This window comes from Eurosta solidaginis, chromosome 2, assembly GCF_040869045.1.
Source record: "Eurosta solidaginis isolate ZX-2024a chromosome 2, ASM4086904v1, whole genome shotgun sequence".
Classification (NCBI taxonomy): domain Eukaryota; kingdom Metazoa; phylum Arthropoda; class Insecta; order Diptera; family Tephritidae; genus Eurosta; species Eurosta solidaginis.
The window spans coordinates 132,481,217-132,553,305 of record NC_090320.1 but is presented as its reverse complement, the minus strand read 5'-3'; the positions used below and the strand labels follow the sequence as shown (position 1 = coordinate 132,553,305).

The window sequence follows — 72,089 nt, the reverse complement described above, 5'->3', positions numbered from 1 at the left end:
TAGCGGCACCGACTATAACTCGAGCATTGATAGCCATCGCGCCGACAGCCATAGTCCGAATTGAGGCAGGGGTCGTTTACATCTGGTCCGCGCCCTGTTAGATGCCTGCGCTCCCACCAGCATTGTCGATGCCAATCTGTGCAAGGATCTACACCTAGAGTGTAACAATACCGCACGCCTTTCGAGGTGCACCGTCGTTCTTCGAGGGAAGTATGGGGTAGCGGGAAAGATCACGACCCAAGCCACCGTAATAGCAAACTATGCCAGATTAAACCCCACGGCAAATCTGGACCCGTCAGTAGCGGCCCCATTCCAGTTCATGAAGCTGGCCGATCCGACATTTTACCGATCGTCGCCAGTGTTGCTCACTTTGGGCGCCGACGTCTACGCCAGTATAATGGTCGGAGGCACACCCACGTCGACTGTCGGCGGGCTCCTCACCCAAGCCACAATTTTCGGCCTCGTCGTGTCCGGAGCCCACCCACTATAAAAACTTTAACTATACTACAAGGTGCATTTTAAAACCAAGCAACCCCGCGTACTTGATTACTAACGCTTTTCTTTTTCATCCACAGTTCAGCGAGGCTGCATTACTGCGAGCACGGATGTCCGCTGGAGATCGTACTTACTATCCAACTATACATACATATCAAAGTTTTAATTTATTTAGTTATCCTGCCTTGGGAAGGTTGCCGGCGTACTCACCAGTTTTTTGTTTTGCTCTTTCGAGTTGCTCGCTGCAAAGAGGCCGGCATGTTTAGGCCACCAGCCTAAATATTCGCTACCACCCTAATACACATTTTTTGGCAATATTATTATTTACCGGTAACGGCCCACCCCTGCCGAGCGCTAACTTCAAAGGGAAAAACTCGACGAAAGTTGGCTATCGAGAGGTGGTGCGGACCTTTTTCGTTTTTAAATCTTTTTTTCTAATTTGGAACGTTCAAGAGCCAGCAGCTAGCCCCAGGTGAGTTTCCTAATTCTCCGAGTGTATACCTTAAACTTTAAATTGTGGTCTAAATTGTGAACTGCCAAGGGAATTTATTTTGTATAATTTAACTCCTTGCCATTGTGACGTAATTTTTAATTTTCAATTTGCGATTTGCAAGTAATCCCTTGCGTAAATTTGAACGCGTTAAGTGCATTTTGTAGTTCGATTAATTTCTTTGCAATTGCGCGACTGCATATTAGAGCTATTTATCTTGTGAAGTAATTAATTTTCCTGATGACCAGGAAGTTTGTGAGTGGTTCACTTTGATAAGCAAATATTGTAAAATATTTATAAATAAATAATTGTAATTACTCGGTATTAATTCTTCTCTTTTTTATTTCTTATATTTGCGTGCGATCGCGCCCTACGACACGGGTGCCACATTCCCCCCGCAACAAAATGTTTGTTTCCACCATGAGTTTTGTTGAAGTTGCTTAGTTGTAGTTAGGAGAAGTTTTTAGTGTTGTGTAGAGGTTTTGTAACTCCAATTCTAGCGTCACTGCTGAAGATTAGGGTATGTTGTGTTTTCGGTTTCCGCGGTATATGGTGGTAGTAATATTAGTTTGACAAGTGGTCTTGTCACTTGCTCCCTTTCAGTCCTTATATCCACAACGCGAACCCGGTTGTCTGAGCCAGAGTGTAACTTAATCACACGCCCCAATCTCCATTCGTTGGGAGGAAGATTGTCTTCCCGTATAACCACCATATCTCCGACTTGCATATTTGATTTAGGATGCTTCCATTTTATCCGTTTCTGTAGTTCCGAAAGATATTCTGATTTCCATCTTCTGCAGAAGTTTTGATGCAACGCCTTGAGTTTCTGCCAGCGATTGACAATTGAGGCAGTATTTTCATCAATGCTGATTTCCGCTGGTGCAAATAGATGTCCTCCAATCAGAAAGTGTCCTGGTGTTAGAGGCTAAAGGTCAGATGGTTCATTTGAAGCGGGGCTAAGAGGGCGAGAATTGAGACACGACTCAACGTGTTAAATTCCTCAAAAGTGAATTCGTTGTTTAAGGCCACTTTTTTAAAGTGGCTGTTAAAGCTTTTCACTCCCGCTTCTCATAGTCCCCTCATGTGTGGAGCTCCTGCTGGTATGAAATGCCAATTTAATGCCTGATGGGAATATTTTGACAGGGTTTGATTTCTTGCATCGGCAAGAAATTCCTTAAATTCCGCTTTTAATGCGCGTGATGCACCGACAAAGTTTGTTCCATTGTCCGAATAAATATTTCTTGGACATCCTCGTCTAGCTACGAATCTTGAAAGCGCGGCTAGAAATGAGGAGGTGCTTAAATCACTAGTGGCTTCTAAATGTATAGCCTTAGTAGAAAAGCAAACGAATAGAAAAACGTAACCCTTTGAGGTACGACACCCGCGCCCACTGTAACTCTTAATGTCGAAAGGCCCTGCGAAATCCACCCCTGTATTGGTAAATGCACGCGAAAATGTGATGCGTTCTTGAGGTAGAATTCCCATGAGCTGACTTTGAGATCGTTTTTTAAAGATCGTGCAGATCTTACAATTATGAATTACGGATCGTATCATGGTTTTAACTTTTAGTATCCAGTATTGTGTTCTAATGATGCGCAGCATTAATTGGTTTTCACCATGGAGGGAAATTTCATGGACAAATTGAACATAAAGACGAGTAAACCTACAATTGTACGGAAGTATTATAGGATGGCGTTCAGATTCGGTAGTATCTTTGGATGCACCAAGTCGTCCACCCGTTTTCACTACTTCGTCTTCGTCAAGATATGGGGTGAGAGACAGTATTTCGCTTTTAGATCCAATTGGTGTTTTGGATTGCAAGCTCGAAATTTCTGATTCGTAATATTGCTTCTGAGCAAGTTTTATTAAACGGGTTGTTGTAGCTTTAATTTCATCTGAGGAAATTAAATAAGATTCAGGTTGACTATAATCTTTCGTTTTAGAATGCGTTCTATGAAAAAACCTGAGTATATATCAGATAACTCTTAAAGCCCTAGGAAGATTTGAAAATCTATTGAGAATATCATTAATATTGTTTTAAATTGCGGTAGCATGTACTTGCACGCGTTTTTCTTCAATATTCGTGTTAAAATCCAAATCTTGTGTTGGCCACTTTTCCTTCTCTTCTTGGGGCCAAGAAGGACCCTGCCACCACAGAGAATTGTTGACTAAATCCTCGGCTAGTATTCCTCTACTGGCTAAATTTGCTGGATTTTTACCTGAATCCACGTGATACCACGATGAATTTCCAACTTTGTCCACGATTTTTGTAATTCGATGCGCAACGAAATTTGACCATGAGTATGGAGGTTTTCGTATCCAGGCCAGCACGATTGTCGAATCTGTCCACAGGTGAATGTTTTGTTGACCTAAATCAAGGTTAGTGCAGATAGATTCGGTTATTTCCGCTAATAATACAGCTCCGCAAAGTTCCAGTCGAGGAAGTGAGATGGTTTTGACTGGATCTACTCTTGTTTTTGCCAAAAGCAGATTCACAAATATGCCGCCGTTGCTTTCCACTCTCAAATACACGGCTGCACCATACGCTTTTTGGGAGGCGTCGCAGAATCCGTAGATTTCGACCTTTTCTGTTGGAGAAAAGGATACCCATCGCGGTATTCGTATTTTGTCGATCTCCTTGTACGTATTGGTAAAATTTGTCCACCTGTCTAATGTTGAAGACGAAACGGTTTCATCCCAGCCAGTACCCTCTAACCAGATATTTTGCATAATCATTTTCGCCACGATAATTGTTGGAGCTAACCACCCTAATGGATCAAAGAGTTTTGCGATAGTATCGCTCTTTTTGTAGGCTCGGTATTCTCTTCTATAGATTTTGCTATGAAGTAAAACTGACCGGAATGAGCATTCCACCTAATACTTGAATTAATACTTGATTAATACTTGAATCTTCAAATTCTAAGAAATCTTCGCTCATTAGATGAGCTTTGGGAATACCCTGTAATATTTCACTGGAATTTGAAGTCCATTTTCGTAATGGAAAACCAGCTGAACTTAAAACCCCGGAAATTTCATCTCTTGCTCTGATCGCAGATGCTATAGTATGCCCTCCCGAAAGAACGTCGTCGACATACATATTTTTTCGTAGGATATTTGAGCCGATTGGATGAGATTTTTCGGAATCATCAGCCAGTTTAAGTGATGTCCTTATTGCTAGATAAGGAGCACAATTAATACCAAATGTCACCGTTTTGAGCTCATACAGACTGATTTGATTATCTGGACTTGAGCGGAAAACTATTCTTTGGTATCTTGTATGATTGTTATCTACTAGGATTGCCTATACGTCTTCTCAATATCGCTATTGAAGACGTATCTGAAAAGTCGCCAGCGAAGAATTAATGTTGGTAGGTCAGCCTGAAGCACAGGACCAGGGAGAAGAACATCGTTCAGGCTGACACCATTCGAAGAGCGTGAAGAGGCATTGAAAACAACTCTTACTTTGGTAGAGATGCTTTCTTCTTTTATTACTGCATGATGTATAGTAATTGTCGACTGCATTGGCCGATTGAATTGAATCTAATTTTGACATATGTCCCATAGTCTCGTATTCTAGTATGACTCTATTGTACTCTTTCTGTAAATCTAGATTTTTTCTAAGTCGGGTTTCATTTTTATAGAATTTAGAGCACGCTATTCTTAATGATGGACCTAGATTTATCTCTCCTGGGAATTCTGACCTGAACGGAAGCGACACAATGTATCTTCCGTCAGAATTCCGCTGCGTTGTACGTTGATAAAATTCCTCACAAAGTGTATCTTCTAATGTGGAGGCTTTAGCTTTCGGCGTGTCTTCGAGCTCCCAAAATGACCTTAGCTGCTTGTCTAAAGCCACTTCATTGTAAAAGGATACCCGATTATGATTGGTTGGACTGGCTGCATCAACACGACCAATCAGTATCCAACCAAAGACAGTTTCTTGAGCTAAAAGAGTGCTAAGAATATTTTTTTGATACCGTCTAATATGATTTGCGGATAAATATCCCCGCCCAGAACAAGATCAACTGGCTCATTCACGAAGAAACGTTTATCCGCAAGCACGAGATCAGGGAATGCTTGTTGTGTTAATGCACTAACATCGCATGTTGGCAAATTACCTGTCAAATGTGGTAGAACTAGAACTAAAGCGTCAATAGAAATTAGTGGGTCAACTGGGGACCGCAACTGAATGGCGCATGCCTCTTTTACCTGCGCAGAAACTGAATTATTGATGCCCGAAATTTGACCATGCATCTTTCGAGTTGGCAGGTTGATTCTTCGTCTGAGTCTTTCAGTGATAAAAGAGCATTCAGATCCCGAATCTATGAGAGCTCTGGGCGAAAAATCTGTACCATTATAATGAATGGTGACGCGAGCTGTGCCTAGTAAAACACCTTTACTGGTATTAATAAAATTAGATTTTACTGTAGTTTTATTTTGCCTTTTTTGTTTTGCAGATTCACTTTGAGATTGAGCTTGCTTTGAAGTGCACGGTTGCTCATCCGATAAATCTGCAGAATTATTTACCTGTGTAGGTTTTGCCTTACTTGTCTGCAAATGCAGCAGGGTATTATGTCTTAAATGGCAGTTGATGCAATTGTGCATTTTGACACTGAATGCCCCGATGACAGACAGTTTATGCAGAAGTGATTGCTTTTTATGAAAGCAAGTCTTTCATTGGTGTTGAAATTTTTGAACTTTGAACACGCATACATTTTGTGATCATTTGATCCATTTTACGAGTGCCTTTAGCTACACTTGCTTGGAAAGCGCCAAGTTTCTTTGGGGGATGTTCAGAGGCCTGCTTCGAGTTTTATACCTCTTGAGGTTTTGTACTCTTTGAAAACGATTTGTCAGAAATCGGTCCATATCCGCCCATTTGAAAGCTTCTGTCTTGTTTTCTACGGTCTGTTCCCATAGCGAAAGGGTCACATCAGGAAGCTTAGTTGAAAATAAATATGTAATAATTGGATCCCAATTAGATATGTCAATATGATAACTTACTAACGAGGATATGCAATTATTTATGTCCCTTTGTAATCTTTTGATTGAATTACCGCATTCTGTTTCGACTGATTGAAGGTTGAAAATAATCTTTAATTGGGTGTTGAGTTCTCTTATTTTCATACCTGTCGCACAAATGTTTCCAAGCTATATCAAAACCATCATTCGTCAATTCGCATTTCTTAACGATTTCTCTGGATTCACCTTGTGTTTTTTGTATGAGATAATATAATTTTTGTACTGGCGACAGGCTTTTATTTAGAATATAAATGACCGTGAACATGTCACGAAAAGTTGGCCATGACAGATAATCAACTTTGAATATATCAGTATCACAAGGTGCTAAATGCAAATTGCGTGGCGTGAAGGCATCATCGTTTTCCTGCTCTGCCTTCTCAAGTTTTTCTGCCAAGTCATTTATTTTTGTCATACACCGCACAAAAACAGTATAGCACGACTTATTTTTTTTTTCTAATTGCCGTAAAATTCTTCTCAGATATATTTTCTGATTGTAGTAACGCATCAAAAGCTTCTTTAGCTTTTTCCCACATCGATTTCAACTCCTGCTGCTGAATTTTCAGCGAATTTTTGGAGTGTTCGTTAGTGGCTATGCTTAAAAATTCGATGTCGAACTCAATAATTGTGTCAACTAAGCGGTTATATGCTTCCATATTGAAAATTAAAAAAATCGAAAAATTGATTTTTCAAAAAAAATTACGTACACAGTGACAGAATGTGTGGAATTACCCAATTTGCTAATATAAAAATTAGAAAACGCTTTCCACCAACAAAAAGAACCCAACAAATCGAATAAAATTCTAATAAATTTACAATAAAATTTCGTATGCAAAATTTTTATTTTGAAACAAATAAATTCAAATTTAATAATTTTCAGAGTAAAAAACCAGTGGACTGTATGAAATATATATATATATATATATACGTATAAATATATGTGTTAAAACCGAAAGTAATTGCTCGCCAATCCGGCTCGAAGGACCAATGTCTTGGCCGGGCCACAGCTCAGGGATGGTGCGGGTCAAGATATAGTGCCGAAAAGAGGAAAAGTTTGGTATTAGAATTTTAATTTAAATATAAGTATCTTTATTCGAAATAAAGATTAAGTACAGTAATTAACTAATACATATATTTGTAGGTTACCTTTTTGATGATTCTGGAATCGCCGGTGGGATACGTCCGTACACGTTGATGTTAAAAATCCAAGAAGCCCAATAACGGAATTTGTTAAGCCCGCTTGCCAGTCGAACTGTTCATTTATTCCTGCGTTGTTTATTTGCATGATTAACATAAACGGTTCGACTGGCTCTGTTAAAAAATATAAAGCGAATGCGAGGGCGACCCAATATGTTTTAGAGTTTGGGCTGTTGGCCTAAACACTATATATACTACCGATCTTTATGGTTTTTTCAGACAACAATATATGCTATATACGTAAGCATTTGGTGAAATTTGAAGCTTCTAGCTGTTAAAATAGGGTAGAAATTGCGCAAAGTTTCTTATCTGAACAATCGGTTGTATGAGATATATACTATATATGTTAGCACGACACACATTCAAAAGATATGTATTCAAAGCTTACAAATACAAGAAGACACCACATTCCACAGAAAAGTAAATAAAGTCACGTACGGAAATATGACTCCTTGAAAATAAGCAATTGGGAATGCAACAATTGATGAGAAGCGCACCGTCAGCAAAAGGCCATCTGCAACAAGCGATGGAAATCGTCAAGCGAGTACTCGGAAATAAGCAAATGTGAATGCAACAATTGATGATAAGCGCACCGTCAGCAAAAGGCCATCTGCAACAAGTGATGGAAATCGTCAAGTGAGTAAAGCAACAGCAGAGGCAGTGCTGAGTAGCAGAGCAAGTTAGATTTAAGTAATAACAAATTTTGTAAAGTTAGTCTTAAGTTGAAGTTGAATGAATAAAGGAGCTAAGCTCCCGAAAATATATTTTTTTGGAAACTTAATTATGAAATAAGTTAACTGGCGCCCGAGCAGGGACGAGCGCGAGTGTCGGAAAGTAGTAGTGCCTGAAAATCAAAAAGAAAGGCCACGCGAGTGACATATATAACAAAACGTTAAAAGTGCCTGAAAAATAACAAGTAAGGCCACGCGTCTACAGCGGCACTGGGAACTGGAATAAGCAGGTACCCAAGTACCAGGAGGGAAAAGGACGAACACCGAAGCGGCGAAAACCCCACATGCAGCGCTGGACTCTTATGTAAGACTAGTTTTTAAGATATCCGTAACAAAGTGAAACATTCTAATCTTGTGAATATTAAAAATTTATAAAATAATAAAGAGTAAAAGAAAAGTAAACTTACTGTGAAATTTGTAAAAGGAAAAAAGAAAGTGAAAATTATTAGAGAAAAAGTCGTTGAAACTTGGAAAGCATTTAAACGAAAATTTTAATTATAAATTCCGAGAAGGAAAAATAAGTGAATAAACTTTGAGAATTTATTGAGTATTTGAATATGTTGGTTAAAAAGAAAACTTAAAAATTGTATTGTCGAAAGAATTGATTGAAAGATTTTGAGAAGGTTCTTATAATATCATTGAAACAAGTGTATTACTAGAAAGGCAAAAAGAGAAATTAAAAATTCATATGGTTCAAAGGGAATTTATTACTAAATAAGAAGAAAAAAATAGGTAAATACCTTACGAAATTGATAACATATACTAAATGTGCAAAAACGTATTAAATCAGTGAATCTTGCAGGGGATTAATTAATTAAAAGAGTCAATAATTTATGCGAGGGAACTTTCCTTCTTTTTGAATAATATCGACGAACAAAGGTAATAAAACACATAGTTAAAATGCCAGGTACAGCAGAGCAGTTAGTGGAACAACTAAACCAGTTCCGGCTAGATTACGGAGGGGCTAATCCTGAAAATCCTACACTTCCTGTCGCCCCTAACCCTGCTACTAGTAACCCCACCTTCGTTGAAACAATTGTGCTCGACCGAATTAGCCAACCTAACGTTACTGATTTTAGTGGTCACGATTGTAACGCAGCCCTGGGCACAGTGAATATCAATGACTTGGATAGGATTCCCGACATGGTTAAATTTCTACGGGAATTTTCAGGTAAACCGGGAGAATTCAGCTCCTGGCGAAAGAGCATAGATAGAATTTTAAAAGCATATGAAGCATTGAAGGACACGCCTAAATACTTTTCAATCCCTCATACCATACGACATAAAATTGTTGGCGATGCCGACACTGCTCTGGAGTCCTACAGTACTCCACTCGACTGGGTCCAAATTCGTAAATGCCTCATGATGCATTATTCGGATAAGAGGGATATTGGTACCCTCGAATACCAAATGACTACGTTGGCCCAGTGTAACGATGATATTCCGACCTTTTATCAAAAGGTGTATCAACACCTTTCACTTATTCTAGATAAGATATCATGCCTGGATCTTGGCGACGAGTCCATAAGAACGATGACAAACTCGTATCGGGAGAAAGCTCTCGATACATTTATTAGGGGACTAAACGGCGATTTACCTCGCCTTCTTAGTATTCGAGAGCCCGCAACCTTGCCTCTAGCCCTTCATCTATGCCAACAGCTAGACAACATGGCTTTCCGGATGAACCAAGCACATAACGTGCATAAATCGTTAAATCAACCACCACCGCGACCTCCACGACAGACTGCAACAAATCACCGACCCTTCTATTCCGAACTTACCTATGCGGCATCCCCGCAGCGGTATAATTATCCTCCAAGACATATGAACAATTACAACAATCGACCATTCAACACTACACCCCGAATCCAACCCAATCAGAACGATCCAATGAATTATTATAATCGACCAAATTTTAATTTCCAGCCTAACACTGGCTTCGGCACACACCCTCAACAACAATATAATCCGGGATGCAATAACCGTTCCAATCTATCCCAAAAGGCACCAGTCCCAATGGACGTGGACCCCTCTCTACATTTTAGACAAGTTAATTATCAAAATAGACCCAGTCCTAATCAAAATACTCAACCGCCGAAGCGCCCACTCTCATCGCAACATACGCGAACTCCTAACAAAATGCAACGCAACTTCCACGCGAACGCTGGGGCATCTGACGGAAATACTTACCTCACGACTCCGGATCCAAACCAGCTTTATTGCAACAATCCTTATGACGACTATTACGGAGCAACGCAACAACCGGACGGAGCTCCCGAAGGACAAATTAACTTGACTACCAGCGAACAAAATCACGCCAACCCCGACTTGATTCATTTTTTAGACTGACTCCGTCCTCGCTCCCTTACTACAAATTTACATCAAGGCGCGAGGAGTCATTGGATTTCCTGATTGATACGGGATCCAATAAAAACTATATTCAATCCACTAGAATAAGAAACCCAATACCCAATAAACCATTTAAGGTGGAATCAGTCGCGGGTACTATAGAGATTACCCACCATGCATTTATAGATATCTTCGGACCAAACGTAGAAAAAATCAAATTCTTTATTCTGCCACCCCTGAATTCCTTTCATGGTATTATAGACAACGACACCTTGAAGAAACTAAAAGCTGCCATAGACACTGAGGGAAGCACAATGACTATCTTTCCGAGGATCGTTATCCCACTACAACAGCGAATATCCCAGCAGGTTAATAATGTCAAATTGGAAATACCACATCTCTCTGTAGAACAACAACGAAACATAAACAATATTATCATAAGATGCCCAAATTTGTTTTCCGACCCCGATGAAAAATTAACATTCACCACTCTAGTTAAGGGCGAAATTAGGACTACTACCGACAAACCGGTGTATTCCAGACCTTACCCTTATCCCATGGCCCTAAAGGAAGAAATCGTAGAAGAACTTCTTGATAATGGTATCATTAGAAAATCAAAATCACCTTACAACTCGCCCGTCTGGATTGTTGACAAGAAGACGGATACCTCCTGTGAGAAGAAGTACCGAATGGTGATCGATTATCGAAAACTTAATTCGGTCACTATTCCCGATAAGTACCCCATACCGGAGATAAACGAGGTCTTAGCGAACCTGGGAAACAACAAACTATTTACTCTCATTGGCCTTAAAAGTAGATTCCACCAGATACCACTTCGAGAGTGCGACATAGAGAAAACAGCATTTTCCGTGATTAACGGGAAATACGAATTTCTACGACTACCATTTGGACTTAAGAACGCTCCGTCGCAATTTCAAAGCGCTCTGGACGATATCCTTCGAGAACACATTGGCAAAAGATGTTACGTTTACATTGACGATGTGATAATATTCGGAAAGGACGAAGAAGAGCATTTGAATAATGTCGAAGTAGTATTTAAAACTCTAGAGAAGGCTAATATGAAAATACAATTGGATAAATGCGAATTCGCAAAAGGAGAAGTCGAATTCCTAGGATAAGTTGTTGGGTCTGAAGGAATAAAAACCAACCCTAAAAAAGTAGATGCCGTATCACGATTCCCAATTCACCGCAAATTGAAGAAATTAAGGTCTTTCCTGGGAATTTCAGGATACTACAGAAGGTTCATAAAAGACTATTGAAGGATAGCCAAGCCTTTGACCGCACTCCTTCGAGGAGAAGCCGGCAATGTCTCAAAAAGACAATATAAGAAAATGGATATAGAACTCAAGGAAGGTGCCATCGAAGCATTCAACAGGATAAAAACCGCTTTGGCATCAAGAGATATTACACTGGCTCACCCAAATTTTAAGAGGGATTTTGAGCTCACAAACAGACGCATCCGATTTTGCCATCGGGGCAGTCCTCTCACAAGACAATCGGCCGATAACATATATCTCTAGGACACTTAACAAGACCGAAGAAAATTATGCAACCAACGAAAAAGATATGTTGGCCATAATTTGGGCATTAAGTACTCTGAGGAGTTACCTTTATGGTTCAAATAAAGTTAAAATAATCACTGATCACCAACCTCTAACGTATGCCCTTAGTCATAAAAACGCAAATACCAAAATGAAACGATGGAAGGCAATATTAGAAGAGTATAACCATGAAATAGCTTACAGACCAGGAAAATCGAACGTAGTGGCCGACGCACTCTCTAGGATACCAAACCAAATCAATACACTTACACCGACCATTCATAGCGATGAAAGCTCGAATCATAACTTGATACCCTGTGCAGAGGTGCCTATAAATGCCTTTAAAAACCAAATCTTTTTCAAACAGGCGGACACAGCCTCCTACCAATTCAAAATTGTTTTTCCTACTATTCACCGCCATATAATCGAGGAACCACAATTTAACGAGCAAAATATTATAGGATACTTCAAAAGATACTTGAACCCATCAGTAGGTAACGGAATTCATACGGACGAAAAACAATGGGAATGATCAAGAGTATTTACCCACATCATTTCAGCAGCATTAAGGTATACGCAAAATTTGGTTCGAGATATCGTGAACGAACACGAACAAGAAGAAGTTATCCTAAAGGAACACTTACGAGCCCATAGAAACGCGACGGAAAACAAAACACAAATTCTCGGGGAAAGCTATTTCTCTGGAATGACGAACAAAATTAAGCGTGCGATAGCCAATTGCACAGTCTGTAAGGAGAATAAATACGAAAGGCACCCTAACCAACCCCAATTAGCAGTAACCCCATTACCAACCTTTCCAGGACACACCATTCACATAGATATATTCCTTACCGAAGGAAAAAGGGTCATGACTGCTCTAGATAAGTTCACTAAATTTGCAGTAACAAAAATGTTGAACGGCAGGGCTATAGAGGACGTTAGGAGACCTCTTAGGGAAATATTATTTTTTTTTCGGAGTCCCTAAAATAATAGTAATTGACAATGAAGCGTCACTGAATTCCACGTCAATGCAATTCATGTTGAAAGACGAGCTCGGAATAGAAGTTTATACTACTCCACCGTATAAGAGCCAGCCCAACGGCCAGGTCGAAAGATTCCACTCCACTTTAAGCGAAATAATGCGTTGCAGTAAGGAAAATGGTGGTCATAGAAATTTCGAGGAATTGTTGGAAAGGGCAGTGTCAGAATATAACCACTCAATCCATTCGGTGACACGAAAAAGGCCAGTCGACTTGTTTTTCGGGAGAAACGTTACATTTACACCCGATGACATAGAAAAGACAAGACGTGAAAACCTACATAAGCTGGCGCAAAAGCAAAGTAAAGACATCGAATATCACAACAGGAAAAACAGATTGCGAAATCTTACCTGCCAGGACAGGTAATTTATGTAAAAAAAATAGAAGATTAGGAACTAAGTTAAGTAAGTTATATAGTAAGGAAGTAGTTAGGGAAAATAGGAATAGTACAGTCATAACAGAGAAAGGACAAATAATACATAAAAGCAGGATACGAAACTAACGACCAAAAACATTTCATTACAGACTACTTCTGATAAAATTATGCCTCGCCGAGGTCCAAATACTATATTACTCAAACTCACAACTAATCAGTATAGAAAAAGGACTGGCAAAGCTACAGACCGGAACGTTCAGGATAATACATGAAATTGACATAAAAAAATATGCCGAAATCCTCGATCATATTGAGTCAAAAGCGGAAATCCTAGCCAAAAACCCAAAATTACCCCTATCTATCCCACCTAATATCTCAAATAAAAATACACATAAGTAACTTAAAAACACAGAAAAAATTTAAAAACACAGAAAAAATCGGTAGCGCCTGGAAATGGATTGCCGGCAGTACGGACCATGAAGATCACGAAATAGTTTTAAAAAAAGTGACCAATGCCCTTGAGAATAACAACAACCAGGTCCTTATCAATCAGCTTACAATCGAAAAAATTAATGAAATTACAAATATTACAAACCACATATTAAAAGAGGTTCGAAAAGGAAAAAAAGAAGAGATGGAATTATTTTTAAAATTAAAATACAAATTGGAAATTCTGAAAGAAGAAATTGTAAATATTGTGTACGCAATACATTGGGCAAAAGCCAACATAATTAATTCATACATATTGTCAAATGAAGAAATAAATAATGCAAAAACAATTTTCAACAGAGATAATAATCCTTTCGTTAATTTGGACGAAGCTATAGAATTCGCAGAAATAAAAATAGCAAATAATGGAAAATTGATAATCTATATTATGAGTCTACCCACGGTAGAAGACCAAATTTGTAAAGTAATAGAAATAAAAGCAGTAAAAAAGAATGGAAAAATTAACAGAATAAAGTTTAACTCAATTCTCAGTTGCCAAAATAATACATTTGGAATTAAAAATGATTGCAGAGCATATAACTCCTTACGAATATGTCCAACAAATAGGTTAGTAGATTTAAGCAAAGAATACTGCATAAGCAATCTTTTAAAAGCCGCCTGCCAAACTGCACGGTGACCAACAGCCAGCATATCCCGGAAGTCGAACAAATATCACCGGACATCCTATTCCTGAATGACTTTAAAGGAAACATACAGTTAAACGAAGATCTTATACCACTTGACGGTACTTTCCTAATTCATTTTAATAACGCTTCAATAAAAATTAAAGGAAAAAGTTTTTCTACTGCGGAGATACTTTCAAGTAAAATCCCTTCCTGCTATACTCCAGCCAGTTTCGGCATCAACCAAAAGCGAAGAAATACTCTCCCTGCAAATGCTAAAGCCGCTAAACCTAAACAATACAAAAGAGATAGATTACGCAGAATCAGCTAGTCGATTAAAGCATACCATTAGCATCAGCCTATTTTCAATAATTCTGATAATCATTATCGTATTCCTCACAAAATCAATGCTGTCAAAAAAAGGGCCGGCGAAAAACGGTCTATTGAACTAACAGAAGCCGCAACGGACGGACTTAACCAAATATTCCCAAAAAAGCAGCACTTCAAACGCGGACGTTTGAATCTCAGGGGGGGGGAGGGGGGGTGAGCTGTTAGTACGACACACATTCAAAAGATATTTATGCAAAGCTTACAAATGCAAGAAGACAACACATTCCACAGAAAAGTAAATAAAGTAAAGTCACTTACGGAAATATGACTCCTTGAAAATAAGCAATTGGGAATGCAACAATTGATGAGAAGCGCACCGTCAGCAAAAGGCCATCTACAACAAGCGATGGAAATCGTCAAGCGAGTACTCGGAAATAAACAAATGTGAATGCAACAATTGATGAGAAGCGCAACGTCAACAAAAGGCCATCTGCAACAAGTGATGGAAATCGTCAAGTGAGTAAAAGCCTTCCGCGATTTACAACCAGATTGACTGAATTTTTGTATGTGTGCGTGTCGGGTATTTGACGCCTGCCCCGCGACTATCAAATAAAAAGCCATCAATCAACATTTGCATTGAGAAACCGTAGCGTTCGGTCGTGAATATGTCGTCATCGGATGATGACTTTTTTTTACTTGCAACTACAGCAGATTTTTTAAATAATAAAAAAATTAATAAAAATTTTATTAAATAATAATAAAAGCTCTACATTCCATAAAGCTGGTAAACATTGATAATTTTCAATAAATTTTAATATGAGTTGCTGTGCTTCCGCGCACTTGTTCATTTGGAATGTCGACACAAATTAAATACAACACTGCGTTTTGTCAATCACACCCCGCGACTATCAAATAAGCTAGCGTCAAATGAAAAAATCAAAAATTTTTGATTTTCATCAACGTGTAGCCGACAACAAATACGTGTGTCACGAAGCCACCCGACTGCACTAACACACACAAAATTCAGTCAATCTGGTTGTAAATCGCGGAAGGCTTTAAAGCAACAGCAGAGGCAGTGGCAGAGCTGAGTAGCAGAGCAAGTTAGATTTAAGTAATAACAAATTTTGTAAAGTTAGTCTTAAGTTGAAGTTGAATGAATAAAGAAGCTAAGCTCCCGAAAATATATTTTTTTGGAAACTTAATTGTGAAATAAGTTAATTTATATACCACCGGTCTCTATGATTTTTTCAGACAACAATATATGCTATACGCGTACGCATTTGGTGAAATTTTAACATATCTAAACGATTTTTAAGATATATATAAATAAAAAAATAGGTAGGTACTTTGTGTGAGCATGCAAAGCTTCACGTTTCTTATGGTCTGCATATAAAAACTTTGACTACGAATCTCATATTTCAAAAATATACGACGTAAACGTAACTCTTTGATGAATTTTGAAGCTTCTCGCCGTAAAAAAGGGGCAAAAATGAAAGTTTATATGGGGTATATAATATATATACCTCCGATACCTATGAATTTTTCAGACAACAATATATGTTATATATGTAAGCATTTGGTAGAATTTTAAGTTTCTAGCTGTTAAAATTGGGCAGAAATTCCGCAAAGTTTCTTATCTGAACAATCGGTTGTATGAGATATATACTATATATACCACCGGTCTCTATGATTTTTTCAGACAACATATATGCCATACACGTAAGCACTTGGTGAAATTTGAACATATCTAAACGATTTTTAAGATAGATATAAAATAAAAAATAGGTAGGTACTTTGTGTGAGGATGCATAGCTTCAGGTTTTTTTTGGTCTGCATGTAAAAACTATAACTACGAATCACGTACTTCAAAAATATATGACGTAAGCGTAACTAATTGATGAATTTTGAAGCTTCTAGCCGTAAAAAAGGAGCACAAATGACAGTTTATATGGGGTATATAATATATATACCACCGATCTCTATGATTTTTTCAGACAACAATATATGCTATATACGTAAACATTTGGTGAAATTTGAAGCTTCTAGCTGTTAAAACGGGGCAGAAATTGCGCAAAGTTTCTTATCTGAACAATCGGTTTTATGAGATATATATTATTTATACCACCGATCTCAATGATTTTTTCAGACATCAATATATGCTATACACGTAAGCATTTGGTGAAATTTGAAGCCTCTAGCTTTTAAATTAGGGCAGTAATTACGAAAAGTATCTTATATGAACAATCGGCTGTGGGGGATATATACCATATATCGAGAAAACTAAGTCCTACAAATTCTTAGCAACTTCCGGTGTACCACAAGGTAGATTCCTTGGCCCTATTTTATTCTTAATTTTTATTAATGATGCTGGCTCTTGCCTAAAATATTCTAATTATTTACTTTATGCAGACGATTTAAAACTTTTCCGTAAGATCACCAGTATTTCTGATGCTTTGCGTCTGCAGGAAGATCTGAATGCTATCAACGATTGGGCTTCACAAAATAACCTGCGACTCAACGTTAGTAAATGCTGTCACGTAACGTTTACTAAGTCTATGGATATCCTTTCGTCCGTGTATTCGATCTCAAACGTAACGCTTGCCTCAGTTGATTAGTTTCGTGATCTTGGCGTAATTTTTGATTCGTCTTTTACCTTTGCTAATCATGTTAACTTTCGTATACCAAAAGCTTATGCCAACTTTGCTATCCTACAACGTAATGCGAAGGATTTCAAAGACCCGTATACCGGAGAGATTTTGTATAATTCCTTAGTACGTTCAAAGTTAGAATATGCCTCAGTCATTTGGAATCCGATATACTCTTCACAATTTTTAAGAATTGAACGAGTTCAGCGGAAATTCATGCGGTTTGCTCTTCAACCTCTACACTTTGATAATCTCATGCCACCCTACAATGCGAGATACATGCTTATCAATGTCTTGCCACTTGAAGTCAGGCGTTCTGTTCAAGGCTTAATGTTTATTTTTGATATAATATCTGATGCTGTTGATTGTTCTGAACTTCTGGGTTAGGTAACTTTCAATATCCCTAACAGAGCACTCCGCTTTCACAATACATTCCGTATTGAAGTGTTGCGTTCTGATTACTTCAGCTTTGCTCCTCTTCTAAGAGGACTTGTTGAATTCAATCACCTATCTAGGAGTCTAGATCTTGACTTTGCCATGTCTAGGTCTCTCTTCGAGGCATGCATTGAGTCTTACTATCTATCACATTAAGTCATACTTAAATTAATAATTTAGTTCTAAGTACACCTGTAATCAAGTCAGTAAGGTATGTTACCATTGACTCAATAAAGAAATGAAATGAAATGAAATGAAAAATATTCGACAGATCTCATATATTTTTTCAGACAACAATATGTGCAATATACGAAAGTATAGGGTGAAGCTTGAAGCTTCAATCTGTTAAATTGAGGAAGATATGACAAAAATCCTCTTTTTCTGAAAAATCGGTCGTATGGAGGATATATGCTATAGTGGTCCGATCCGGCCGGTTGCGACAAATGTCTAATCGGACACCAAAATATACCCGCTCACCAAATTTTATCAAGATATCTCAAAAATTGAGGGACTAGTTTGCATAAAAACAGACAGACGGACAGACGAACAGACGGACATGGCTAAATCAACTCAGCTCTTCATCCTGATTATTTCGGTATACTTATCGGTGGGTCTATCTATTTTCCTTTAAGGACTTACAATTTTGGGTTTTGTGACGAAATTAATATACCATTTAATTTTCATGAAAGTTATAAATAGGTAGGTACTTTGTGTGAGGATGCAAAGTTTTAGGTTTTTTGTGGTCTGCGTGTAAAAACTATGACTTCGAATAACGTATTTCAACAATATATGACGTAAACGTAACTATGTGATGAAATTTGATGAATTTTGAACGCTTCTAGCCGTAAAAAAGGGGCAAAAATGACAGTTTATATGGGGTATATAATATATATACCACCGATCTCTATGATTTTTTCAGACAACAATATATGCTATATACGTAAGCATTTGGTGAAACTTGAAGCTTCTAGCTGTTAAAACGGGGCAGAAATTGCGCAAAGTTTCTTATCTGAACAATCATTTGTGTGAGATATATACTATGTATACCCCCGATCTCAATGATTTTTTCAGACATCAATATATGCTATACACGTAAGCATTTGGTGGAATTTGAAGCTTCTAGCTATTAAACTGGGGCTGAAATTGCAAATATATATTTATATACTATATATACCATCATATATATATTATATATATCACCGATCTCTATGATTTGTTTACACAACAATATATACTATATACGTAAGCATTTGGTGAAATTTGAAGCTTCTAGCTGTTAAAATGGGGCAGAAATTTCGCAAAGTTTCTTATCTGAACAATCGGTTGTATGAGATATATACTATGTATACCACCGATCTCAATGATTTTTTCAAACATCAATATATGCTATACATGTAAGCATTTGGTGGAATTTGAAGCTTCTAGCTATTAAACTGGGCTGAAATTGCAAAAACATATATAAATACTATATATACCATCAAATATATATTATGTATATGACCGATCTCTACGATTTTTTTACACAACAATATATACTATATACGTAAGCAATCGGTGAAATTTGAAGCTTATAGCTATTAAAATGGGGTAGAAATTGCGAAAAGTTTCTTATCTGAACAATCGGTTCTATGAGATATATACAACCGATCTCTATGATTTTTTCAGGCAACAATATATGCTATATACGTAAGCATTTGGTGAAAGTTGAAGCTTCTAGTTTTTAAAATGGGGCTGAAATTGCAAAAAAAAATATATATATATATTAGGGCGGGTAGATTTAAAAATCGCTCATTGCTCTGTGAAAATCGTATTCTAGGGATCAAAATACGAAACTTTGCCGAAGGAACCATACCTCTATAACGAATTCTGATGTCCCCACCTTTGGGTCGAACTTTTGGGTAGGGGCAATTTCAATTCTACCTGCTGTATCTTGTGGTGGCTTAAAAAGAACAACACAAGCAATTTTACGATCTGCAATTGTGTCACAGTGATACCTTCATTTTTTAAAACGGTTGAATAAAAAACCCACATAACAATGTTTACTACATGCAAATGCACCAAAGTGATGCCTTGGTTTTAAAAGAGGGTTGTAAAAACGCTAATTTCTAATAATTTTTTTAAATTTCTTTTCTATTACTAAGTTAAATTCATTTTTTCATTTACATATGTTCTGGCTAAATAAATTTCTAAAGAGGAAAATAAACTCCAAAAAGAAAAAACATAGGCATTTCAAAGTGGGATTGTTCAAAATTTGCCCCTACGACCCAAGGGGGGGGGGGGGGGGCATCAGGATTCGTTTTAGAGGTATGGTTCCTTCGGCAAAGTTTCTTATTTTGATCCCTAGAATATGATTTTCATAGAGCAATGGGCGATTTTTTTGCCTCCCCACAAATCGACACGGCCTAATATATATATACTTTATATATATACTATATATATACCACCATATATATACTATATATACCACCGATCTTTATGGTTTTTTCAGACAACCATATATGTTCTATACGTAAGCATTCGTTGAAATTTGAAGCCTCTAGCTCTTAAAATAGGGCACTAATTACGAAAAGTTTCTTATCTGAACAATCGGTTGTGGGGGATATATACTATATATACGACCGATCTCATACTTTTTTTCAGACAACAATATGTGCAATATACGAAAGTATAGGGTGAAGTTTGAAGCTTCAATCTGTTAAATTGAGGAATATATGACAAAAATCCTCTTTTTCTGAAAAATCGGTTGTATGGAGGATATATGCTATAGTGGTCCGATCCGGCCGGTTCCGACAAATGTCTAATCGGACACCCAAACTCGCCCGCTCACAAAATTTTATCAAGATATCTCAAAAATTGAGGGACCAGTTTGCATACAAACAGACAGACGGACATGGCTAAATTAACTCAGCTCTTCATCCTGATTATTTCGGTATACTTAACGGTGGGTCTATCTATTTTCCTTTAAGGACTTACAATTTTGGGTTTCATGACGAAATTAATGTACCATTTCATTTTCATGAAAGGTATAAATAGGTAGGTACTTTGTGTGAGGATGCAAAGTTTTGGTTTTTTGTGGTCTGCGTGTAAAAGCTATGACTACGAATCACGTATTTCAACAATATATGATGTAAACGTAACTATGTGATGAAATTTGATGAATTTTGAACGCTTCTAGCCGTAAAAAAGGGGCAAAAATGACAGTTTATATGGGGTATATAATATATATACCACCGATCTCTATGATTTTTATATACGTAAGAATTTGGTGAAATTTGAAGCTTCTAGCTGTTAAAATGGGGCAGAAATTTCGCAAAGTTTCTTATCTGAACAATCGGTTGTATGAAATATATACTATATATACCACCGATCTCAATGATTTTTTCAGACAACAATATATGCTGTATACGTAAGCATTTGGTGAAATTTGAAGCTTCTAGTTGTTAAAATAGGGCAGAAATCGCGAAAAGTTTCTTATCTGTACAATCGGTTGTATGAGATATATACTATATATACCACCGGTCTCTATGATTTTTTCAGACAACAATATAAGCTATACACGTACGCATTTGGTGAAATTTTAACATATCTAAACGATTTTTAAGATAAATATAAAATAAAAAATAGGTAGGTACTTTTTGTGAGGATGCAAAACTTCACGTTTTTTGTGGTCTGCATATAAAAACTATGACTACGAATCACGTGGGTATTTCAAAAATATATGACGTAAACGTAACTATTTGATGAAATTTGATGAATTTTGAAGCTCCTAGCCGTAAAAAGGGGCAAAAATGAAAGTTTATATGGGGTACATAATATATATACCACCGATCCCTATGATTTTTTCAGACAACAATGTATGATATATACGTAAGCATTTGGTAAAATTTTAAACTTCTAGCTGTTAAAAGTGGGCTGAAATTGCAAAAAGAAATATATATATATATATATATATATATATATACTTTACTTTATATATATATATACTTTATATATATACTATATATACCACCATATATATACTATATATTCCACCGGTCTTTATGGTTTTTTCAGACAACAATATATGCTATATACGTAAGCATTCGTTGAAATTTGAAGCCTCTAGCTCTTAAAATAGGGCAGTAATTACGAAAAGTTTCTTATCTGAACAATCGATTGTGGGGGATATATACTATATATACGACCGATCTCATAATTTTTTTCAGACAACAATGTGTGCAATATGCGAAAGTATAGGGTGAAGTTTGAAGCTTCCATCTGTTAAATTGAGGAATATATGACAAAAATCCTCTTTTTCTGAAAAATCGGTTGTATGGAGGATATATGCTATAGTGGTCTGATCCGGCGGGTTCGACAAATGTCTAATCGGACACCCAAATACACCCGCTCACCAAATTTTATCAAGATATCTCAAAAATTGAGGGACCATTTTGCATACATACCGACAGACGGACAGACGGACATGGCTAAATCAACTCAGCTCTTCATCCTGATTATTTCGGTATACTTAACGATGGGTCTATCTATTTTCCTTTAACGACTTACAATTTTGGGTTTCGTGACGAAATTAATATACCATTTCATTTTCATGAAAGGTATAAATAGGTAGGTACTTTGTGTGAGGATGCAAAGTTTTAGGTTTTTTGTGGTCTGCGTGTAAAAACTATGACTACGAATCACGTATTTCAACAATATGTGTCGTAAACGTAACTATGTGATGAATTTTGAACGCTTCTAGCCGTAAAAAAGGGGCAAAAATTACAGTTTATATGGGGTATATATTATATATATACCACCGATCTCTATAATTTTTTCAGACAACAATATATGCTATATACGTAAGCATTTGGTGAAATTTGAAGCTTCTAGCTGTTAAAATGGGGCAGAAATTGCGCAAAATTTTTATCTGAACAATCGGTTGTATGAAATATATACTATATATACCACCGATCTCAATGATTTTTTCAGACAACAATATATGCTACATACGTAAGCATTTGGTGAAATTTGAAGCTTCTAGCTGTTAAAATGGGGCAGAATTTGCGCAAAATTTTTATCTGAACAATCGGTTGTATGAAATATATACTAAATATACCACCGATCTCAATGATTTCTTCAGATAACAATATATGCTATACACGTACGCATTTGGTGAAATTTTAACATATCTAAACGCTTATTAAGATAAATTTAAAATAAAAAATAGGTAGGTACTTTGTGTGAGGATGCAAAGCTTCACGTTTTTTGTGGTCTGCATATAAAAACTATGACTACGAATCACGTGGGTATTTCAAAAATATATGACGTAAACGTAACTATTTGATGAAATTTGATGAATTTTGAAGCTCCTAGCCGTAAAAAGGGGCAAAAATGAATGTTTATATGGGGTACATAATATATATACCACCGATCCCTATGATTTTTTCAGACAACAATGTATGATATATACGTAAGCATTTGGTAAAATTCTAAGCTTCTATCTGTTAAAATGGGGCAGAAATTGCGCAAAGTTTCTTATCTGAACAATCGGTTGTATGAGATATATACTATATATCCCACCGATCTCAATGATTTTTTCAGACAACAATATATGCTATGTACGTAAGCATTTGATGAAAATTTGAAGCTTCTAGCTGTTAAAATGGGTCAGAAATTGCGCAAAGTTTCTTATCTAAACAATCGGTTGTATGAAATATATACTATATATACCACCGGTCTCTATGATTTTTTCAGACAACAATATATGCTATACACGTAAGCATTTGGTGAAATTTGAACATATCTAAACGATTTTTAAGATAGATATAAAATAAAAAATAGGCAGGTACTTTGTGTGAGAATGCAAAGCTTCACGTTTTTTGTGGTCTGCATGTAAAAACTATGACTACGAATCACGTATTTCAAAAATATATGACGCAAGCGTAACTATTTGATGAATTTTTGAGCTTATAGCCGTAAAAAAGGGGCAAAAATGGCACTTTATATGGGGTATATAATATATATACCACCGATCTCTATGATTTTTTCAGACAATAATATATGCTATATACGTCAGCATTTGGTGAAATTTGAAGCTTCTAGCTGTTAAATCGTGGCAGAAATTGCGCAAAGTTTCTTATCTGAACAATCGGTTTTATGAGATATATACTATGTATACCACTGATATCAATGATTTTTTCAGACATCAATATATGCTATACACGTAAGAAATTGGTGAAATTTGAAGCCTCTAGCTCTTAAAATACGGCAGTAATTACGAAAAGTGTCTTATCTGAACAATCGGTTGTGGGGGATATATACTATATATCGAGAAAACTAAGTCCTACAAATTCTTAGCAACTTCCGGTGTACCACAAGGTAGCATCCTTAGTCCTATTTTATTCATAATTTTTATTAATGATGTGTGCTCTTGCCTACAATATTATAATTATTTACTTTATGCAGACGATTTAAAACTCTTCCGTAAGATCACCAGTATTTCTGATGCTCTGCGTCTGCAGGAAGATCTGAATGCTATCAACGATTGGGCTTCACAAAATATCCTGCGACTCAACATTAGTAAATGCTGTCACGTAACGTTTACTAAGTCAATGAATATCCTTTCGTTCGTGTATAACGCTTGCCTTAGTTGATCAATTTCGTGATCTTGGCGTAATTTTTGATTCATCTTTTACCTTTGCTAATCATGTTAACTTTCTTATACCAAAAGCCTATGCCAACTTAGCTTTCTTACGACGATATGCGAAGGATTTCAAAGACCCGTATACCAGAAAGATTTTGTATAATTCCTTAGTACGTTCAAAGTTTGAATATGCCTCAGTCATTTGGAATCCGATGTACTCTTCACACTCTTTAAGAATTGAACGAGTTCAGTGGAAATTCATGCGGTTTGCTCTTCAACCTCTACACTTTGATAATCCCATGCCACCCTACAATGCGAGATGCATGCTTATCAATGTCCTGCCACTTGAAGTCAGGCGTTCTGTTCAAGGCTTAATTATTTATTTTTGATATAATATCTGGTGCTATTGATTGTTCTGAACTTCTGTGTTAGGTAACTTTCAATGTCCCTAACAGAGCCATCCGCTTTCACAATACATTCCGTATTGAAGTGTTTCGTTCTGATTACTTCAGCTTTGCTCCTCTTCTAAGAGGACTTGTAGAATTCAATCACCTATCTAGGAGTCTAGATCTTGACTTTGCCATGTCTAGGTCTCTCTTCGAGGCATGCATTGAGTCTTACTATCTATCACATTAAGTCATACTTAAATTAATAATTTAGTTCTAATTACACCTGTAATCTAGTCAGTAAGGTATGTTACCATTGACTCAATAAAGAAATGAAATGAAATGAAAAGTATTCGACCGATCTCATAAATTTTTTCAGGCAACAATATGTGCAATATACGAGAGTATATGGTGAAGTTTTAAGCTTCAATCTGTTAAATTGAGGAAGATATGACAAAAATCCTCTTTTTCTGAAAAATCGGTTGTATGGAGGATATATGTTATAGTGGTCCGATCCGGCCGGGTCCCACAAATGTCTAATCGGACACCCAAATACACCCGCTCACCAAATTTTATCAAGATATGTCAAAAATTGAGGGACTAGTTTGCATACAAACAGACAGACGGACAGACGGAAAGACGGACATGGCTAAATCAACTCAGCTCTTCATCCTGATTATTTCGGTATAATTAACGGTGGGTCCATCTATTTTCCTCGACTTATCGACTTACAATGTTGAGTTTCGTGACGAAATTAATATACCATTTCATTTTCATGAAAGTTATAATATTAAGTGACGAACGTTGATGAGTAGCGTTGGATAGCAATTTCTTTTTATTAACGAAATTCTTTACTATTTATACAAAAGTTCTTAACCTATACATATATACATACTTACATTAATATTTACATACTAAAGGTGCATGACTCAATAATGAGGAATGGTTTGTCAGTAAATTATTATATTGACCTACATATTGTCAATATGATTCCTGCTTGAGCAATATGGTATGACGCATTAATATAGTGGGCGACTTGGCAAATGCTAATGAACTCATGTTGGCTACCTTTGTTTGCAAGTATATTTGTAACATTAAGCGTGTTTGAAGTGAGGCGAATTCCACGCAGTACTACACACTCGGCCTTTTAAGTGAGCGTATATAATTTTATGCTTAATTATAGACGGTCACTCTAATGTCACTGTGATAAGTGTACCGTGTTGTTTCATTTTACGTTGAATGACCCAGTCAAATTGCTAGGTGTTACCAAATAAAATTTTTTATTTTTTTTTGAATTCGGTTGTAATTATTAATTATGTCATAGTGGTAACTTAATATTATGCATTTGCTTTACATACACTGCACGTATACTTACTCTAGCTTCATAATATGCTGACTTTTGCTATTTTTTTTTTTTTTTTCGTATATTTACTGTGATTACTAATTTTTTGCACAGCCGACCTTTAAGAGCGTCGACTCACTGAAAAATCGGCATGTATTTACAAATTAACGTTTGTGGATTAATGGTCACTGGATACCAATATGAAACAATTTTTTTTGTTTGTTTTCACTTTTATTGACGAGTAAATTGGAATGCTATTGTTGAAACAGTTTTTTTTTGTTGTTAAATTATTGTGAGTCATTGGCATATTCTTATATTGGGAAAGCCTATTCTTATGGACTATTATTTCCTTATTTTGTAGTTAGGTTAAAGTAAAAATATTTCCTATTACTATTTTCTAATCTATTGGGGTTAAAGGAAACATATTTTTTTTTGTGGTTCCTATTCTATTGAGGTTTAAGTTAAAGATAGTTGCTTTAAAATTATGATAGCTCTAAAAGAAATAGGTTTTCCTAACTGAAACACGTAATACTTATATCTATTGGTGGTTAAAGTAAAGTATTTTTCCTAATATGTAAAATTATGACCTCTTGGATTGTGAGGTTTTCTTAAATGAGACCCGGCTAGTAAATTTATAGTTATTTATTTAATGTGGTATTTCTACTAACTAAAGATGAATGATTTTTGTATTAACCATTTTTATTAAAGAACGATTTTCATTGTTTATCGAGTTCTACTAAACTAAGGGCATATAAATTAAGAAATCTGTCATTGATTATGCGAAAATTTTAGGGGTTGTGGTTGATGAAAGAGCGAAGAAGTTATGTATTGATAGGAGTCCAATTAATGGGTAAGTGGAAGGTATAGTGGATGCAAAAATTTTTCGTATCTTTAAATGTTCTTGTTATTGTTTATTGTATATATTGATTTACAAGGTATAATAGAAACATATGTCGCCTTGTCCGTCCTGATGTCACGTTGTTTAAATTTTTCCCAAATTACTAAATAAATTACAAAATTAAAAATTGCTTGAAATAAATGTTTTTATACATTTAAAGCGATACGGGCAATCCCCGGTTAACTCATATAAGTAGACAACATTTGGTTAATTCGTTGTAGTTCCATAAATAGAACAAAAACAACAACAAATACCAAGTTTCTCTGAAAACCGCCTTACAAACAGGCATAACTTCAACACATAACTACATACGAATTATGTAATGTGTGGAAGATAATATATGCGAAGAAGGCAATTGGGAAAAACTTTACAACAACTAAGGCATGACGTAGCTAAATGCGTTTATAACCATTCCAACTATCGTAGGAGTGCGGGTTCGACTTCCACTCCCGGGAGAAAAGGCTTTGAAGAGATTTACAAGGTATAATCGAAACAGCTGTCGCCTTGTCCGTCCTTCAGGGATGCACCTTAGCGTTAAGCTAATCGTTTATCAAAAAATGTCCAGCGTTTCCGTTGAAACACTTCGAAATATTATCGATAAAGAAATTATCAAGATAAATTGTATCTCGTTTTTAACAGAAACGAAAAGCTTTCGTTAACGTTAAAAACGTTAATTAAAACGTGATACTTTATGTTTGAATTGTGCTGGCAATGATATAGCCATGGTGAAGCCGCAAGATGGTAACAGCGAGCGGACATACACACACAAACTCCATGTAATTTGTTTGGGTAGTTCGTTGGTGGTAATGTCAAAAATACTCTGAGAAATGTTCGTACTGTCAAAATTCATGAGAAAAGTTGCAATCAGCTTGGCTAATGCTTTTACCTTTAATGAGTCCGCCATCAATCAGCTTTGCCAGCATAGTTTGAAATTAATAATCAACATAAACGATTTGATTTCGTTTTGATATGGCAGAAAACGAAACAAAATCATTTCGTTAATTTGACGTTCTTAACGGTAATAAACGAAACGAAATGGCCTTGTTTCGTTTATTAACGTTAATTATCGTAAAGAAATGATATCGGTTCGTTGGTTAAGCATGCCTGCCGTCCTGACGTCACGTTGTTTAAATTTTTCCCAAAATATCAAATAAAATGTTCTTGTTATATTTACGTTATTTTCCAGCATTATTATTATAATTTTTTTTTATCTTATGTGTGGCATGCGATTTCTGCGGCGGCCACCAAGACAGAATCGTCATGAATTTTATGAAGAATTATTTTTATTTTTATACCGCGATTTGTGATTTTCACAACCTTTTGGGTTTGTGCAATTGTTTGACCTTGGAGAACTTGGGTACCTACTTTTATTATTTTAAATTTGCCTGCTCGAGTAAATATTCATTTCTTAATCACCAATTTTTCCCTCAGGACAACTGTGTTATTTATTCTTTACAAGTCCTAGATTGGCGGCATTGGTACAGCATTTGTGCAGCCTGATAAGTAATTGTCCTAAGTCAATTATATCATCTACAAACAGGTTGCTTGTGTTTCTTTCTAACGCGACATGTCTTATTATTGCAAATTTATATAGCGCTTCACATATATTTTTATTTGTTCTCTTTGTGACTTTTTCTTCATGCTTGTTGTTATGGGCTGGGTTTTTTTTTTTATTTTTTGTTTTTAACAATTTTTGTTGTTATATCGGCCTACTGATTTTAAGATCGCGGGTTCGAATCGAGCTCAAGGCCTAACAATAATTTTTTATCATTATTATTGTTATGATAAATTTTTTCTTAATTGAAAAAATTTTTAAATTAGAATAGAAGAAAGAAAAATTTAGACAACTGCCAAAGCTCGTTGTATAGATCCATTTCGGGAACTGCTAAATTCCTTCATCGGCAACGTTTAGGCGCCGCTGCTATAACCATTCAGCCACCACAGCGGTTTTTTGTTTGTCTTCATTAATCCTACTTCTATTCTGGTTCGTGCCAATTGATATTCACAACACTGCGACATCTGTTGCAGAATGGCTGTGAAAATTGGACTTGTTTGTTGGCAATGCTGCCATAGTGTCATATTTTTATTGACACTTTTTTCCCCGTGCTCTGGGATGTATTAACAATTTTTGTTGTTATATCGGCCTACTGATTTTAAGATCGCGGGTTCGAATCGAGCTCAAGGCCTAACAATAATTTTTTATCATTATTATTGTTATGATAAATTTTTTCTTAATTGAAAAAATTTTTAAATTAGAATAGAAGAAAGAAAAATTTAGACAACTGCCAAAGCTCGTTGTATAGATCCATTTCGGGAACTGCTAAATTCCTTCATCGGCAACGTTTAGGCGCCGCTGCTATAACCATTCCGATGAAGGAATTTAGCAGTTCCCGAAATGGATCTATACAACGAGCTTTGGCAGTTGTCTAAATTTTTCTTTCTTCTATTCTAATTTAAAAATTTTTTCAATTAAGAAAAAATTTATCTTAACAATAATAATGATAAAAAATTATTGTTAGGCCTTGAGCTCGATTCGAACCCGCGATCTTAAAATCAGTAGGCCGATATAACAACAAAAATTGTTAATACATCCCAGAGCACGGGGAAAAAAGTGTCAATAAAAATATGACACTATGGCAGCATTGCCAACAAACAAGTCCAATTTTCACAGCCATTCTGCAACAGATGTCGCAGTGTTGTGAATATCAATTGGCACGAACCAGAATAGAAGTAGGATTAATGAAGACAAACAAAAAACCGCTGTGGTGGCTGAATGGTTATAGCAGCGGCGCCTAAACGTTGCCGATGAAGGAATTTAGCAGTTCCCGAAATGGATCTATACAACGAGCTTTGGCAGTTGTCTAAATTTTTCTTTCTTCTATTCTAATTAAAAAATTTTTTCAATTAAGAAAAAATTTATCATAACAATAATAATGATAAAAAATTATTGTTAGGCCTTGAGCTCGATTCGAACCCGCGATTTTTTGTTTTTTGCATATCTCCACTGGCACGGGGTTTTGTTGTTTCAAGTATAATTTGAAAGAATTATTCTTTTTGGTATAAATTTTCTACCATGCTAGCCTTCGTGGTTGGTATTTCCATGTGAACTACTGTGGGTTTTTGCAATTGCTTCCTGATTATCTTTGTTTTTAAAGTGTTACGGTCTGCTGTTATGGTCTACGGTTACGATCCACTTGGGAGCGTTTTCGTGCGAACACACCTAGTGACTGGTGATGGGACCAAAAAGTTGCGATGGAAAAGTATCGAAAGAAACAAAAAAAAAATCGGCGATCGCTAGGAGGAAACACGCTGTTTCCGGGAAAAAAGAAGGGGATCAAAAAAATTGCCAGCGCCAGCAGGCAGGAAAAAAAATCGCGGAAAGAAAAAATAAATTTTTCCTCAAAATTTAACAAAATTCCGCGATAAAAAGCATTCCCACATAAAAGGAAAACCAATTGGCAAACGTGTTAGCTGTTAGTTGTGAGGAAAAAATAGCATAAAACTGGAGCAACAGGAAAAGCAAAAAAACCAATTGAAGAAGCAGATCGTTTTCCCTTTTGGCGTTGCTCTTGATGTTACGCTTGCCACAAGCGTGAAGAAATTGTAATAGGCAAGTGTTGGAATAATAAACCATTGTCAAATATATTAAGTTAGCCCAGTAACAACGACGGGCTTGTAATTGCTTTAATTTCTGGAAAATAACGAGCCTCCATCCCTTTTAAAGCCTCGTACACAAGCACCACCACGGTAAAGCAATCGTTCAAATATTAATATATATACAAAGTGTATTCGGCACGAGGAGACAACTTCCGCGATTTCTGCGCCTACGAAAAATGTTGCTTTCGTCGTAAGCTCGTTTAGGGGTCAATACTAATACGATCTTACTTCATTGCAATCATTATCATAATGATAAGCAGCGAATGGTGATGGTAACAATAATTATCGTAGGCAAGAACAAGGCCAACCACCACGTCAACAACGTAGCAATCCATTAAATTATCAAGCGGGAGGTAATGCTAACGGTGGGTATGCTCCTAAACAACCTAACTATCAACAGCAGAGTGGCTATGAGACACAAGCTATAACAACAACAACAGCAGGGTCCCGAACATAGGCCTGCTGCAACACTACGTACGACAACAACGACCGGAAACAGGATGAGTTCGTTCCGTGACGCGGACTAGTTAGGAATGTTATACCTTAATATTAGTTCCTTTTTGTGGGTCTTAATGCGGCCGTAAGCCTTAAAGAAAAAGGGGGGGAATGAACATTTTTTTTTCCTTTCTCGAAATTTGCTGCTTTTGTTTTTTCCGATACGGTCCGATGTATGTACATATGTACACCTGCAAGTAAATTCACAGCTGCAAAAGATATTAACACATATTGCTAGCTATTTTCTTCTCTAACACATTAAGAAATGTTTAAAGAAAACTGCGTAAAGGAAAGTCAAAAATGTTTTGGCAAGAGATTGGAAAATCTTAAGTAGACACTTAGAATATCTGCCAACTTTGCGAGTACGCATTTTCACATTTTCTTCCATATAGAAATAATTTTCCAATCGTAAGCTTATGTTTCAATAATAATTGTCAAAAATCATCGGGAATTCGGTTATGCTACAACCTTGTAATGCCAGCCTAAAATTAGTGAATTACAAAAAGCTGCATACTAAAACATTTCAATAAGGTTCTAAAGTAAAATTTTGATTATTTTTCCAAAATGATTTAGAAGCTGGTTTACAATTCATCCAAGTTTTTCTTAATAAAAAAAAGGAGGAAGAAAATGAATTTGAATTTGCAGATAATCTTTGGTGCTAATTTTTAACTCGGAAGTGTTCGTTAACTTGCGCTGAAGCTTAATGTAAAATTTGGTCATTGAGTAGTATATAGTAATTAAGAGTGAAGAAAATTAATCTTCAAAGTCGCAAACACCAAAAACATATGTAATTATATTTTAAAAAAATGAGTAGGATCATTTTAAAATCTCATTGTCATTGTTATATAAAATAATAATAATAACATGATGCACGACCATATAGCCTATAAGCAAGAAAACAAAATCTAGATTAAACTCGATATATTAATATATACCTCTTTATATAAATTTTTCTTTGATAAAGCGAATGTCCGTAGCGTTACTAGAGATATTTCCAATAGACCCACCTGGAAAAATAAAATGAATGTATTTTTTTTTAAAGTTACATAAATATCGTGTTCGGCGGCCACCGTGGTGTGATGGTAGCGTGCTCCGCCTATCACACCGTATGCCCTGGGTTCAACTCCCGGGCAAAGCAACATAAAAATTTTAGAAATAAGATTTTTCAATTAGAAGAAAATTTTTCTAAGCGGGGTCGCCCCTCGGCAGTGTCTGGCAAGCGCTCCGATTGTATTTCTGCCATGAAAAGCTCTCAGTGAAAACTCATCTGCCTTGCAGATGCCGTTCGGAGTCGGCATAAAACATGTAGGTCCCGTCCGGCCAATTTGTAGGGAAAAATCAAGAGGAGCACGACGCAAATTGGAAGAGAAGCTCGGCCTTAGATCTCTTCGGAGGTTATTGCGCCTTACATTTATTTATTTTTTATTTTTAAATATCGTGTTCAGATCACGTAAAACGAAACAACAGAAACCAAAAAACAAGAACTACATGTATTTGAGTATAGATTAAGGGAAATATGTATACAAATTTACACGAATATTCCCAGCTCAGCTTGAGTACTAAGTTTGTTCTAACAAAATTTTATTACCAAAATTAGTTTTAGCGCGTGCTATTCGAATACGAGTAAATTCTCTGATTTTCAAAAGTTAAAAAAAAATATATTTTGTGCTAAATTTGTTCTAAAATTTTTGTATTGTCAAATTGAGTCTTAGCGCATGCTATTCACATAAATATGCTCCATATTTGAGGTGCGGTATAAGTACTAAAAAGTTCTTGAAAAAAAAAATTTAATTTTACTAGCCATACCATTTTTTTCTTAAATAATTAAGGAAATGAATTGTCAATAAATTTGAGTTATAAATGGGAATGCTGGCAGTCCTTTTTATTTAGAAGGCCATAGGTAAAGCAGGAAAGGGGCCACCGAAATTCAGGTGCGTCGGTGGCCATGGTTTTTGAGGGTGAGATCAGCACCGGGCGTCGCAACAACACCCGCGGCGCCCCTATGTATATTCGGCCTTTTTGTTTTCTTTTAATTTTTCAGCGTTTTTTTTTTTTTAATTTCGATTTTAGCGTTAGTAACCGGCCATGTCCGGTTCGGTAATTATTTTTACGTCAGTTTTTTTTTGAATTTTGAATTTTTAAATTTTTGAATTTTAACGGTCTGTCCGTGGCATCCGGTTCGACCGGATGTCGTTTTAATTTGTATTTAGAAGTCGGTCTCTGCGCTTCTGTCGGTTTTTAGTTGAATATGACAGCTGAGTTTTTTTTAAGGCATAATATGACATTTTTTTCTGATTATGGCGCAGGAACAGGAAGGTTGGCAAGGACCGGCCCCCGCCGACAATGACTAGCCACTGTGCACCACCACATCATGCCGACCGCCTTCCTTACTGCTTCCATCATAGATGGGAATCCATAACAAAAGATATGAGGAGCATGCATATAAATTATGCAAATTCGTGATTTGCCGTTGAGTTTAGGCGGGGCTAATAAAACCGGCTTTACTGTCAATTGAAACATTTGAAGGATACTTTTACTTGACTTGCTTATTGCTCTTCCTCAAGTCTGGGTTTGGAAATTTGGGTAGAGAAAAAAATTTTAGACGCGCTATTGCACGTTATTCAATTGCCTATATTTAAATTTCATATAGTTTTTAAGTATAGCGCCTATCGCTATGATTAATAGCCCTATCGTGCATATTAAAGCACCTAGCCAAATGTCTGTGATTTTTGTGTACATTTGGGCTTGTGGCTCATATTTTATCAATTTGTTGTCAACTTTTCCTCTTCAGAGGTTTCTTTACCGAATTCATAGCCAGCTATGGCTATAATTATGCCTTGGGTTATTTTTGTCCACCAAGACATTTCGATTGAAATAGGAAATTCAAGAGAAAAAAATTTATTGCTGATTCCTTGGGGAAAAAAATTTGCTAATTTAAGCTTTAATTTTAATTTTTGTTCGAACATTCCATTTTACTCTTTACCTTATTTAATTTTTAATAAATTTACCTTATTTAATTAATTGGTATTTTAACAATTTATTTCTAGAATTGTAATTTTTGTATTACTTTAGTACTTTTTCATTTCTATTTTTTTTCTAAAAACAATTTCTAATTTTATTAAATTTTTTTTTCAAATTAATAGTTAAGTACACTTTTATTTTCTTTTTTCTAACTTTACTTGTTTGTTTAGTTAACAAATTTGTTTAATTTAAAATATAATTTTTTTAACTTACAATGTATCCTAAAAACTCATTTTTATGCCACTTTCAATGATAGTGTTAATATCCTTTTTTTTTATCCAAAAAAAAAAAATTCCGGTAGATTTTAATCATTAAAAGTTTTTTAATAAGACATTTTAATTTTCTTCGTATTTACTTTTTTTTTTGATATTTTTCTTCTGCTTAAATTATTTTCTGAAATCTCCTAGTGTAGTAAAAAAAAATCCTAGGCAAAAATGGAATTTTTGCCAATGATGAAGCGTCTCAGGGCAGCTCAATTTATTCTAAATTTTTATATACTTATATTAATTGCTGCCAGTCAGAATGTTGTTTTTCTGTTGCCCAATCATCCACGGTTTGTTGGTGTTGTAATTCTGTGACAAAATTTGATTATGCGTTATTCATCCTTGATTATGTTTTATGCATCCTTGGTAATATTCCACATGATTATGCTTTATTCATCCTTGGTAATATTCCACTTGATTATGCTTCGCTCATCCGTGACCACTGCTGTTGCTTAAGGGTTTGTTTTTTTTTTCAATGGTATTTGGCTGTCCTAAACTGTCTGCATTTGATTCTTCTGCGAAACTAAATCATTGTCTGAATCCTGACTTATCCTTTTTGAAATTGCTGAATTGGGGAGAGGAGTGCAGTATACTAGTTCTACTGCTGTACGCGTTAAATTATTGTAACTCTACTGCTGCACGCGTTACATATAAAAACGGTACATCTTTACAACACTACAACGCTACAATGTTACAACGCGCGTCAAAAGTGATACTTTTTCCGTTTTTAAATAAACAAAAAAACTTGGCAAGATCTCTGATCAGTCAGATCCTTCAAACAATTTTCGCTTGTTAGGCAAATTTTATGTTTTAAGGGTTAAACTGGCAGGACCTTCCTCCAACTAGATTTTTTAACAGTTTTGCCAATTTTAAATCTAGTCTGGCAGGATCTTCCTCCAGCTAGATCTTTAGCAGTTTTGCTAATTCTGATCTAGACTGGCAGCATCGCCATGTAAAGAAAGTTAAAAATGATTAAGTGACGAACGCTGATGAGTAGCGTTGGATAGCAATTTCTTTTTATTGGCGAAATTCTTTACTATTAATACAAATGTTCTTAACCTAAAGGTGCATGACTCAATAGTGAGGAATGGTTTGTCAGCAAATAATTATATTGACCTACATATTGTCAATATGATTCCCGCTTGAGCAGTTTGGTATGACGCATCAATATATTGGGCGACTTGGCAAATGCGAAGGAACTCATGGTGGTTACCTTTGTTTGTAAGTATATTTGTAACATTAAGCGTGTTTGAAGTGAGGTGAATTCCACGCAATACTACATCATCGGCTTTCTATGGGAGCGTATATAAGTTTATGCTTAATTATAGACGGTCACTCTAATGTCACTGTGATAAGTGTGCCGTGTTGTTTCATTTTACTTTGAATGACCCAGTCAACTTGCTTGGTGTTACCAAAAAAAAAATTTTTTTTGAATTCTGTTGTAATTATTAATTATGTCATAGTGGTAACTTGATATTATGAGTTTATATGTTTTCTTGTTTTGTTTTTATTCGTTTGCATATGCTTTACATACACTGACCGTTATGCTTACTCTCGCTTTTGCTATTTTTTTTTTTCCTATATTTACTGTGATTACTAATGTTTTGCACAGCCGACCCTTAAGAGCGTCGACTCACTTAAAAAACTTAAAAATTGGAATGTATTTACAAATTAACGTTTGTGGATTAATGGTCACTGGATACCATTAATTTTTTTTTGTTCGTTTTCATTTTTATTGACGAGTAAATTGGAATGTTATTGTTGAAACTTTTTTTTTGTTAAATTATTGTGCCTATTCTTATAGACTATTATTTCCTTATTTTGTAGGTAGGTCAAAGTAAAAATATTTCCTATTACTATTTTCTAATCTATTGTTGTTAAAGTAAAAATATTTTTTTTTTGTGGTTCCTATTCTATTGAGGTTTAAGTTAAAAATATTTGCGTTAAAATTATGATAGCTCTAAAAGAAATAGATTTGCCTAACTGAAACAGGTAATACTTATATCTATTGGTGGTTAAAGTAAAGTATTTTTCCTAATATGTAAAATTATGGCCTCTTGGATTGTGAGGTTTTCTTAAATGAGACCCGGGCTAATAAATTTATAATTATTTATTTAATGTGGTATTTCTACTAACTAAAGATGAATGATTTTTGTATTAACCAATTTTATTAAACAACAATTTTCATTGTCTATCGAGTTCTACTAAACTAAGGGCATAAAAGGAAGAAATCTGTCATTGATTATGCGAAAATTTTAGTGATTGTGATTGATGGAAGAGCGAAGTAGTTATGTATTGATAGTAGTCCAATTAATGGGTAAGTGGAAGGTACAGTGGATGCAAAAATTTTTCGTATCTTTAAATGTTCTTGTTATATTTTCGTTATTTTCTAGCATTATTATTATTATTTTTTTTTTTTGATCTTATGTGTGGCATGCGATTTCTGCGGCGGCCACCAAGGACAGAATCATCATGACTTTTATGAAGAATTATTTTTATGTTTATACCGGGATTTGTCACTTTCACAACCTTTTGGGTTTGTGCAATTGTTTGACCTTGGAGAACTTGGGTACCTACTTTTATTATTTTAAATTTGCCTACCCGAGTAAATATTCATTTCTTAATCACCAATTTTTCCCTCAGGACAACTGTGTTATTTATTATTTACAAGTCCTAGATTGGCGGCATTGGTACATCATTTGTGCAGCCTGATAAGTAATTGTCCTAAGTCAATTGTATCATCTACAATCAGGTTGCTTGTATTTCTTTCTAACGCGACATGTCTTATTATTGCAAATTTATATAGCGCTTCACATATATTTTTATTTGTTCTCTTTGTGACTTTTTCTTCATGCTTGTTGTTATGGGCTGTTTTTTTTTTTATTTTGTGTATTTTGCATATCTCCACTGGCACGGGGTTTTGTTGTTTCAAGTATAATTTGAAAGAATTATTCTTTTTGGTATAAATTTTCTACCATGTTAGCCTTCGTGGTTGGTATTTCCATGTGAACTACTGTGGGTTTTTGCAATTGCTTCCTGATTATCTTTGTTTTTAAAGTGTTACGGTCTGCTGTTATGGTCTACGGTTACGATCCACTTGGGAGCGTTTTCGTGCGAACACACCTAGTGACTGGTGATGGGACCAAAAAGTTGCGATGGAAAAGTATCGAAAGAAACAAAAAAAAAAAATCGGCGATCGCTAGGAGGAAACACGCTGTTTCCGGAAAAAAAGAAGGGGATCGAAAAAATTGCCAGCGCCAGCAGGCAGGAAAAAAAATCGCGGAAAGAAAAAATAAATTTTGCCTCAAAATTTCCCAAAATTCCGCGATAAAAAGCATTCCCACATAAAAGGAAAACCAATTGGCAAACGTCTTAGCTGTTAGTTGTGGGGAAAAATAGCATAAAACTGGAGCAACAGGAAAAGCAAAAAAACCAATTGAAGAAGCAGATCGTTTTCCCTTTTGGCGTTGCTCTTGATGTTGCGTTTGCCACAAGCGTGAAGAAATTGTAATTGGCAAGTGTTGGAATAATAAACCATTGTCAAATATATTAAGTTAGTCCAATAACAACGACGGGCTTGTAATTGGCTTTAATTTCTGGAAAATAACGAACCTCCATTCCTTTTAAAGCCTCGTACACAAGCACCACCACGGTAAAACAATCGTTCAAATATTAATATATATACAAAGTGTATTCGGCACGAGGAGACAACTTCCGCGATTTCTGCGCCTACGAAAAATCTTGCTTTCGTCGTAAGATCGTTAAGGGGTCAATACCAATACGACCTTACTTCATTGCAATCATAATCATAATGTTAAGCAGCGAATGGTCATGGTAACAATAATTATCGTAGGGCAAGAACAAGGCCAACCACCACGTCAACAACGTAGCAATCCATTAAATTATCAAGCGGGAGGTAATGCTAACGGTGCGTATGCTCCTAAAACAACCTAACTATCAACAGCAGAGTGGCTATGAGACACAAGCTTATAACAACAACAACAGCAGGGTCCCGAACATATGCCTGCTGCAACACTACGTACGACAACAAACGACCGGAAACAGGATGAGTTCGTTCCGTGACGCGGACTAGTTAGGAATGTTATACCTTAATATTAGTTCCTTTTTGTGGGTACTTAATGCGACCGTAAGCCTTAAAGAAAAAGGGGGGGGGGGGAATGAAAATTTTTCTTCCCTTCTCGAAATTTGCTGCTTTTGTCCGATGTACATATGTACACCTGCAAGTAAATTCACAGCTGCAAAAGATATTAACACATATTGCTAGCTATTTTCTTATCTAACACATTAAGAAATGTTTAACGAAAGCTGCGTAAAGGAAAGTCAAAAATGTTTTGGCAAGAGATTTGGAAAATCTTAAGTAGACACTTAGAATATCTGCAAAACTTTGCGAGTACGCATTTTCACATTTTCTTCCATATAGAAATAATTTTCCAATCGTAAGCTAAAGTTTCAATAATAATTGTCAAAAATCATCGGGAATTCGGTTAGGCTACAACCTTGTAATGCCAGCCTAAAAATTAGTGAATTACAAAGCTGCATACTTAAACATTTCAATAAGGTTCTAAAGTAAAATTTCGATTATTTCATATATATATTCGAATTCATCCAAGTTTTTCTTAATAAAAAAAAGGAGGAAGAAAATGAATTTGAATTTGCAGATAATCTTTGGTGCTAATTTTTAACTCGGAAGTGTTCGTTAACTTGCGCTGAAGCTTAATGTAAAATTTGGTCATGAAAAAGGTATCGAATTGTTGAATTGCGCTGTTAGTTAATGCGTGTAGATACCTAGCCAAGTAGTAATTAAGAGTGAAGAAAACTAATCTTCAAAGTCGCAAACACCAAAAACATATGTAATTATATTTTAAGAAAATGAGCAGGATCATTTTAAAATCTAATTGCCATTGTTATATAAAATAATAATAATAACATGATGCACGACCATATAGCCTATAAGCAAGAAAACAAATCTAGATTATACCCAGGATCTATTAATATATACCTCTTTATATAAATTTTTCTTTGATAAAGCGAATGTCCGTAGCGTTACTAGATATATTTCCAATAGATCCACCTGGAAAAATAAATTGAATGTATTTTTTTTTTAAGTTACATAAATATCGTGTTCAGATCACGTAAAACGAAAAAACAGAAACCAAAAAAAACAAGAACTACATGTATTTGAATATAGATTAAGGTTACACGAATAATGCCCAGCTCAGCTTCAGTACTAAGTTTGTTCTAACGAAATTGTATTACCAAACTTATTTTTAGCGCGTGCTATTCGAATACAAGTAAATTCTCTGATTTTCAAAAGCTCAAAAAAAAAAAATATATTTTGTGCTAAATTTGTTCTAAAAGTTTTGTATTGTCAAATTGAGTCTTAGCGCATGCTATTCACATAAATATGCTCCATATTTGAGGTGCGGTATAAGTACTAAAAATTTCTAGAAAAAAAAATTGAATTTTACTAGCCATAATATTTCTTTCTTAAATAATTAAGGAAATGAATTGTCAATAAATTTGAGTTATAAATGGGAATGCTGGCAGTCCTTTTTATTTAGAAGGCACTAGGTAAAGCAGGTAAGGGGCCACCGAAATTCAGGTGCGTCGGTGGCCATGGTTTTGGAGGGTGGGATCAGCACCGGGCGTCGCAACAACACCCGCGGCGCCCCTATGTATATTCGGCCTTTTTGTTTTCTTTTAATTTTTCAGGGTTTTTTTTTTTGATTTTTGATTTTAGCGGTAGTAACCGGCCATGTCCGGTTCGGTAATTATTTTTACGTCAGTTTTTTTTTTTTTTTGAATTTTGAATTTTTAAATTTTTGAATGTTAACGGTCTGTCCGTGGCATCCGGTTCGACCGGATGTCGTTTTAATTTGTATTGATAAGCGTTTTGAGTCGGTCGCTGCGCTTCTGTCGATTTTTTGTTGCCTTTGACAGCTGAGTTTTTTTAAGGCATAATATGACATTTTTTTCTGATTATGGCGCAGGAACAGTAAGGTTGGCAAGGACCCGCCCCAGCCGACAATGACTAGCCACTGTGCACCACCACATCATGCCGACCGCCTTCCTTACTGCTTCCATCATAGATGCGAATCCATAACAAAATATATCAGGAGCATGCATATAAATTATGCAAATTCTTGATTTGCCGTTAAGTTTAGGCGGGGCTAATAAAACAGGCTTTACTGTCAATTGAAACATTTGAAGGATACTTTTACTTGACTTGTTTATTGCTCTTCCTCAAGTCTGGGTTTGGAAATTTGGGTAGAGAAAAAAATTTTAGACGCGCTGTTGCACGTTATTCAATCGCCTATATTTAAATTTCAAATAGCTTTTAAGTATAGCGCCTATTGCTATGATTAATAGCCCAATCGTGCATATTAAAGCACCTAGCGAAATGTCTGTGATTTTTGTGTACACTTGGGCTTGTGGCTCATATTTTATCAATTTGTTGTCAACTTTTCCTCTTCAGAGGTTTCTTTACCGAATTCATAGCCAGCTATGGCTATTATTATGCCTTGGGTTATTTTTGTCCACCAAGACATTTCGATTGAAAGAGGAAATTCAAGAGAAAAAAAATTTATTGCTGATTCCTTGGTGAAAAAATTTTGCTAATTTAAGCTTTAATTTTAATTTTTGTTCAAACATTCCATTTTACTCTTTACCTTATTTAATTTTTAATAAATTTACCTTATTTAATTAATTGGTATTTTAACAATTTATTTCTAGAATTGTAATTTTTTATATTACTTTAGTACTTTTTCATTTCTAATTTAAAATTTTTCCTAAAAACAATTTCTAATTTTATTTTATTTTTTTGTTTTTCAAATTAATAGTTAAGTACACTTTTATTTTCTTTTTTCTAACTTTACTTGTTTGTTTAGTTTACAAATTTGTTTAATTTAAAATATAATTTTTTTAACTTACAATGTATTCTAAAAACTCATTTTTATGCCATTTTCAATGATAGCGTTAATATCCTTTTTTTTGTCAAAAGAAAAAATTCCGGTAGATTTTAATCATTAAAAGTTTTTTAATAAGACATTTTAATTTTCTTCGTATTTCCTTTTTTTTGACATTTTTCTTCTCCTTAAATTATTTTCTGAAATCTTCTAGTGTAGTAAAAAAAAAAATCCTAAATTTTTATATACTTATATTAATTGCTGCCAGTCAGAATGTTGTTTTTCTGTTGCCTAATCATCCACGGTTTCTTGGTGTTGTCCATTCTGTGATAAAATTTGATTATGCGTTATTCATCCTTGATTATGCTTTATGCATCCTTGGTAATATTCCACTTGATTATGCTTTATTCATCCTTGGTAATATTCCACTTGATTATGCTTCGCTCATCCGTGACCACTGCTGTTGCTTAAGTGTTTTTTTTTTAATGGTATTTGGCTGTCCTACACTGTCTGCATTTGATTCTTCTGCGCAACTAAATCATTGTCTGAATCCTGACTTATCCTTTTTGAAATTGCTGAATTGGTGAGAGAGGAATGCAGTTATACTAGTTCTACTGCTGTACGCGTTAAATTATTGTAACTCTACTGCTGTACGCGTTACATATAAAAACGTTACATCTTTACAACACTACAACGCTACAATGTTACAACGCGAGTCAAAAGTGATACTTTTTCCATTTTTAAATAAACAAAAAAACTTGGCAAGATCTCTGATCATTCTGATCCTTCAAACAATTTTCGCTTGTTAGGCAAATTTTATGTTTTAAGGGTTGAACTGGCAGGACCTTCCTCCAACTAGATTTTTTAACAGTTTTGCCAATTTTAAATCTAGTCTGGCAGGATCTTCCTCCAGCTAGATCTTTAGCAGTTTTGCTAATTCTGATCTAGACTGGCAGCATCGCCATGTAAAGAAAGTTAAAAATGATTAAGTGACGAACGCTGATGAGTAGCGTTGGATAGCAATTTCTTTTTATTGGCGAAATTCGTTACTATCAATACAAAAGTTCTTAACCTATACATATATACATATGTACTTACATTAATATTTATATACTAAAGGTGCATGACTCAATAGTGAGGAATGGTTTGTCAGCAAATTATTATATTGACCTACATATTGTCAATATGATTCCCGCTTGAGGAATTTGGTATGACGCATCAATATATTGGGCGACTTGGCATATGCGAATGAACTCATGGTGGTTACCTTTGTTTGTAAGTATATTTGTAACATTAACCATGTTTGAAGTGAGGTGAATTCCACGCAATACTACATCATCGTCCTTCTAAGGAGCGTATATAATTGTATGCTTAATTATAGACGGTCACTCTAATGTAACTGTGATAAGTGTGCCGTGTTGTTTCATTTTACTTTGAATGACCCAGTCAACTTGCTTGGTGTTACCAAAAAAAAAATTTTTTTTTGAACTCAATTGTAATTATTAATTATGTCATAGAGGTAACTTGATATTATGAGTTTATATGTTTTCTTGTTTTGTTTTTATTCGTTTGCAGTTCTTTACATACAGTGCCCGTTATGCTTACTCTCGCGTTTGCTATTTTTTTTTTCGTATATTTACTGTGATTACTAATGTTTTGCACAGCCGACCCTTAAGAGCGTCGACTCACTTAAAAATTGGAATGTATTTACAAATTAACGTTTGAGGATTAATGGTCACTGGATACCATTCATTTTTTTTTTTGTTTGTTTTCATTCTTATTGACGAGTAAATTGGAATGTTATTGTTGAAATTGTTTTTTTTTTTGTTGTTAAATTATTGTACCTATTCTTATAGACTATTATTTCCTTTTTTTGTAGGTAGGTTAAAGTAAAAATATTTCCTGTTACTATTTTCTAATCTATTGTGGTTAAAGTAAAAATATTTTTTTTGTGGTTCCTATTCTATTGAGGTTTAAGTTAAAAATAATTGCTCTAAAATTATGATAGCTCTAAAAGAAATAGGTTTTCCTAACTGAAACAGGTAATACTTATATCTATTGGTGGTTAAAGTAAAGTATTTTTCCTAATATGTAAAATTATGACCTCTTGGATTGTGAGGTTTTCTTAAATGAGACCCGGGCTAGTAAATTTATAATTATTTATTTAATGTGGTATTTCTACTAACTAAAGATGAATGAGTTTTGTATTAACCATTTTTATTAAACAACGATTTTCATTGTTTATCGAGTTCTACTAAACTAAGGGCATAAAAGGAAGAAATCTGTCATTGATTATGCGAAAATTTTAGTGGTTGTGATTGATGGACGAGCGAAGTAGTTATGTATTGATAGTAGTCCAATTAAGTAGTCCAAGTAAGTGGAAGGTACAGTGGATGCAAAAATGTTTCGTATCTTTAAATGTTCTTGTTATATTTTCGTTATTTTCCAGCATTATTATTATTGTAACGAATTTACTTGCAAATCCTCTTATTTGCAATCCTCTGTTAAGTTCGAATCACTAAACTGTTGAATAAATAACTCCAATATTGAACAATGGAAAAATGGCCTTTATTAAAGTACTTCACAATAACACTTATACTTTGCTACTCGCTGGCTTAATAACCAAACTGATTGATAACTCAAATGAAACTCTACTATTGGCCGCCAGATCGCGTGCTTAATCAAACTGATTGATAGCTCAACTCAAACTGAATTACTTTTTATATGTTGATTGGACCAAATTCTTTATGAAAATGTTTGCTGGGTTGGAGCTGTTTTGGTCGATATGTATAAAGAAAAAACCCAAGAGTTTTTACTTTTCTCTTCTATGCATTTCGACGCATCCGCGTCATCATCAGGAAGTCTATTTATTTTCAAACAAACAACATGAAAATACAAAAGTAATCATTATTTTCAATAAACATTACAAATTCAACATTAAAACAATAACTCACAATAATTTGATTAGTTGTACAAACACAATAATATCACAGGACAATCGACACATTCATTTTTCTTATTTTCTATTTTTGTTCTTATCATTTTTTATTATTGCTGTATAAGCGCTATTTGTATTGTCAATGTCTTCTTTAAAATTCATGACATTCGTCATATGTTGTTGGATGCGGAGACTTTCCAGTGTCATCCTCCTTTTGCATCTTCTCTCAACATCTAAAATTTTTGCGTTCCCAAAATCAGCTGTATGGCCATTGTCAGTCAGGTGTTGAGAAAGCGCGGTATTTGTTTTTCTGTTTTTTGCGTCCATTTCATGTTCGTGTATTCTCGTTCTCAATGCTCTTTTCGTTGTGCCAATGTAACATTTATTGCAGGCATTGTTGTTGTTACCGTTGCATTGAATTTTATACACTACATTGCATTGTTGTCCCTTGTCTATTTTGTCTTTTGTTTTTGTAAAGAAACGATTAAGTGTATTGTGTGGTTTGTGAGCAAATGTTATGTTGTCTTTTTTCATAATTCTCCTGAGCGATTGATTACTTGTTAGTCCGGGTATATAGGTAACTCCAATATAAGTTTTGTTTGTGTTTGCTTCTGTTTGTCCATTTGATGAATTAGGGTGGTCCATTTCTTGTGTCGTATTAATTATAAGCTTTTCTATTAGAGTATTCGGGTAGCTATTTTTGAAGAGAATATTTTTTATTTTCTTCTTGTTTTCTTCTATGAAATCACCGTCACTTAGAAGATGTATTTTCCTTATTAGACTTGTTGCTGTGTTAATTTTCTGCTTCCATGGATGATTGGAGTGATAATTGATAATTCTTCCTGATGCCATCGACTTTGCATACCAGTTGAACGTTAAGTTTTGGTTTTTTCGGTGTATTTCTACGTCTAGGAAGGCAATTTTGTTGTTCTGCTCTAATTCTTTAGTAAATTGTATCCTGGTATGCTGTGCATTAAATACTGTTAGTATGTCTTCCACGTCTTTAGCTTTAACAATTGCGAATATGTCATCTACATATTTGGTTATGTATTTGACATATATGTCTTTGCTTTTTAATTCAGCGAGGCTGTCGTCCAATATTTTGTCCAGAACGATATTTGCAATGGTTGGAGATAGCGGGTTGCCCATTGGCATTCCGTATATTTGTTGGTATATGGTGTTGTTATATGACAAATAATTGTTGTCACGTAGGCAGAAATCTAGTATCGTCTGGAACTGTTTTTTGTCTATTTGTGTATGTGTCTCCAATTTTTCCCATTTTCGCATAATAGTGCGTATTGCTAAATGTATGGGTATATTCGTAAAAAGAGATACGACGTCGAATGAAATGAGAATTTCGTCGTCTTGAATTGTGAAATTATTGATTTTTTCTTTAAGTTGAAGTGAACTTTTTATATTAAGATCATCGGATATAATATTTTCTAAAATGCTTCCAACAAATTTTGATAATTTGTAACATGGTACATTAATAGATGAGCAAATCGGTCTAAGTGGTGCGTGTGGTTTGTGAATTTTCGGAAGTCCGTAAAGTCTTGGAGCATTAGCAGCCGCGGATGTCAGCTGAAATTTTTGTTTTGCATCGAGTCTCCTTTGTTTGTAAAGATTATTTATAATTGTGTTATTCTTCCTCATCAGTTTTTGTGTGGGATCATTCCTAATTGTTTTGTATGTGTTTTTGTCGTTTAGCAACTCTTTCATTTTTAGTTCGTATTCATTTTTGTACATCATAACTGTCTTGTTGCCTTTGTCTGCATTTGTTATTATGATCTCGTTTCTGTGTTGGTTAAGGAATCTTTTGGTGTCTGTCGATGTTTTCAGTATAAACTTGTCCTTAGTGCAGTTTCTAATTTTTTGTTGAAAAGTATTGATTTTTGCCGCAATGTCACTCCTTACAGTATCTTTTTCCCTCTCGTCCTCAAAACTTTGTACGCATTGTTCCAAATCGGCGATTATTTCAATGGGTGAAAATGTTTTTCTTGACACTGGTAGGGCGAATTTGTTGCCAAGTGACAATAACCAACGCGACTCCTGCGGTACTTCGATGTTCGTATTGTTCACAAACCAATCTTCATTTAATCTCATGCCAAATTTTATAGTATTCTTCGAAATTTGCTTCTGGAGTTTGTCGTTGTGTATACTTTGTGTGTTTGTGGCGATTTGTGTCGAAAAATAGTGGTGGTTCTCTATAATTTTTTCGTAATCTGTTTGCTGAAGTCTGTTTTGTAACGTTTCCTGTAAGTGCTTAACGGTCGTTGTGATAATTTTAATATTAATGTTTGATTCTTTTATTTCTAAGTTAACGACTTTCAGAAGAAAGCATTGTTCTAATTTCATAAGGTCTCGTCGTGTGGTGTCTAGTTTAAAGCAGTGTTGTATCGTTTTTGTCTTACCCTGTAAATGTTATGGAATGATGCCATAATCTTTGCACCGCAGTAAAAATTTTAGGCGCTCTTTTTGTTTAGCCAGTTTTTTGATGTTTTTGTTGTGTTGCTTGATTATGTAACAAATCTTTTCGTCGTATTTGTATTTGATGTATTGGTAGAACTGCTTCATGTTGTTGTTTGTAATATTCCGCGTTTTTTCCGGTTTTGCTCACCGTAAATATTTATATGTTGATTGGACCAAATTCTTTATGAAAATGTTTGCTGGGTTGGAGCTGTTTTGGTCGATATGTATAAAGAAAAAACCCAAGAGTTTTTACTTTTCTCTTCTATGCATTTCGACGCATCCGCGTCATCATCAGGAAGTCTATTTATTTTCAAACAAACAACATGAAAATACAAAAGTAATCATTATTTTCAATAAACATTACAAATTCAACATTAAAACAATAACTCACAATAATTTGATTAGTTGTACAAACACAATAATATCACAGGACAATCGACACATTCATTTTTCTTATTTTCTATTTTTGTTCTTATCATTTTTTACTATTGCTGTATAAGCGCTATTTGTATTGTCAATGTCTTCTTTAAAATTCATGACATTCGTCATATGTTGTTGGATGCGGAGACTTTCCAGTGTCATCCTCCTTTTGCATCTTCTCTCAACATCTAAAATTTTTGCGTTCCCAAAATCAGCTGTATGGCCATTGTCAGTCAGGTGTTGAGAAAGCGCGGTATTTGTTTTTCTGTTTTTTGCGTCCATTTCATGTTCGTGTATTCTCGTTCTCAATGCTCTTTTCGTTGTGCCAATGTAACATTTATTGCAGGCATTGTTGTTGTTACCGTTGCATTGAATTTTATACACTACATTGCATTGTTGTCCCTTGTCTATTTTGTCTTTTGTTTTTGTAAAGAAACGATTAAGTGTATTGTGTGGTTTGTGAGCAAATGTTATGTTGTCTTTTTTCATAATTCTCCTGAGCGATTGATTACTTGTTAGTCCGGGTATATAGGTAACTCCAATATAAGTTTTGTTTGTGTTTGCTTCTGTTTGTCCATTTGATGAATTAGGGTGGTCCATTTCTTGTGTCGTATTAATTATAAGCTTTTCTATTAGAGTATTCGGGTAGCTATTTTTGAAGAGAATATTTTTTATTTTCTTCTTGTTTTCTTCTATGAAATCACCGTCACTTAGAAGATGTATTTTCCTTATTAGACTTGTTGCTGTGTTAATTTTCTGCTTCCATGGATGATTGGAGTGATAATTGATAATTCTTCCTGATGCCATCGACTTTGCATACCAGTTGAACGTTAAGTTTTGGTTTTTTCGGTGTATTTTACAATTCAAGACGACGAAATTCTCATTTCATTCGACGTCGTATCTCTTTTTACGAATATACCCATACATTTAGCAATACGCACTATTATGCGAAAATGGGAAAAATTGGAGACACATACACAAATAGACAAAAAACAGTTCCAGACGATACTAGATTTCTGCCTACGTGACAACAATTATTTTTCATATAACAACACCATATACCAACAAATATACGGAATGCCAATGGGCAACCCGCTATCTCCAACCATTGCAAATATCGTTCTGGACAAAATATTGGACGACAGCCTCGCTGAATTAAAAAGCAAAGACATATATGTCAAATACATAACCAAATATGTAGATGACATATTCGCAATTGTTAAAGCTAAAGACGTGGAAGACATACTAACAGTATTTAATGCACAGCATACCAGGATACAATTTACTAAAGAATTAGAGCAGAACAACAAAATTGCCTTCCTAGACGTAGAAATACACCGAAAAAACCAAAACTTAACGTTCAACGGGTATGCAAAGTCGATGGCATCAGGAAGAATTATCAATTATCACTCCAATCATCCATGGAAGCAGAAAATTAACACAGCAACAAGTCTAATAAGGAAAATACATCTTCTAAGTGACGGTGATTTCATAGAAGAAAACAAGAAGAAAATAAAAAATATTCTCTTCAAAAATAGCTACCCGAATACTCTAATAGAAAAGCTTATAATTAATACGACACAAGAAATGGACCACCCTAATTCATCAAATGGACAAACAGAAGCAAACACAAACAAAACTTATATTGGAGTTACCTATATACCCGGACTAACAAGTAATCAATCGCTCAGGAGAATTATGAAAAAAGACAACATAACATTTGCTCACAAACCACACAATACACTTAATCGTTTCTTTACAAAAACAAAAGACAAAATAGACAAGGGACAACAATGCAATGTAGTGTATAAAATTCAATGCAACGGTAACAACAACAATGCCTGCAATAAATGTTACATTGGCACAACGAAAAGAGCATTGAGAACGAGAATACACGAACATGAAATGGACGCAAAAAACAGAAAAACAAATACCGCGCTTTCTCAACACCTGACTGACAATGGCCATACAGCTGATTTTGGGAACGCAAAAATTTTAGATGTTGAGAGAAGATGCAAAAGGAGGATGACACTGGAAAGTCTCCGCATCCAACAACATATGACGAATGTCATGAATTTTAAAGAAGACATTGACAATACAAATAGCGCTTATACAGCAATAATAAAAAATGATAAGAACAAAAATAGAAAATAAGAAAAATGAATGTGTCGATTGTCCTGTGATATTATTGTGTTTGTACAACTAATCAAATTATTGTGAGTTATTGTTTTAATGTTGAATTTGTAATGTTTATTGAAAATAATGATTACTTTTGTATTTTCATGTTGTTTGTTTGAAAATAAATAGACTTCCTGATGATGACGCGGATGCGTCGAAATGCATAGAAGAGAAAAGTAAAAACTCTTGGGTTTTTTCTTTATACATATCGACCAAAACAGCTCCAACCCAGCAAACATTTTCATAAAGAATTTGGTCCAATCAACATATAAATATTTACGGTGAGCAAAACCGGAAAAAACGCGGAATATTACAAACAACAACATGAAGCAGTTCTACCAACACATCAAATACAAATACGACGAAAAGATTTGTTACATAATCAAGCAACACAACAAAAACATCAAAAAACTGGCTAAACAAAAAGAGCGCCTAAAATTTTTACTGCGGTGCAAAGATTATGGCATCATTCCATCACATTTACAGGGTAAGACAAAAACGATACAACACTGCTTTAAACTAGACACCACACGACGAGACCTTATGAAATTAGAACAATGCTTTCTTCTGAAAGTCGTTAACTTAGAAATAAAAGAATCAAACATTAATATTAAAATTATCACAACGACCGTTAAGCACTTACAGGAAACGTTACAAAACAGACTTCAGCAAACAGATTACGAAAAAATTATAGAGAACCACCACTATTTTTCGACACAAATCGCCACAAACACACAAAGTATACACAACGACAAACTCCAGAAGCAAATTTCGAAGAATACTATAAAATTTGGCATGAGATTAAATGAAGATTGGTTTGTGAACAATACGAACATCGAAGTACCGCAGGAGTCGCGTTGGTTATTGTCACTTGGCAACAAATTCGCCCTACCAGTGTCAAGAAAAACATTTTCACCCATTGAAATAATCGCCGATTTGGAACAATGCGTACAAAGTTTTGAGGACGAGAGGGAAAAAGATACTGTAAGGAGTGACATTGCGGCAAAAATCAATACTTTTCAACAAAAAATTAGAAACTGCACTAAGGACAAGTTTATACTGAAAACATCGACAGACACCAAAAGATTCCTTAACCAACACAGAAACGAGATCATAATAACAAATGCAGACAAAGGCAACAAGACATTTATGATGTACAAAAATGAATACGAACTAAAAATGAAAGAGTTGCTAAACGACAAAAACACATACAAAACAATTAGGAATGATCCCACACAAAAACTGATGAGGAAGAATAACACAATTATAAATAATCTTTACAAACAAAGGAGACTCGATGCAAAACAAAAATTTCAGCTGACATCCGCGGCTGCTAATGCTCCAAGACTTTACGGACTTCCGAAAATTCACAAACCACACGCACCATTTAGACCGATTTGCTCATCTATTAATGTACCATGTTACAAATTATCAAAATTTGTTGGAAGCATTTTAGAAAATATTATATCCGATGATCTTAATATAAAAAGTTCACTTCAACTTAAAGAAAAAATCAATAATTTCACAATTCAAGACGACGAAATTCTCATTTCATTCGACGTCGTATCTCTTTTTACGAATATACCCATACATTTAGCAATACGCTCTATTATGCGAAAATGGGAAAAATTGGAGACACATACACAAATAGACAAAAAACAGTTCCAGACGATACTAGATTTCTGCCTACGTGACAACAATTATTTTTCATATAACAACACCATATACCAACAAATATACGGAATGCCAATGGGCAACCCGCTATCTCCAACCATTGCAAATATCGTTCTGGACAAAATATTGGACGACAGCCTCGCTGAATTAAAAAGCAAAGACATATATGTCAAATACATAACCAAATATGTAGATGACATATTCGCAATTGTTAAAGCTAAAGACGTGGAAGACATACTAACAGTATTTAATGCACAGCATACCAGGATACAATTTACTAAAGAATTAGAGCAGAACAACAAAATTGCCTTCCTAGACGTAGAAATACACCGAAAAAACCAAAACTTAACGTTCAACTGGTATGCAAAGTCGATGGCATCAGGAAGAATTATCAATTATCACTCCAATCATCCATGGAAGCAGAAAATTAACACAGCAACAAGTCTAATAAGGAAAATACATCTTCTAAGTGACGGTGATTTCATAGAAGAAAACAAGAAGAAAATAAAAAATATTCTCTTCAAAAATAGCTACCCGAATACTCTAATAGAAAAGCTTATAATTAATACGACACAAGAAATGGACCACCCTAATTCATCAAATGGGCAAACAGAAGCAAACACAAACAAAACTTATATTGGAGTTACCTATATACCCGGACTAACAAGTAATCAATCGCTCAGGAGAATTATGAAAAAAGACAACATAACATTTGCTCACAAACCACACAATACACTTAATCGTTTCTTTACAAAAACAAAAGACAAAATAGACAAGGGACAACAATGCAATGTAGTGTATAAAATTCAATGCAACGGTAACAACAACAATGCCTGCAATAAATGTTACATTGGCACAACGAAAAGAGCATTGAGAACGAGAATACACGAACATGAAATGGACGCAAAAAACAGAAAAACAAATACCGCGCTTTCTCAACACCTGACTGACAATGGCCATACAGCTGATTTTGGGAACGCAAAAATTTTAGATGTTGAGAGAAGATGCAAAAGGAGGATGACACTGGAAAGTCTCCGCATCCAACAACATATGACGAATGTCATGAATTTTAAAGAAGACATTGACAATACAAATAGCGCTTATACAGCAATAATAAAAAATGATAAGAACAAAAATAGAAAATAAGAAAAATGAATGTGTCGATTGTCCTGTGATATTATTGTGTTTGTACAACTAATCAAATTATTGTGAGTTATTGTTTTAATGTTGAATTTGTAATGTTTATTGAAAATAATGATTACTTTTGTATTTTCATGTTGTTTGTTTGAAAATAAATAGACTTCCTGATGATGACGCGGATGCGTCGAAATGCATAGAAGAGAAAAGTAAAAACTCTTGGGTTTTTTCTTTATACATATCGACCAAAACAGCTCCAACCCAGCAAACATTTTCATAAAGAATTTGGTCCAATCAACATATAAATATTTACGGTGAGCAAAACCGGAAAAAACGCGGAATATTACAAACAACAACATGAAGCAGTTCTACCAACACATCAAATACAAATACGACGAAAAGATTTGTTACATAATCAAGCAACACAACAAAAACATCAAAAAACTGGCTAAACAAAAAGAGCGCCTAAAATTTTTACTGCGGTGCAAAGATTATGGCATCATTCCATCACATTTACAGGGTAAGACAAAAACGATACAACACTGCTTTAAACTAGACACCACACGACGAGACCTTATGAAATTAGAACAATGCTTTCTTCTGAAAGTCGTTAACTTAGAAATAAAAGAATCAAACATTAATATTAAAATTATCACAACGACCGTTAAGCACTTACAGGAAACGTTACAAAACAGACTTCAGCAAACAGATTACGAAAAAATTATAGAGAACCACCACTATTTTTCGACACAAATCGCCACAAACACACAAAGTATACACAACGACAAACTCCAGAAGCAAATTTCGAAGAATACTATAAAATTTGGCATGAGATTAAATGAAGATTGGTTTGTGAACAATACGAACATCGAAGTACCGCAGGAGTCGCGTTGGTTATTGTCACTTGGCAACAAATTCGCCCTACCAGTGTCAAGAAAAACATTTTCACCCATTGAAATAATCGCCGATTTGGAACAATGCGTACAAAGTTTTGAGGACGAGAGGGAAAAAGATACTGTAAGGAGTGACATTGCGGCAAAAATCAATACTTTTCAAAAAAAATTAGAAACTGCACTAAGGACAAGTTTATACTGAAAACATCGACAGACACCAAAAGATTCCTTAACCAACACAGAAACGAGATCATAATAACAAATGCAGACAAAGGCAACAAGACAGTTATGATGTACAAAAATGAATACGAACTAAAAATGAAAGAGTTGCTAAACGACAAAAACACATACAAAACAATTAGGAATGATCCCACACAAAAACTGATGAGGAAGAATAACACAATTATAAATAATCTTTACAAACAAAGGAGACTCGATGCAAAACAAAAATTTCAGCTGACATCCGCGGCTGCTAATGCTCCAAGACTTTACGGACTTCCGAAAATTCACAAACCACACGCACCACTTAGACCGATTTGCTCATCTATTAATGTACCATGTTACAAATTATCAAAATTTGTTGGAAGCATTTTAGAAAATATTATATCTGATGATCTTAATATAAAAAGTTCACTTCAACTTAAAGAAAAAATCAATAATTACACAATTCAAGACGACGAAATTCTCATTTCATTCGACGTCGTATCTCTTTTTACGAATATACCCATACATTTAGCAATACGCACTATTATGCGAAAATGGGAAAAATTGGAGACACATACACAAATAGACAAAAAACAGTTCCAGACGATACTAGATTTCTGCCTACGTGACAACAATTATTTTTCATATAACAACACCATATACCAACAAATATACGGAATGCCAATGGGCAACCCGCTATCTCCAACCATTGCAAATATCGTTCTGGACAAAATATTGGACGACAGCCTCGCTGAATTAAAAAGCAAAGACATATATGTCAAATACATAACCAAATATGTAGATGACATATTCGCAATTGTTAAAGCTAAAGACGTGGAAGACATACTAACAGTATTTAATGCACAGCATACCAGGATACAATTTACTAAAGAATTAGAGCAGAACAACAAAATTGCCTTCCTAGACGTAGAAATACACCGAAAAAACCAAAACTTAACGTTCAACTGGTATGCAAAGTCGATGGCATCAGGAAGAATTATCAATTATCACTCCAATCATCCATGGAAGCAGAAAATTAACACAGCAACAAGTCTAATAAGGAAAATACATCTTCTAAGTGACGGTGATTTCATAGAAGAAAACAAGAAGAAAATAAAAAATATTCTCTTCAAAAATAGCTACCCGAATACTCTAATAGAAAAGCTTATAATTAATACGACACAAGAAATGGACCACCCTAATTCATCAAATGGACAAACAGAAGCAAACACAAACAAAACTTATATTGGAGTTACCTATATACCCGGACTAACAAGTAATCAATCGCTCAGGAGAATTATGAAAAAAGACAACATAACATTTGCTCACAAACCACACAATACACTTAATCGTTTCTTTACAAAAACAAAAGACAAAATAGACAAGGGACAACAATGCAATGTAGTGTATAAAATTCAATGCAACGGTAACAACAACAATGCCTGCAATAAATGTTACATTGGCACAACGAAAAGAGCATTGAGAACGAGAATACACGAACATGAAATGGACGCAAAAAACAGAAAAACAAATACCGCGCTTTCTCAACACCTGACTGACAATGGCCATACAGCTGATTTTGGGAACGCAAAAATTTTAGATGTTGAGAGAAGATGCAAAAGGAGGATGACACTGGAAAGTCTCCGCATCCAACAACATATGACGAATGTCATGAATTTTAAAGAAGACATTGACAATACAAATAGCGCTTATACAGCAATAATAAAAAATGATAAGAACAAAAATAGAAAATAAGAAAAATGAATGTGTCGATTGTCCTGTGATATTATTGTGTTTGTACAACTAATCAAATTATTGTGAGTTATTGTTTTAATGTTGAATTTGTAATGTTTATTGAAAATAATGATTACTTTTGTATTTTCATGTTGTTTGTTTGAAAATAAATAGACTTCCTGATGATGACGCGGATGCGTCGAAATGCATAGAAGAGAAAAGTAAAAACTCTTGGGTTTTTTCTTTATACATATCGACCAAAACAGCTCCAACCCAGCAAACATTTTCATAAAGAATTTGGTCCAATCAACATATAAATATTTACGGTGAGCAAAACCGGAAAAAACGCGGAATATTACAAACAACAACATGAAGCAGTTCTACCAACACATCAAATACAAATACGACGAAAAGATTTGTTACATAATCAAGCAACACAACAAAAACATCAAAAAACTGGCTAAACAAAAAGAGCGCCTAAAATTTTTACTGCGGTGCAAAGATTATGGCATCATTCCATCACATTTACAGGGTAAGACAAAAACGATACAACACTGCTTTAAACTAGACACCACACGACGAGACCTTATGAAATTAGAACAATGCTTTCTTCTGAAAGTCGTTAACTTAGAAATAAAAGAATCAAACATTAATATTAAAATTATCACAACGACCGTTAAGCACTTACAGGAAACGTTACAAAACAGACTTCAGCAAACAGATTACGAAAAAATTATAGAGAACCACCACTATTTTTCGACACAAATCGCCACAAACACACAAAGTATACACAACGACAAACTCCAGAAGCAAATTTCGAAGAATACTATAAAATTTGGCATGAGATTAAATGAAGATTGGTTTGTGAACAATACGAACATCGAAGTACCGCAGGAGTCGCGTTGGTTATTGTCACTTGGCAACAAATTCGCCCTACCAGTGTCAAGAAAAACATTTTCACCAATTGAAATAATCGCCGATTTGGAACAATGCGTACAAAGTTTTGAGGACGAGAGGGAAAAAGATACTGTAAGGAGTGACATTGCGGCAAAAATCAATACTTTTCAACAAAAAATTAGAAACTGCACTAAGGACAAGTTTATACTGAAAACATCGACAGACACCAAAAGATTCCTTAACCAACACAGAAACGAGATCATAATAACAAATGCAGACAAAGGCAACAACACAGTTATGATGTACAAAAATGAATACGAACTAAAAATGAAAGAGTTGCTAAACGACAAAAACACATACAAAACAATTAGGAATGATCCCACACAAAAACTGATGAGGAAGAATAACACAATTATAAATAATCTTTACAAACAAAGGAGACTCGATGCAAAACAAAAATTTCAGCTGACATCCGCGGCTGCTAATGCTCCAAGACTTTACGGACTTCCGAAAATTCACAAACCACACGCACCACTTAGACCGATTTGCGCATCTATTAATGTACCATGTTACAAATTATCAAAATTTGTTGGAAGCATTTTAGAAAATATTATATCCGATGATCTTAATATAAAAAGTTCACTTCAACTTAAAGAAAAAATCAATAATTTCACAATTCAAGACGACGAAATTCTCATTTCATTCGACGTCGTATCTCTTTTTACGAATATACCCATACATTTAGCAATACGCACTATTATGCGAAAATGGGAAAAATTGGAGACACATACACAAATAGACAAAAAACAGTTCCAGACGATACTAGATTTCTGCCTACGTGACAACAATTATTTTTCATATAACAACACCATATACCAACAAATATACGGAATGCCAATGGGCAACCCGCTATCTCCAACCATTGCAAATATCGTTCTGGACAAAATATTGGACGACAGCCTCGCTGAATTAAAAAGCAAAGACATATATGTCAAATACATAACCAAATATGTAGATGACATATTCGCAATTGTTAAAGCTAAAGACGTGGAAGACATACTAACAGTATTTAATGCACAGCATACCAGGATACAATTTACTAAAGAATTAGAGCAGAACAACAAAATTGCCTTCCTAGACGTAGAAATACACCGAAAAAACCAAAACTTAACGTTCAACTGGTATGCAAAGTCGATGGCATCAGGAAGAATTATCAATTATCACTCCAATCATCCATGGAAGCAGAAAATTAACACAGCAACAAGTCTAATAAGGAAAATACATCTTCTAAGTGACGGTGATTTCATAGAAGAAAACAAGAAGAAAATAAAAAATATTCTCTTCAAAAATAGCTACCCGAATACTCTAATAGAAAAGCTTATAATTAATACGACACAAGAAATGGACCACCCTAATTCATCAAATGGACAAACAGAAGCAAACACAAACAAAACTTATATTGGAGTTACCTATATACCCGGACTAACAAGTAATCAATCGCTCAGGAGAATTATGAAAAAAGACAACATAACATTTGCTCACAAACCACACAATACACTTAATCGTTTCTTTACAAAAACAAAAGACAAAATAGACAAGGGACAACAATGCAATGTAGTGTATAAAATTCAATGCAACGGTAACAACAACAATGCCTGCAATAAATGTTACATTGGCACAACGAAAAGAGCATTGAGAACGAGAATACACGAACATGAAATGGACGCAAAAAACAGAAAAACAAATACCGCGCTTTCTCAACACCTGACTGACAATGGCCATACAGCTGATTTTGGGAACGCAAAAATTTTAGATGTTGAGAGAAGATGCAAAAGGAGGATGACACTGGAAAGTCTCCGCATCCAACAACATATGACGAATGTCATGAATTTTAAAGAAGACATTGACAATACAAATAGCGCTTATACAGCAATAATAAAAAATGATAAGAACAAAAATAGAAAATAAGAAAAATGAATGTGTCGATTGTCCTGTGATATTATTGTGTTTGTACAACTAATCAAATTATTGTGAGTTATTGTTTTAATGTTGAATTTGTAATGTTTATTGAAAATAATGATTACTTTTGTATTTTCATGTTGTTTGTTTGAAAATAAATAGACTTCCTGATGATGACGCGGATGCGTCGAAATGCATAGAAGAGAAAAGTAAAAACTCTTGGGTTTTTTCTTTATACATATCGACCAAAACAGCTCCAACCCAGCAAACATGAATTACTTTTTACTCGCTTGTGCCGCTTTTATAGTTTACGCTGCATACATCTAGGCTCTTCTATTTCCAGAACTTACCAACTATTTCGAGTGTTTATAGTTCTCATATAGTTTCTACTTGTTTACAATTTTCTACTTTTCAGCGTCTCTCAGATATATCTGAGTTTGTAGTTTACAGTCTCTCGCACACACATAGGCGTATAAGTAAATGCATATGTGTGTGACATCTCTCGGCTGCCTTATATATGTGTATACATGATTTGATTATTGACGTAAAAACCGCTTAGCATGGCCTTAGCATCGCCTTAGTGATGGTATAGCTTAGTTATGCTAATATTATTGTAACTCTACTGCTGTACGCGTTACATATAAAAACGTTACATCTTTACAACACTACAACGCTACAATGTTACAACGCGAGTCAAAAGTGATACTTTTTCCATTTTTAAAAAAACAAAAAAACTTGGCAAGATCTCTGATCAGTCAGATCCTTCAAACAATTTTCGCTTGTTAGGCAAATTTTATGTTTTAAAGGTTGAACTGGCAGGACCTTCCTCCAACTAGTTTTTATAACAGTTTTGCCAATTTTAAATCTAGTCTGGCAGGATCTTCCTCCAGCTAGATCTTTAGCAGTTTTGCTAATTCTGATCTAGACTGGCAGCATCGCCATGTAAAGAAAGTTAAAAATGATTAAGTGACGAACGCTGGTGAGTAGCGTTGGATAGCAATTTCTTTTTATTGGCGAAATTCATTACTATCAATACAAAAGTTCTTAACCTATACATATATACATATATACTTACATTAATATTTACATACTAAAGGTGCATGACTCAATAATGAGGAATGGTTTGTCAGCAAATTATTATATTGACCTACATATTGTCAATATGATTCCTGCTTGAGCAGTATGGTATGACGCATTAATATAGTGGGCGACTTGGCAAATGCTTATGAACTCATGTTGGCTACCTTTGTTTGCAAGTATATTTGTAACATTAAGCGTGTTTGAAGTGAGGCGAATTCCACGCAGTACTACACACTCGGCCTTTTAAGTGAGCGTATATAATTTTATGCTTAATTATAGACGGTCACTCTAATGTCACTGTGATAAGTGTACCGTGTTGTTTCATTTTACTTTGAATGACCCAGTCAACTTTGCTTGGTGTTACCAAAAAAAAAAATTTTTTTTTGAATTCAGTTGTAATTATTAATTATGTCATAGAGGTAACTTGATATTATGAGTTTATATGTTTTCTTGTTTTGCTTTTATTCGTTTGCATTTGCTTTACATACAGTGCCCGTTATGCTTACTCTCGCTTTTGCTATTTTTTTTTGGTATATTTGCTGTGATTACTAATGTTTTGCACAGCCGACCCTTAAGAGCGTCGACTCACTTAAAAATTGGAATGTATTTACAAATTAACGTTTGTGGATTAATGGTCACTGGATACCATTAATTTTTTTTTTTTCGTTTGTTTTCATTTTTATTGACGAGTAAATTGGAATGTTATTGTTGAAATTGTTTTTTTTTTGTTGTTAAATTATTGTGCATATTCTTATAGACTTTTATTTCCTTATTTTGTAGGTAGGTTAAAGTAAAAATATTTCCTATTACTATTTTCTACTCTATTGTGGTTAAAGTAAAAATATTTTTTTTGTGGTTCCTATTCTATTGAGGTTTAAGTTAAAAATAATTGCTTTAAAATTATGATAGCTCTAAAAGAAATAGGTTTTCCTAACTGAAACAGGTAATACTTATATCTATTGGTGGTTAAAGTAAAGTATTTTTCCTAATATGTAAAATTATGACCTCTTGGATTGTGAGGTTTTCTTAAATGAGACCCGGGCTAGTAAATTTATAATTATTTATTTAATGTGGTATTTCTACTAACTAAAGATGAATGAGTTTTGCATTAACCATTTTTATTAAACAACGATTTTCATTGTTTATCGAGTTCTACTAAACTAAGGGCATAAAAGGAAGAAATCTGTCATTGATTATCCGAAAATTTTAGTGGTTGCGATTGATGGAAGAGCGAAGTAGTTATGTATTGATAGTAGTCCAATTAATGGGTAAGTGGAAGGTACAGTGGATGCAAAAATTTTTCGTATCTTTAAATGTTCTTGTTATATTTTCGTTATTTTCCAGCATTATTATTATTGTAATGAATTTACTTGCAAATCCTCTTATTTGCAATCCTCTGCTAAGTTCGAATCACTAAACTGTTGAATAAATAACTCCAATATTGAACAATGGAAAATGGCCTTTATTAAAGTACTTCACAATAACACTTATACTTTGCTACTCGCTGGCTTAATAACCAAACTGATTGATAACTCAAATGAAACTCTACTATTGGCCGCCAGATCGCGTGCTTAATCAAACTGATTGATAGCTCAACTCAAACTGAATTACTTTTTACTCGCTTGTGCCGCTTTTATAGTATACGCTGCATACATCTAGGCTCTTCTATTTCCAGAACTTACCAACTATTTCGAGTGTTTATAGTTCTCATATAGTTTCTACTTGTTTACAATTTTCTACTTTTCAGCGTCTCTCAGATGTATGTGAGTTTGTAGTTTACAGTCTCTCGCACACACATAGGCGTATAAGTAAATGCATATGTGTGTGACATCTCTCGGCTGCCTTATATATGTGTATACATGATTTGATTATTGACGTAAACACCGCTTAGCATGGCCTTAGCATCGCCTTAGTGATAGTATAGCTTAGTGATGCTAATATCCGTGACACTGCCATCCACCTAAGTCTGATCGTCCCGATCAGAAAAATCTCTCGATCTAAACGCTGCTAATCTCTCCAAATGAACCACCCTTCTATTTCGTGGTTTCCCAAATGTTTGTATGCGGTAGATGGCATCACTGATCCTTTTTACAACTTTGTACGGGCCTTCCCAACTGCACCAAAATTTGGAAGGAACACATTTCCGCCGGCGAGGGTTGTACAACAGTACCAAATCTCCCTCCAAGAAACCCTCCGAATTATTCTTGTTATCGTACCTGTATTTCATCTTACTACTCATTATCCTGGATCGTTCCCTCGCACTCTGTTGCTTGGCCAATGAAGAACTACTTCGCAGAGCTTGATCTTGACGGATTGACTTTGCATCATCAGTATCGTCTTGACGTTTCACAAGTGTAGTACGCGCTGGCTCGAAACCACCCTTGCATTCTTTCTGGAAAATTCTGTCAGTCGTTTTACTGCGTCCATTAGGGTTTGTCAATGCCAATGTTTTTCTCGCAGGTACTTTTGATTTGGCTTTATTTGGCCCATTCGATCCATCAACTTTTGCTCGATCTACTTTCCTTGACTTTCGTGGTCTCTGTCGAATCTCCTCCACCAGCACTCGCTTAATGCTGAACCCTTTTTCCAAACTGAAGTTAAGTGGCACATCTTGGTTCCCATAATGCATCACCCTTCTCTGCATATCGATCTTGATGTCATGGTTAACCAAGAAATCCACTCCCAGTATAACTTCATCAACGATTTCTGCCACAACGAATTTGTGTAGAACCATGACCTCCCCAATTAAGACCTCACATACCACTTCTCCCTGGACTTGGTTATACTCGCCAGTAATCGTACGCAATCTTGCTCCAGGTAATGGCTTTACTTTCCTGTTGACCAAATCAGATCGGATCAATGAATGAGATGCGCCCGTATCTACAGTCAGTACACGCTCCTTGCCATCCACATTTCCTTTGACGGTAAGACTGCTCGATTTCTTTCCAGTTTGCGAGATAGGTATCACACGACATTCCATAGCTGGGGCAAGTCCTCGATTTTTACATTTGACCCGCTCTTGTTTATCTCCTCCAGCTTTGCGTTTACGACCAGCCAAGTTGGAACTACCATGACCGGTTCTGCAATGACGTGCAATGTGACTTGGGTTACCGCACTTGAAACACTTCATAACTCCGGCATTATTTTGTTGTAATCCCTTCAGTGCTTCCAAAATTGTGTCTGCCCAATCGGGCCTTTCCACTTCCACGCGATGAGCTTTGTATGCGGGTTTACTCAAAAGTGACGCTGTGAGGAAATGTTGACTTTGGGTTCGCGTATGTGGCTTGCTTCGTTTCTACGTCCCGTATGCCGTTAATAAAGCTCTGAATCTTTACCCTTTCTGTGTATTCCACGGGTGCGTCCGCATTTACAAGATGAGCCAATCTTTCAACATCCGAAGCAAACTCCTGTAACGTCTCGTTTGCTTTTTGGTAACGGTTTTGCAACTCAATTTGGAATATATGTTTCCTATGCTCGTAGTTGTTCCGCTCTCCTTCGGGAATCGTCTGTAGGATTTCGGCTGCTGGCCCCTTCAATGCTACGAATAGAGCAGCCACTTTATCTTCAGCATTCCAGTTGTTCACTGCTGACGTCTTCTCAAATTGAAGCTTGAATACCTCGAAAGGAACAGAGCCGTCAAAAGGTGGAGTTTTTATCTTCGGATTGCTCGCTGGACCAGCTGAGCGATTTAGTTGTAACTGTTGCATAAGACCTTTCAACGCTTCTATCTCGGCATCAATTTTGTCCTCGAGTTGTAAAATTTTTGCATCCTGCTCGTCCAGTTTCTCAAAGAGCTGCGATGATACCTGTTCCGAAATGTTTGTCAACATTCCAGATATACGTGCCTCTTGTGCTTCCAATTGACATGACATATATGTCTTCTGTTCTTCCAATTGAGATGACATTTGCGACGCCATTTCGGAAATGCGTGCCTCCTGTGACTCCAGCTGAGATGCCATTGTCGATGTTTGTACAGCTACTGTGTTCGTCACTGTCTGCGGTGTTTCGTTTTTTTTCTTCCATTTTTGTTGTTGTTTTGTCGCTATCATAATGAAAGTCATACTCCTCAGCATTGTAGATTCCTTCAAATACCATAGCTACACTTAGTCGTTTTTGTAGCTGGGATTTATCGCCAAAAGTAGCCACTGCACGGACTTCCAACCAATGGCGGATACAGGGGGCAGATACACATGGCAGATATGCCATGGTTTGTGAATAAAATAGTTGAATCATGGTGACCTTGCAAAACATAAAAAAATTCTTCATATCACAAACCAACTTCATTTTTTTTTTATAAAAGTTCCGGAACACACCTAATATGTCGTTTCATTTATGCAATATCAGAGCCACTGATGACCTGAAATGAAACTTTTATTCTCTCTCAATTCGTTTCCAGGAATGGGGCTCGAAATCAGCTGTCTGTTCATTCAATTGTAAACAAAAGTTCATTCGTTTCCAAGAATGGGGTCTGAAGTCAAATTATTCATCTCTTTTTTACCTTTTTTGATTGCTGCAATAGATATAGATTCAAAATAACTCCACTTAGTTAAAGCCACAAGTGAAACTCTCTTATCAGAAAGAACTAGCTTCTACCTTTGAGCTGTATAAAATCATTTCTTGATTGTTTTTGTTCGAATTCTTTCAATTAGTTGAGCTAATTTGAGTGCTTAAATATAAATTCGATACGTTTATTTGTAATTATGTAAAAATTGTGTTCTGAAGTTAATCATTAATTTATATTACTGACCTCCATGGCAAAAATGGATTATGAGCTTTCGGCCGTGATCGCCCCCCCCCCCCCCCCCCCCCCCTCATCTGGAGACCTGTATCCGCCCCTGCTTCCAACTCCTCCTTCAGTTGCTGGATCGTCAATTCACTCAACTTTGGCATTTCCAAGTTTATTCGAAGTCTTCGGAATTTATTCAACAAATCCTCTTCTGACACCAATTTTAACGAATTTACTTGCAAATCCTCTTATTTGCAATCCTCCGCTAAGTTCGAATCACTAAACTGTTGAATAAATAACTCCAATATTGAACAATGGAAAAATGGCCTTTATTAAAGTACTTCACAATAACACTTATACTTTGCTACTCGCTGGCTTAATAACCAAACTGATTGATAATTCAAATGAAACTCTACTATTGGCCGCCAGATCGCGTGCTTAATCAAACTGATTGATAGCTCAACTCAAACTGAATTACTTTTTACTCGCTTGTGCCGCTTTTATAGTTTATCTAGGCCTTTCTATTTCCAGAACTTACCAACTATTTCGAGTGTTTATAGTTCTCATATAGTTTCTACTTGTTTACAATTTTCTACTTTTCAGCGTCTCTCAGATGTATGTGAGTTTGTAGTTTACAGTCTCTCGCACACACATCGGCGTATAAGTAAATGCATCTGTGTGTGACATCTCTCGGCTGCCTTATATATGTGTTTCATGATTTGATTATTGACGTAAACACCGCTTAGCATGGCCTCAGCATCGCCTTAGTGATGGTATAGCTTAGTGATGCTAATATCCGTGACATTATTTTTTTTTTTTTATCTTATGTGTGGCATGCGATTTCTGCGGCGGCCACCAAGACAGAATCGTCAAGACTTTTATGAAGAATTATTTTTATATTTATACCGGGATTTGTCACTTTCACAACCTTTTGGGTTTGTGCAATTGTTTGACCTTGGAGAACTTGGGTACCTACTTTTATTATTTTAAATGTGCCTACTCGAGTAAATATTCGTTTCTTAATCACCAATTTTTCCCTCAGGACAACTGTGTTATTTATTCTTTACAAGTCCTAGATTGGCGGCATTGGTACAGCATTTGTGCAGCCTGATAAGTAATTGTCCTTAGTCAATTGTATCATCTACAATCAGGTTGCGTGTATTTCTTTCTAACGCGACATGTCTTATTATTGCAAATTTATATAGCGCTTCACATATATTTTTATTTGATCTCTTTGTGACTTTTTCTTCATGCTTGTTGTTATGGGCTGGTTTTTTTTTATTTTTTGTATTTTGCATATCTCCACTGGCACGGGGTTTTGTTGTTTCAAGTATAATTTGAAAGAATTATTTTTTTGGTATAAATTTTCTACCATGCTAGCCTTCGTGGTTGGTATTTCCATGTGAACTACTGTGGGTTTTTGCAATTGCTTCCTGATTATCTTTGTTTTTAAAGTGTTACGGTCTGCTGTTATGGTCTACGGTTACGATCCACTTGGGAGCGTTTTCGTGCGAACACACCTAGTGACTGGTGATGAGACCAAAATGTTGCGATGGAAAAGTATCGAAAGAAACAAAAAAAAAAAAATCGGCGATCGCTAGGAGGAAACACGCTGTTTCCGGAAAAAAAGAAGGGGATCGAAAAAATTCCCAGCTGTTAGTTGTGGGAAAAAAATGGCATAAAACTGGAGCAACAGGAAAAGCAAAAAAAACCAATTGAAGAAGCAGATCGTTTTCCCTTTTGGCGTTGCTCTTGATGTTGCGTTCGCCACAAGCGTGAAGAAATTGTAATTGGCAAGTGTTGGAATAATAAACCATTGCCAAATATATTAAGTTAGCCCAATAACAACGACCGGCTTGTAATTGCTTTAATTTCTTGAAAAAGGGGTAAAAACGATTATAATAACGAGCCTTATAAATACGAGCCCTTTTAAAGCCTCGTACACAAGCACCACCGCGGTAAAACAATCGTTCAAATATTAACATATATACAAAGTGTATTCGGCACGAGGAGACAACTTCCGCGATTTCTGCGCCTACGGAAAATCTTGCTTTCGTCGTAAGCTCGTTTAGGGGCCAATACCAATACGACCTTACTTCATTGCAATCATCATCATAATGTTAAGCAGCGAATGGTCATGGTAACAATAATTGTCGTAGGCAAGAACAAGGCCAACCACCACGTCAACAACGTAGCGATCTATTAAATTATCAAGCGGGAGGTAATGCTAACTGTGCGTATGCTCCTAAACAACCTAACTATCAACAGCAGAGTGGCTATGAGACACCAGCTATAACAACAACAACAGCAGGGTCCCGAACATATGCCTGCTGCAACACTACGTACGACAACAACGACCGGAAACAGGGTGAATTCGTTCCGTGACGCGCACTAGTTAGGAATGTTATACCTTAATATTAGTTCCTTTTTGTGGGTACTTAATGCGGCCGTAAGCCTTAAAGAAAAAGGGGGGGAATGAAAATTTGTTTCCCTTCTCGAAATTTGCTGCTTTTGTTTTTTTCCGATACTGTCCGATGTACATATGTACACCTGCAAGTAAATTCACAGCTGCAAAATATATTAACACATATTGCTAGCTATTTTCTTCTCTAACACGTTAAGAAATGTTTAACGAAAGCTGCGTAAAGGAAAGTCAAAAATGTTTTGGCAAGAGATTGGAAAATCTTAAGTAGACACTTAGAATATCTGCAAACTTTGCGAGTACGCATTTTCACATTTTCTTCCATATAGAAATAATTTTCCAATCGTAAGCTAAAGTTTCAATAATAATTGTCAAAAATCATCGGGAATTCGGTTAGGCTACAACCTTGTAATGCCAGCCTAAAATTAGTGAATTACAAAAAGTGTTCAGATCACGTAAAACGAAACAATGAAACAACAGAAACCAAAAAAACAAGAAATACATGTATTTGAGTATAGACTAAGGGAAATATGTATACAAATTTACACGAATAATGCCCAGCTCAGCTTCAGTACTAAGTTTGTTCTCACAAAATTTTATTACCAAACTTATTTTTAGCGCGTGCTATTCGAATACTAGTAAATTCTCTGATTTTCAAAAGTTCAAAAAAAAAATATATATTTTGTGCTAAATTTGTTCTAAAATTTTTGTATAGTCAAATTGAGTCTTAGCGTATGCTATTCACATAAATATGCTCCATATTTGAGGTGCGGTATAAGTACTAAAAAGTTCTAGAAAAAAAAAAATTGAATTTTACTAGCCATAACATTTTTTTCTTAAATAATTAAGGAAATGAATTGTCAATAAATTTGAGTTTTAAATGGGAATGCTGGCAGTCCTTTTTATTTAGAAGGCACTACGTAAAGCAGGTAAGGGGCCACCGAAATTCAGGTGCGTCGGTTGTCATGGTTTTTGAGGGTGGGATCAGTACCGGGCGTCTCAACAACACCCGCGGCGCCCCTATGTATATTCGGCCTTTCTTTTTTCTTTTAATTTTTCAGCGTTTTTTTTTTTTTTTTTGATTTTAGCGTTAGTAACCGGCCATGTCCGGTTCGGTAATTATTTGTACGTCAGTGTTTTTTTTGAAGTTTGAATTTTTAAATTTTTGAATGTTAACGGTCTGTCCGTGGCATCCGGTTCGACCGGATCTCGTTTTAATTTGTATTGATAAGCGTTGTGAGTCGGTCTCTGCGCTTCTGTCGGTTTTTGTTGCATTTGACAGCTGAGTTCTTTTTAAGGCATAATATGACATTTTTTTCTGATTATGGCGCAGGAACAGTAAGGTTGGCAAGGACCCGCCCCAGCCGACAATGACTGGCCACTGTGCACCACCACATCATGCCGACCGCCTTCCTTACTGCTTCCATCATAGATGCGAATCCATAACAAAAGATATCAGGAGCATGCATATAAATTATGCAAATTCTTGATTTGCCGTTGAGTTTAGGCGGGGCTAATAAAACCGGCTTTACTGTCAATTGAAACATTTGAAGGATACTTTTACTTGACTTGTTTATTGCTCTTCCTCAAGTCTGGGTTTAGAAATTTGGGTAGAGAAAATAATTTTAGACGCGCTGTTGCACGTTATTCAATTGCCTATATTTAAATTTCATATAGTTTTTAAGTATAGCGCCTATCGCTTTGATTAATAGCCCTATCGTGCATATTAAAGCACCTAGCCAAATGTCTGTGATTTTTGTGTACACTTGGGCTTGTGGCTCATATTTTATCAATTTGTTGTCAACTTTTCCTCTTCAGAGGTTTCTTTACCGAATTCATAGCCAGCTATGGCTATAATTATGCCTTGGGTTATTTTTGTCCACCAAGACATTTCGATTGAAAGAGGAAATTCAAGAGAAAAAAAATTTATTGCTGATTCCTTGGCGAAAAAAATTTGCTAATTTAAGCTTTAATTTTAATTTTTGTTCAAATATTCCATTTTACTCTTTACCTTATTTACTTTTTAATAAATTTACCTTATTTAATTAATTGGTATTTTAACAATTTATTTCTAGAATTGTAATTTTTATATTACTTTAGTACTTTTTCATTTCTAATTTAAAATTTTTCCTAAAAACAATTTCTAATTTTATTTTATTTATTTTTTTTCAAACTAATAGTTAAGTACACTTTAATTTTCTTTTTTCTAACTTTACCTGTTCGTTTAGTTAACAAATTTGTTGAATTTAAATTATTATTTTTTCAACTTATAATGTATTCTAAAAACTCATTTTTATGCCATTTTCAATGGTAGTGTTAATATCCTTTTTTTTGTCAAAAAAAAAAAAAATCCGGTAGATTTTAATCATTAAAATTTTTTAATAAGACATTTTAATTTTCTTCGTATTTACTTTTTTTTTTTTTGACATTTTTCTTCTGCTTAAATTATTTTCTAAAATCTCATAGTGTAATAAAAAAAAATCCTAGGTAAAAATAGAATTTTTGCCAATGATGAAGCGTCTCAGGGCAGCTCAATTTATTCTAAATTTTTATATACTTATATTAATTGCTGCCAGTCAGAATGTTGTTTTTCTGTTGCCCAATCATCCATGGTTTGTTGGTGTTGTCATTCTGTGATAAAATTTGATTATGCGCTATTCATCCTTGATTATGCTTTATGCATCCTTGGTAATATTCCACTTGATTATGCTTTATTCATCCTTGGTAATATTCCACTTGATTATGCTTCGCTCATACGTGACCACTGCTGTTGCTTAAGTGTTTTTTTTTTTCAATGGTATTTGGCTGTCCTACACTGTCTGCATTTGATTCTTCTGCGCAACTAAATCATTGTCTGAGTCCTGACTTATTTATCCTTTTTGAAATTGCTGAATTGGTGAGATGAATGCAGTATACTAGTTCTGCTGCTGTACGCGTTAAATTATTGTAACTCTACTGCTGTACGCGTTACATATAAAATGTTACATTTTGACAACACTACAACGCTACAATGTTACAACGCGCTTCAAAAGTGATACTTTTTTCGTTTTTAAATAAACAAAAAAACTTGGCAAGATCTCTGATCAGTCAGATCCTTCAAACAATTTTCGCTTGTTAGGCAAATTTTATGTTTTAAGGGTTGAACTGGCAGGACCTTCCTCCAACTAGATTTTTTAACAGTTTTGCCAATTTTAAATCTAGTCTGGCAAGATCTTCCTCCAGCAAGATCTTTAGCAGTTTTGCTAATTCTGATCTAGACTGGCAGCATCGCCATGTAAAGAAAGTTAAAAATGATTAAGTGAAGAACGCTGATGAGTAGCGTTGGATAGCAATTTTTTTTATTGGCGAAATTCATTACTATTAATACAAAAGTTCTTAACCTATACATATATACATATATACTTACATTAATATTTACATACTAAAGGCGCATGACTCAATAGTGAGGAATGGTTTGTCAGCAAATTATTATATTGACCTACATATTGTCAATATGATTCCCGCTTGAGCAGTTTGGTATGACGCATCAATATATTGGGCGACTTGGCAAATGCGAATAAACTCATGGTGGTTACCTTTGTTTGTAAGTATATTTGTAACATTAAGCGTGTTTGAAGTGAGGTGAATTCCACGCAATACTACATCATCGGCCTTCTAAGGGAGCTTATATAATTTTATGCTTAATTATAGACGGCCACTCTAATGTCACTGTGATAAGTGTGCCGTGTTGTTTCATTTTACTTTGAATGACCCAGTCAACTTGCTTGGTGTTACCAAAAAAAAAAATTTTTTTTTGAATTCAGTTGTAATTATTAATTATGTCATAGTGGTAACTTGATATTATGAGATTATATGTTTTCTTGTTTTGTTTTTATTCGTTTGCATTTGCTTTACATACACTGCCCGTTATGCTTACTCTCGCTTTTGCTATTCTTTTTTCGTATATTTACTGTGATTACTAATGTTTTGCACAGCCGACCCTTAAGAGCGTCGACTCACTTAAAAACTTAAAAATTGGAATGTATTTACAAATTAACGTTTGTGGATTAATGGTCACTGGATACCATTAATAAAGTAGGTTAAAGTAAAAATATTTCCTATTACTGTTTTCTAATCTATTATGGATAAAGTAAAAATATTTTTTTTTGTGGTTCTTATTCTATTGAGGTTTAAGTTAAAAATATTTGCTTTAAAATTATGATAGCTCTAAAAGAAATAGGTTTTCCTAACTGAAACAGGTAATACTTATATCTATTGGTGGTTAAAGTAAAGTATTTTTCCTAATATGTAAAATTTTGACCTCTTGGATTGTGAGGTTTTCTTAAATGAGACCCGGGCTAGTAAATTTATAATTATTTATTTAATCTGGTATTTCTACTAACTAAAGATGAATGAGTTTTTTATTAACCATTTTTATTAAACAACGATTTTCATTTTTATCGAGTTCTACTAAACTAAGGGCATATAAAGTAAGAAATCTGTCATTGATTATGCGAAAATTTTAGGGGTTGTGATTGATGGAAGAGCGAAGAAGTTATGTATTAATAGGAATGCAATTAATGGGTAAGTGGAAGGTACAGTGGATGCAAAAATTTTTCGTATCTTTAAATGTTCTTGTTATTGTTGATAGTATATGTTGATTTACAAGGTATAATCGAAACAGCTGTCGCCTTGTCCGTCCTGATGTCACGTTGTTTAAATTTTTCCCAAATTACTAAATAAATTATAAAATTAAAAATTGCTTGAAATAAAAGTTTTTATACATTTAAAGCGATGCGGGCAATCCCCGGTTAACTCATATAGGTAGACAACATTTAACAACAACAGTAATTCGTTGTAGTTCCATAAATAGAACAAAAACAACAACAAATACCAAGTTTCTCTGAAAACCGCCTTACAAACAGGCATAACTTCAACACATAACTACATACGAATTATGTAATGTGTGGAAGATAATATATGCGAAGAAGGCAATTGGGAAAAACTTTACAACAACTAAGGCATGACGTAGCTAAATGCGTTTATAACCATTCCAACTATCGTAGGAGTGCGGGTTCGACTTCCACTCCCGGGAGAAAAGGCTTTGAAGAGATTTACAAGGTATAATCGAAACAGCTGTCGCCTTGTCCGTCCTGCAGGGATCCACCTTAACGTTAAGCTAATCGTTTATCAAAAAATTTTAACCGTTTCCGTTGAAACACTTCGAAATATTATCGATAAAGAAATTATCAAGATAAATTGTATCTCGTTTTTAACCGAAACGAAAAGCTTTCGTTAACGTTAAAAACGTTAACAAAAACGTGATATTTTATGTTTGAATTGTGCTGGCAATGCTATAGCCATGGTGAAGCCGCAAGGTGGTAACAGCGAGCGGACATACACACACAAACTCCATGTAATTTGTTTGTGTAGTTCGTTGGTAGAAATGTCAAAAATACTCTGAGAAATGTTCGTACTGTCAAAATTCATGAGAAAAGTTGCAATCAGCTTGACTAATGCTTTTAACTTTAATGACTCCGCCATCAATCAGCTTTGCCAGCATAGTTTGAAATTAATAATCAACATAAACGATTTGATTTCGTTTTGATATGGCAGAAAACGAAACAAAATCATTGCGTTAATTTGACGTTCTTAACGTTTATAAACGAAACGAAATGACTTTGTTTCGTTTATTAACGTTAATTATCGTAACGAAATGATATCGGTTCGTTGGTTAAGCATTGCCGTCCTGATGTCACGTTGTTTAAATTTTTCCCAAATTATTAAATAAAATGTTCTTGTTATATTTACGTTATTTTCCAGCATTATTATTATAATTTTTTTTTATCTTATGTGTGGCATGCGATTTCTGCGGCGGCCACCAAGACAGAATCGTCATGACTTTTATTATTTTTATTTTTATACCGCGATTTGTCAATTTCACAAACTTTTGGGTTTGTGCAATTGTTTCATCTTAGAGAACTTGGG

The 72,089-nt window shown here is 35.0% G+C and overlaps 4 protein-coding genes and 1 pseudogene across 4 annotated transcripts; 3 read left to right on the top strand and 2 right to left on the bottom strand.

Moving 5' to 3' along the window:
• The window catches only part of LOC137241651 (FAST kinase domain-containing protein 4-like), a 17,374-nt pseudogene extending 8,071 nt beyond the window's left edge, over nucleotides 1-9,303 (bottom strand).
• A 34,852-nt stretch (nucleotides 9,304-44,155) lies between these two features.
• On the bottom strand, nucleotides 44,156-45,480 carry LOC137242364 (uncharacterized). Its single transcript, XM_067769677.1, has 2 exons — nucleotides 44,346-45,480; nucleotides 44,156-44,254 (listed from the first exon to the last, which is right to left on the bottom strand). The coding sequence occupies exon 1, from the start codon at nucleotides 45,476-45,478 to the stop codon at nucleotides 44,408-44,410; it is 1,071 nt and encodes a 356-aa protein (XP_067625778.1). The 5' UTR covers nucleotides 45,479-45,480; the 3' UTR covers nucleotides 44,156-44,254; nucleotides 44,346-44,407.
• Nucleotides 45,481-48,607: 3,127 nt separating this feature from the next.
• Nucleotides 48,608-50,882, top strand: LOC137241650 (uncharacterized). Its single transcript, XM_067769158.1, has 3 exons — nucleotides 48,608-49,434; nucleotides 49,526-50,809; nucleotides 50,853-50,882. The coding sequence occupies exons 2-3, from the start codon at nucleotides 49,721-49,723 to the stop codon at nucleotides 50,880-50,882; spliced, it is 1,119 nt and encodes a 372-aa protein (XP_067625259.1). The 5' UTR covers nucleotides 48,608-49,434; nucleotides 49,526-49,720.
• A 2,899-nt stretch (nucleotides 50,883-53,781) lies between these two features.
• On the top strand, nucleotides 53,782-55,985 carry LOC137242363 (uncharacterized). Its single transcript, XM_067769676.1, has 2 exons — nucleotides 53,782-55,121; nucleotides 55,213-55,985. The coding sequence occupies exon 1, from the start codon at nucleotides 53,851-53,853 to the stop codon at nucleotides 55,057-55,059; it is 1,209 nt and encodes a 402-aa protein (XP_067625777.1). The 5' UTR covers nucleotides 53,782-53,850; the 3' UTR covers nucleotides 55,060-55,121; nucleotides 55,213-55,985.
• LOC137241649 (uncharacterized) lies at nucleotides 55,408-58,155 on the top strand. The gene is made up of 3 exons (XM_067769157.1): nucleotides 55,408-56,237; nucleotides 56,373-57,965; nucleotides 58,057-58,155. The coding sequence occupies exons 1-2, from the start codon at nucleotides 55,408-55,410 to the stop codon at nucleotides 57,901-57,903; spliced, it is 2,361 nt and encodes a 786-aa protein (XP_067625258.1). The 3' UTR covers nucleotides 57,904-57,965; nucleotides 58,057-58,155.
• The last annotated feature ends 13,934 nt before the right edge of the window (nucleotides 58,156-72,089 follow it).

Excerpts from the sequence above, each read along its gene's own strand:
- LOC137242363 (XM_067769676.1), top strand. The coding sequence starts at position 53,851 with ATGCGAAAATGGGAAAAATTGGAGACACATACACAAATAGACAAAAAA.
- LOC137241649 (XM_067769157.1), top strand. The coding sequence starts at position 55,408 with ATGAAGCAGTTCTACCAACACATCAAATACAAATACGACGAAAAGATT. Across the intron at positions 56,238-56,372 it reads GGCAACAACACAGTTATGAT|GAGACTCGATGCAAAACAAA; the intron begins GTACAAAAATGA and ends TTACAAACAAAG.
- LOC137242364 (XM_067769677.1), bottom strand. The coding sequence starts at position 45,478 with ATGGGCAACCCGCTATCTCCAACCATTGCAAATATCGTTCTGGACAAA.
- LOC137241650 (XM_067769158.1), top strand. The coding sequence starts at position 49,721 with ATGAAGCAGTTCTACCAACACATCAAATACAAATACGACGAAAAGATT. Across the intron at positions 50,810-50,852 it reads CGATTTGCTCATCTATTAAT|AAAATATTATATCCGATGAT; the intron begins GTACCATGTTAC and ends GAAGCATTTTAG.